This window comes from Humulus lupulus, chromosome 8, assembly GCF_963169125.1.
Source record: "Humulus lupulus chromosome 8, drHumLupu1.1, whole genome shotgun sequence".
Classification (NCBI taxonomy): Eukaryota; Viridiplantae; Streptophyta; class Magnoliopsida; order Rosales; family Cannabaceae; genus Humulus; species Humulus lupulus.
The window spans coordinates 135,260,957-135,333,045 of NC_084800.1; the positions used below are offsets into that span (position 1 = coordinate 135,260,957).

The 72,089-nt window shown below is 41.3% G+C and overlaps 2 protein-coding genes across 2 annotated transcripts; one reads left to right on the plus strand and one right to left on the minus strand.

Annotated features, from left to right (window-relative positions):
• The first annotated feature begins 39,716 nt into the window (after positions 1-39,716).
• LOC133798483 (psbP-like protein 1, chloroplastic) lies at positions 39,717-42,546 on the plus strand. Its single transcript, XM_062236765.1, has 8 exons — positions 39,717-39,906; positions 40,000-40,102; positions 40,901-40,978; positions 41,126-41,208; positions 41,306-41,428; positions 41,590-41,661; positions 41,973-42,069; positions 42,210-42,546. Exons 1-8 carry the CDS (start codon positions 39,844-39,846, stop codon positions 42,311-42,313), a joined length of 723 nt encoding a protein of 240 aa, XP_062092749.1. The 5' UTR covers positions 39,717-39,843; the 3' UTR covers positions 42,314-42,546.
• A 255-nt stretch (positions 42,547-42,801) lies between these two features.
• LOC133798484 (large ribosomal subunit protein uL23) lies at positions 42,802-44,621 on the minus strand. The gene is made up of 4 exons (XM_062236766.1): positions 44,515-44,621; positions 44,332-44,374; positions 43,163-43,526; positions 42,802-43,066 (listed from the first exon to the last, which is right to left on the minus strand). Exons 2-4 carry the CDS (start codon positions 44,342-44,344, stop codon positions 42,982-42,984), a joined length of 462 nt encoding a protein of 153 aa, XP_062092750.1. The 5' UTR covers positions 44,345-44,374; positions 44,515-44,621; the 3' UTR covers positions 42,802-42,981.
• Between the last annotated feature and the right edge of the window lie 27,468 nt (positions 44,622-72,089).

Sequence of the window (72,089 nt, forward strand, 5' to 3'; positions counted from 1 at the left end):
TCGTAATTTTGACCCATTGAGGGTATAATTGTAAATTATATGTGCTTTGTGAGTGGGACCACATTATTAAGTGGATATATTTGAGATGTGTGACACGAAGCGATCCTTGTGAGCAATTTGGCAAAAAAGTCACAACAAGAAGTTATACTCTGCTCGGGGTAAGCCTAGGGGTATTTTAGTGATTTTTAAAATTACCAAGGATATTAGAGTATGAATTATAATTGGGGGAAAATACTAGTGTTTGGAAGAATATTGGGATTAATTAGGGATCTTAAGTGAAATTTGAGGTTTAGCGGGAAAATGGTGGCAAAAGACGAATTTTCCCTTCGGGGGCATTAGAGAACCAAGGTAAAGGCTAGGGGTATTTTGGTCTTTTCTCTAACCTTGGATTACCATAGTACTAGAATTCTGCAGAAGCTAAGTAAACAAAATCAGAACAAAACACCTCACTCAATCTCTCTCTCTCTCTTAGCTTTGGATTGGAACTCTTGAATCTTTGAGTTTTGGGGCAAGGTTTGTTAGGGATTGAAGTTTAGTGGGAAATTGGAAGCATACAACTTAAAGAGGCAGCTAGGAAACAGTTTAATCAGAGTTAAATTCAAGTTTTAAAGTTATGAGTTTTAGCTTCTTTTGAGTTTTAGAATTTGCTTTGAATTTTGAGTTTAGGTGATATTTTGTTAGGTTTATGGGCTAGGTTTTGTTGATTATGAGCTACTGATACCACTTTTGTGGTCTAATTGTATTAAAATCGTGTTTGGGATGATTTTTGGGGAGTTTAGAAATCTGAAAATGTTGGAAATTTTGGGTTCGCGGGGTTGCGCCACAGCACTGTTCTTGGTTTGTCGCGGCCAACATGAACTCAAAGGCTGGGGAAGTTCTCTAAATCACCTTGGCACCGCGACACCTAGTGAGATGTGCTGTGGCGCGTGTTCAGAGAAATGGTTTGTAGGACTCCCTAACTTGTTGAGCGCCGCGACCCTTAGTGAGGGGCGCTACGACTCAAATGGGGAAAATTAGCTAAATAGGTTTTTCGAGTACGGGAACTCAAACCTAAAGACTTTGGAAGGATTCTACTACTCGATTTAGTAGAATTTGATGCCCCAGAGGCTAGGAATTAATCTTGAAGATTTTAATTGGTTTAGTTCTTGATGATTATTCGTTGTTATGTTGTAACTATGTTATACCATTAAGCTCGGAAGTAAGGATCGCGCTCGGGGTCGCCATACGCTATCTGCTCGGGACTTAAGGTAAGAAAACTGCACCAGGGTTGTGATTAGGGCTTGAGCCCTGGTTATTAACTATGACTATAATCATATTTTTGAATATTTGTTTAAACGTGGATGATTGTGTTATGTATGAACTATTCATTTGATTGAATCTTATTGAAAAGCTCGGCTTAAGGTCGTGATCGACATAAGCATATGGAATACAGGCCGTATGGCTAAGCCATTTTGGAAGTGCGATATGCACTCTTTGATCATATGGTTGTGTAATTGAGTTGAACGCCTGTGTAATTGAGTTGAACGCCTGCTTGAGTATGTTTATTACAACTAAGCTTGCTATATGTGATCTGTTGATTATCTGTACCTGTTCATTTGGGTTTTCTTGCTGGGCCTCGACTCACGGGTGCTATGTGGTGTAGGTAAGGGCAAGGGGAAGCTGGACCAGCAATGAGTTGGAGAGCTTCAGGGGCAGCGTGTACATAGGCAGCCTGCTCGACTGCCACGATCGAGACTTCTTTTGGAAAGCTAGGGTTTAGTGGTTTTGACGCTTAGGAAGGCTGCTATGTACTTCATTTATTTTCCTTTGTATCAACCTTTTTAAACATCTTTTTTTTTTCTTTGGGGTCCTGTGTTATGTATTAAAGCTTTTAATGAAAAGTTGCCAAAGTTTAATAAAAAAAACTTTTATGCCGAATTTTAACTAATCTTAACTACATGTGTTTAGTCCAAATGATTCGATTAACGAGTTAAGCATAATTTTAAACACATAGTGTAACAGTCTTGGTTATTAGGGTGTTACATAGTGCTTCTCAATCGATTAATCAGACTCTGTGGCAAGAGTGTGGAGACAGAAAAGGTTATTGTGTAACCTCTGATGACTCTTCGTGGAGTGGGAACAAGTGTTAGCTAGTTTGCAGCTGAATTACAAAGACAAGAGGCGAGGTTGGGCAGCTGAGGCAATAAATTTTTACACCGATATGTTTGGTGGTGCAGCCTGAAGCAAGGAAATTGATTGGAATCATGGTGAGAAAGGCTCTTGACGTGGTACCCTTCAGTGTTGAGGGAGGCTTAAATCCATTTAGAGCGGGACTGAGTAGCGGATAAGCATGTATAGTCTTATCCTGCATTTTATAAGGATAGTGGATGAGGATAGGAGGGCTTATGCCACGCGATGGTGCTTTGATATGGTGGGAGGTTATAACCCAGATTAAGAATATCACTATAATGAGTCGAGAAGGATTGCGATAAATATTAAATGGAAAGTATTCTATTGACGGAGTCGAACTGCAAAGGTGGATAAGTTCACTAGTCGGATTAGGGCATTAGTGTTGCGACTGAAAATGCCTGGAAACTTAATAGGTTGGTAAGGATTACAGATGGTATAGTGCCAACAGACGTCACAAGAAAAGAAAGATGTGTTTGGGAGTTGAATCTTATGATAGATAACGATGGAGAGTCACATTTGTATTGGAAATTATTGTGTATGCTCGGGTGGCAGAGAAATCCTTTATTGTTAAGAGGACAGAGAGAAAGGGAGGTGAAGAGGGTGTCGTAAGGCGTGATGCTCAGAGAACAAATCCTCTATTTACAGGATCTAGTAGGGGTAATGGCCCCATTTACTTGAAGGAAATAATATAAATATTTTTGGTACCGTTAGGTCATATGAACGATTTTGGGATACTCAAGGTAAGTTTCAAGGTGGAGAATAGAATTGGAGAACGTATTTTGAGGGCACACAACATAGGTAACGACCTAGTGCCATATATATTTTTTTTTTTATAAAGTGTAGTGATAAACAAATTTTGAAGACCCTAAGATGGGCATGGTACGGGATTTGGCACCCTGTTATTTGTTAAGAGTTAAGGTTCTCTAGGAGATAGATTAAATCACGACCAGTGGGAGTTGGATAGTAAGAAATTACTTGCAAATTTTGTGGAGATAGAATATGAAGATTATGACATAGTAAGGGTTATGCCTTGGTTGGCCAAGTAGGGGCAACTACATATTGGGTAATTTTTTACTTGTGGAAGAAGATCCTTTTGGAATTATGGGTACAATGTATGGACTCTGTATTTTAACGACCTCAGTGTTGAAGACTAGAAATTTATTACTGGAACTGTGTAACCGGAGGGGGTCAAAAAGGTTTGTGAGTTCTTAAGGTATTACCAAAAGACTTATATGAATTAGTATTGCATCAAAAAATCTAGTGGTGATAGAATTGGTGCCTGGGACAAAATCTAAGGAGATTTACTGAATGGTACTGGCAGAGTGGAGAGAGTTGAAGGTTCAGTTGAAGGATCCACTTGACCTAGAGTGAATCAAATCTAGCTTCCAACCATGCAGTGCGTCAATATTACTCATGAAGAAGAGGGATGAATAAACGAGGAAGCATACCGAGCACCAAGAGTTGTTGAGGGTGATTATAAAGGATAAGTATCCAATGTTAAATATTTACGACTCGGGTGATTGGTTGCAAGGCAAGAAAAGATTCTTACAGATTGATCTTCAATCTGGTTATTACCAGCTGAGGATCAAGGAAGAAGATATTCCAAAGACTGTTATTCGCTTGAGGTGTGGACATCATGAAATTTTGGGGACGTCTTTTGAACTGACCAATGCTCCATCAACTTTTATAGATCCGACAAATAGAAATCTCAAGGATTGTTTGAACAATTGGTGTTTGAGTTATTAGTAATATATTGACTTACTCCCAATTAAAGACAGAACATCGCCAGTATTTTCGCTTGGAATTACAGAGGCTAAGGGGACATAAATTGTGAGTAAGGTTCAAGAAAAATAAGTTTTGGCTGCTTCAAGTAGTATTTCCATATTACACTATGAGAGATGAAGAGTTATGGTTGAACCCAGTCAAATCAGTTGGGTCAAGAGCAGGAGAATATTTGGCCAAGGCCAAGGAATACTTTAGAAGTTGGAAGTTTCCTTAATTTGGTAGGGCACTATTAGCGTTTGATGAAGGATCCTTGGATATTGCAACACTGTTGACTGAATGAGTAAGTAAGGAATGGAAGTATGAGTGAAATGACAAATGTGAAAAGAACTTCCAAAGGTTAAAACAGAAACTGATTATTGCACCAGTACCTAGTTTGTCGTCTGAGAATGAAGAGTTCGTAGTGCATTGGGAGGTGTTACGACAGAGTGATAAATCTAGTACCAGCATTGTCCCCTTATGTACCTGGGGAAAATCATAGCTGATGCTTAGAGATAGCTGAAAGAGTATGAGGAGAGGTAGCCTGCACATGACCTTCAGTTGGCAACAGTGGTGAATACGCTCAAGGTGTTGTAACATTATTGATATGGGGAGCGATGTAATATATACACTGACATCAGCGTTGAAATATGTCGTCACCCAGAAAGACTCAGATATGAGAGAAATATTGGCTAAATCAGTGAAAGGATTATGATAATGAGATCTTATATCATTCAGGGAAAATCAATCTGGTGGCTGGAGTCTTATGCTAGAAAGATCTGGGCCAAGGGTATAGTTCGAGACATATCACAACAAGTTAGCTAAGAAGATTACAAGTGTTGGTATAGAGCTCACGATTGGTAAGTTGGCTAATAGAACCCCTCAATCTACTCTTATTAAGAAATTACAGAGAAATGTAAGGAAGTAATCCGCGATTGATAAGGTATAGAGAGGAGGTCTTAGTTGGAGTGGCTAAGGACTTCGCCAATTTTGATATGAATATGTTAAGATACAAGGATCAGAAAGATAAGCCGATAGATGAGGGTGTTGGGGAAGAGATTCTGGATGATTCACATACCCCTCTATTTTTGTTGTATCCATGTACCATGAAAATGTTATATTGGCAAGCAGGGATAAAGAAAGAGGTAATAGATATGTGGCTAAGTACCTAACTAGTCATTAAGTACAGGATGAATAACATAGACCGGAGGGGTTATTGCGACCTTTCAGGCATCCTAGAATATAAAATAAAGGAATATAACCATGGACTTTGGTGAATGAATCATCTAGGATGGTGAGGTGGCATGACTTGGTGTAGGTGATTGAAGATCAATATACCAAGTCAATGCACTTCCTACTTATGTGAATGAATTACAAAGTGGATTAACATGTTGAGTTATATGAGAAGGGAGATGTATGTCTCCACGGGACACCAAAGTTTATAGTATCAGATTACGATCTTATATTTCTTACTTCCAAGTTTTGGGAAGGCCTATAGAAAGTAGTGGGTACAAAGCTGAAGCTTAGTACATATATCATTCTCAGACACACAGGTAATTTGATTAGACAATCTAGATTTTTGAGGACATGCTTTGGTCATGTGTATGTAATTTTGAGGGATCAAGGAGTGAGTACCTTCCCTTGATCGAGTTGTCCTACAACTATGGTTATCAGTTGACAACTGGAGTGGCTCCGTATAAGATATTATTGGATAGGAAATGTAGATTACCCATTTCTAGAGATAAAATAGAAGAACTGAAGTGTCCTGGCTCTGAAGTGGTTCAGAAGACTAATAAAGTTATTGAGAAGTGTTAGAGCGGGAATGCTCGCTTCACAAAAAGGACAAAAAAGCTATGTAGATCCAAATTTAGGAACGTGGAGTTCCAAGATTGAGGATTCTGTATTTCACCGAGTGTTATAGATGAAAGGGATAAAATCATTTGAAAAGAAAAGAAATAAAGTCCTTGGTTTGTTGGATCTTTGAGATCCTAGAAAGGATTAGGCAAGTGGCCTACAAATTAACTTGCCCCAGCACTTGCGAGTGTTTCAGGTGCCGATTCTAAGGAAAGTAGGTGTTGGATACCATACATGTTCTGGGTCACAAGAATATGGAATTGGATAAAAAAAATTCCTACGAGGAGAGACCAGTACAGATTCTGGATAGAAAGAATAAAGTCTTGAGGAATAAGACTATTGCTTTGGTAAAAGTGTTATGGAGGAGTAATAAGGAAGAGAACGCGTCTTCGAATTTTGAGTGAGATATGCAGGACCAGTATCCCGGGATGTTCAAGAAAATTTCGAGGACAAAATTCCTATAAGAAAGGGATAGTTGCAACGTCCCAAAATTTCTAATAAGATTTAGTACCTTAGTTAGCGTGTCGGGAAGGCATTATTGGAATTAAGTGATTTTAATTGACTATGTATACGTGATTATATGAATTATATGAGTTATATTATGATATGATTACTTATGCACGTTTACGTGTATTAAACGTGCTTAAAGACCCACTTTTGTTAAAAAGGGGTATTTTTGTAATTTTGACTCGTTGAGGGTATAATTTTAATTTTATATGCTATGTGCTTGAGACCACATTATTATGTGAATATATTTGAGATATTCAACACGAGACGATCCTTTTGAGCAATTTAGCGGAAAAGCCGCAATGAGGATAAATACTCGGCTCGGGGTGAGCCTAGGGGTATTTTGGTAATTTGGCAACTACCGAGATTATGGGTAAATGGAATTAATTGGGAGAATAATTGGGATTAATTATTTAATTAGGAATTAATGGTGCAATTTGAGGTTTAGTGGGGATTTAGGCAAAATGACCAAAATGCCCTTGGCTTAACTTTGAGATAAAGTCAAAGCAGGAGCAAAATGGTCATTTGACCATTAGTATAGGCAGCTGGGGACCAAGTGCTGAGCACTTGGCTCATTCACGCTCACCTTTTTCTTTCTCTCTCATGGTTTCCATCCTACAAAGGTTTTGAAGGCTTAGAACAAATACCAAACCAAGTGAATTTTTGAAGATTTCTTGTGGAGTGGCTGCATTCAAGAGGATTAGGAGTAGCTAAGGTCATTCCCAACCTACAGAAATTTGAAAATTCATAGAGGTAAGATCATTCCCTTCTCTAATCTTCAAAATCTTGAGTGTTCTTGGTGTTCTTGAGATAATTGGAGTTGTATGTAAATTATGAGTTTTGGGATTATTGGGTTGTACTTATGGGTAGGTTAAGCTTGGGGATAAGTTTAGAACTGATTTAGAGAATCTTTTGCCTATTGCCATGATTTTGAGGTTAGTTTTCAAATTGGAGGAAAGCTTGAGTTTGAAAAACTCAAAGTGATGGTTTTTGGCATTTTTTGTGTTTTTGAACATTTTTTATGTTGTTCCTAGACCTTTGGCACTTGGGTAACTTATGATTAGGTTCAAATTACTTTGAAATTGGGATAAGAAACTTGGTTTGATGACTTTTGAAGGTCCTAGGTCGATTTTTGGCATATGGGGTCGGATAAATTGCAGTATACAAAACCCAAAATTTTGGGTTCGTGTCGTAGCGCCCCTGGCCAGTTTTGGGCATCCCTACATTATGTAGAGAAGGTTTTGGGGAGTTACTACCTATTTGGGCACCATTACCCTTGTTTTGGGTGCCCCTGCGCTATGCAGGGTAGAGTTGGGGTGTCTCTGATCATTTGGGCGCCCCTGCCCTATGCCCATTTCATCATGTGTCATTTTTAGGGTTTTGGGAAGAGCTTGGGGGCTCGGGGGACAGTTCCATCACTCGAATTGATTGAATTGGAAGTACTGAGAGCATGGGATTGGTCCTGGACTTAGTATTTGGATTTGGCTCTTAATAGAAGTACCATTTATGGTTGTGACTAGGTTTACCACAAGGCTCAGGAGAAAATGATCGTGCTCGGGGTCGCCTAACTTCATTGCTCAGGACTCAAGGTAAGAACACATGTATATGCACACAGAGCTAATCAGTTAGTATGCTCATTAGCATTGAATTATTTGCGAATATGTCGTACAACTAATATTCGGCATCGTGTTGAACGTGGGGCTGGACGGCCATCCCATTGAGCGTGGGGCTGGTTGGAAAAGCGTGTGGAACGCAGGTCATGAAGAAAATTCCAATATAAGGGTGCAGTCCTGTAATGTCCCAAATTTCCAAATGTGGCTTAATGCCAAGATTAGGGGGCCAGGAGGGCCATAATTGATTTAACATGCGATTATGTGATTATATGCACGATTATGTGAGTTGTATTATTATATGATGATAATTGCATGCATGTGGGCCCAAATTTATATTCCGGGCAGGTTAGATAAAATTTCGAGGACGAAATTTCTGTAAGGAGGGAATAGTTGTAACGACCCAAATTTCCTAATAAGGTTTAGGACCTTGATTAGGAGGCCGGGAGGGCCATAATTGATTTACTGTGCTATTATATGATTATATGCATGATTATGTGGGTCATATTATTATATGATGATAAAGGCATGCATGGGGCTATATACTCTGCTGTGAGGGTATTTGGGTAATTTGGCTCATTGAGAGCGTAATTGTGTACTTGTGTGCATATTGGTAGGCTAATGTTGAGACCACATTATTATGTGGATATATTTGTGATCTGTGACTCGAGACGATCCTAGTGAGCATATTAGCGAAAAAGTCATGGCGGGGATTTATACCCGGCTCGGGGTGAGCCTGGGGGTATAAATGGGAATTTAGTGAGTATATTGGGGTCTATTTTGACATCGAGGAATATTATTGGTGGTTAATTAGGTATTGGGTAGTAAGCGGTAAATATTAGAGACACTCGAGGAGTTAGCGCGAATTGGGGTGAAATGACTAAAATGCCCTTAAGTGGATTAAAGGGTTAGAAATAAAAGGGAGGGCATTAAGGTCATTTGGCCTTTTAAAGATGGGTATTACTGAGGCTTTATGTTAGTGGAAGTGGTAGAATACTACAGAAGTCTGAAGAAGGAAAAGAAAGAAAAGAGAAAGGAGAGGAAAACAGAGAGTTTTCTCTAGGGTCGGTTTGTGGTTTTCTCACCACTTTTCTTGGGTTTTCTTGGAGCAAAGCTCAGAGGAGAGCTGGGTTAGGCTGAGCATCAAGGATCCTAAGCTAGGTTTGAAGAACTGGCAGGGGTTTAGCAAGAACACACCATCACCTGAGGTAAGACTTTAGAGTTCTTCATTTTCTGATTTTGGTTTTTGAACTATGGTGTTTAAGTTGAATCTGATGGGGACTTTAGGGAATTTAAGCCAAAGGTTGAGGGAGAGCAAGCTAAGGAGGTGTAGAGGTTGTCTTGAAACCGAATTCCCACTAAAGGTAAGAAATTCTAAGCTTTTAACTTTGATGTTTTGACTGGTTTCTGCTGAGTTTTGATATCTAGAAGTGGCTATGGTGAATTTTGAGATTAGGGATGCATGTGTTTGAGTTCTGGGTATTTGGGGTGCTTGGCATGAGTGGAGTGTGTTAATAAGGCTGTTTTTGAGTTTGGTGAAGGTTTGGAGAGGTTTTGGTTGAGTTTGGCTCGAGGAAATCGCAGGAGGGAAAACTGGGGTATTGCCTGTCTGTGACTAGCGCTATAGCGCTAGCCTTTGGGCGTTGTAGCGCTAGGCCAAGCTTTCTGGGGGAATTTGGTTCTGCTTGTAGCGCTGTAGCGCCCTCCTAAGAGCGCTGTAGCGCTGCCCTGTTTCCAGAAAGGGATTTTAGGGTTATTTGCAAGGGTTTGGGGTTTGGTTCCACCACCTTGTTTGGTGGAACTAGGACTTCCCGGGGGCTCGGGATTGGTCTCGAGGCTAGGTTTTGGACTTGAGGTTTGGTGATGACTTTGACCTATGATTGTGTTTAGGTGAGCGCTAGGGCTCGAGAGGGATCGTGCTCAAGGAGTCAAGTGATCAAAGCTAGCGAATCGAAAGGTAAGAAAGCTGCACCTGATTATGTGGTTAGGTTGGGACTAAGTGTTCCCTATGTTTGTGTGCTTTGTTATATGAATGTGATTAACCATATGAACATGATGGGACTAAGAGCTCCCTATATTTGCATATCATGTCATGAGGTGGTATTATGCCATGGGACATGCGATAACCGGCCTAAGGGTGTCGGAATCAACATTTGCGCACAAGGCGCGGCTCGGCCACTGGTAGCTAAGGCAGCTTATTTATCACTGAGCTCGATTAAGCTGGTCGGAGTCAGTGAATATTACACTGGGGGCGGCCTAAGTGAGCCGAAGACAGTGTGCTTAATAGAGGGTGTGGCCTAAGGGCGGTGACCCTGAATATCAATTGGTGGATGTGATAGACTGTTGATTATGAACGTGAATATTGTGTTATGGATATGATTGGTTGACTGTCTAGAAGATAAACTGTTTATCTGCTGAGTGTTATCACTGATTGGGTAAATGCTTTGAATTGCTGAATTCCTGGTTGTGCATTATGGAATGTTTGATTAATGATGTTGATCTTGCTATGATATCATGCTTTCTTGCTGGGCCTCGGCTCACGGGTGCTACGTGGTGCAGGTAAAGGCAAGGGTAGGCTGAATCAACCATGAGTTGGAGAGCTCTGGGGGCGAGGTGTACATTGTCAGCTGCTCGGCCGCCACGGTCGAGGAATTGTACAGGGACGAAAACCTAAAATGTATATTTTTCCATTAGAGTGGCTTGAATTATTTGTAACTCTTGGAATTTGCTGCAACTAAGTCGTCTAAACCCTGTTTTGAGTTTCCATGTATTAAACTGTCATTTTTAATGAAAATAGCCTGTTTGTGACCAAAATCTTTTATTCCTAATCCGTTGATGACATTGAATTCACATTTTGTTTAAATGACTTGATTAGCAAGTCTTGCACTATTTTAAACACACAGTGTAACGGTCTTGGTTATCCAGGGCGTTACAGGTGCTATGTGGTGCAGGTAAAGGGAAAGAAAAGCTTACCCAACCCTAAGTGGAGAGCTTAGGTGGCGACGTGTACATATGCGGCCGCTTGACCACAACGACCAAGGTGTTTCTCAGAGGAACTAGGTTTTAACCCTATTTTTGACGCTTAGGTCGGCAGATTGTAACTTCTGAACTGTAAGGACAATTTTAGATTGTAAATAACTTTGTAAGCACTTTTATGGGATCCCATGTACAGTTTAATGTTTTTTGTAGTATCCATTCCTTTTGACGGAGATTTTCACCCTAGCCCATTAATAACACTTAGATGCACGTTTATAGCCTAATGACTCATTTAGCGAGTTAAGCACTATTTAAAATACACAGTGTGACGGTCTTGGCTAACCAAGGCATTACAACTTGGTATCAAAGTGTGCCAAGGTTTAGGGTTCCTGTAGACTGGCTGGGCATGTACACTTGCCATTGAAGACAAGCTCGACTCATAGTTCGGTAACTATTTATGTTGTTATGTATTTAAATTCTTAAATAGAATATAATTTCTTTATCTGCTTGCATGAGATACATTAATAGGTCTGGCCCTTGACAGTTGCATGATGAGCAAGAACGTGCTTATTAGCACTGATATTTTCTAGAACATGCTTATTAGCATCGTTAATTGTTAACTGTTAAGTGCTAAATGTTATGATCATTAATCGACATGCTTATTAGTATGATTGTGGAACATGGATGGATTCTGTTTGATCTTGGACTGTGAGGCGGCAAGAGGATTAGCTATTACTACCTAACTGGTCGAATTGATTATTGCAGCAAGGTATAAATTTGGTAGTATGCTTCCAAGATAGGTAGATTCATCAGCTGGCCAGGAAGACCAAGGCCAGAATGATAGACAGGGTTTAGGAAAATGACCAGAGTCAGATCCTTCAGCCAACTCCCGATAACTGGCAGCAGCTGCTTATTGATTTACAAGCCAGGGTAATGAGGCAGGAAGAAGAAATTCGTGACCTGAGACAACAACACGTTCCTGCAGGGAACATCTTGCCAGAGGCACCACCTATAATGGTGCCAACAGTTGAATAGCCGCCAGAGGCTGGAAGTAAATGGGAACCTCTTTATGAAAGGTTTAGGAAACAACACCCTCCAGTTTTTTAGGGTAGTGCAGATCCAGCTAAAGCTGAGTAATGGATGAGCATGGTTACCACCATCCTTATCTTTATGAGGGTGTCTAGTAATGAGAGGATGGCTTGTGCCACATATATGTTTTGGGAGGAAACCCGAATTTGGTGGGAAGTGATATCCTAGACTAGAAATGTTAATGCCCTGAGTTGGAAAGAGTTTCAGACTCTGTTCAATGAAAGTACTATAATGATGCCACCAGGCCTGCAAAAGCTGAAGAGTTCAACAAGCTGTTTCAGGGAATGGAATTGGTGCCCACTAATGGGACTAGAAGGGAGAGGTTTCTCAAGGGGCTACAACCTAGGATAGCCCATGATGTTCGTATAACCACTGTGTCTAGAGTTACTACTTATGCATAGGTGTTTGAGAAGGTGCTCACAGCTGAGAGCACAAATGCAACACCCTTTTAATAAGGACCGTTACACTGTGTAGTTTAAATAGTGCTTAACTCACTAGATGAGTCATTTGAGTTTAAATCGTGTAATTAAACTAACCACAAGTTTAGGTACTAAAAATTCCAGTCAAAAGTCAACAATTTTATTAAAAGCGTTTAACTTCCATGCATGGAATTCCATTGTAATTGAAAACGATTACAAACCCAAAAATGAATACAATAGTCGATCTAGGCGGCAAAATCAGGGTCCAACCCTAGTTCCAACTAACAACCTCGGTCGTGACGGACGAGCAGGCCGCACATGTACACTCCACCTTTGAAGCTCTCCAACTCATGGCTGGTCCAACCTTTCCTTTCCTTTACCTGCACCAACTAGCACCCGTGAGCCGAGGCTCAGCAAGAAAACATAATCATACTTATAAACAGTGCATTATCATATCACGTATTTATAATTAACATGCCTAGTAATAATAATCATACTCATGCATGCAATTAACCTATATGAGTGGCTATAGAGTCACACTAGAGCCTATTTCCATCTTTCATACAATTGGCTCTAGAGTTGGCCAAGAATGTCTGATGCTTAAAATTTTGGGCGACCCTAGGTGTAGAGTCCAAGAATTTTACTTAGCTAGTTAGTATTAGTAGTAATAGCTAGTAGTAGTTTAGTATGTTTATTATTATGGATTTTGGTTCAAGTCGGGACTTAGTTGAACACTCGTAGCAACACTTATAGATTTTATAAGTTTAACCTATAGTTTAAGAATATTAATTATAACATAAGGTTTGATTAATATAGCTGATTATAAAGATGATATTTATTATACTATAAGGTTTAGATAGAACTAATAAGATCATGACACTTGTCATGTGCATGTTTATTGAGAAATTAAGTGTTTTTGAGGAATAATTTTATAAGAGTAATATTTGAAAACCCCAGAATCTGCCAACAACTTTGAAATCATTATAGGACTCAGTCAAAGTTGTTTACTCAATTCAAATTAGGCTGGAAAAGTGCAATTACGTGTATAATGTTTTAGCGTATGCCGATATATCACAGCTCTAGGGGCGATATATCGCCACTCGGGGAATACGAAAAACACGTAACTTCGCACGAACACTTCGACGAACCTCGGGAATATAAGCCCAGGCGATATATCGCCTACCATGGGCGATATATCGGCTCTAGGGCAATATTTTTTAATGATTTTGAAACCGAGCTCAATTCAATCCATAACCTCTTAGCTAGCCTCAAAATCTTTTGACCGAGTCTTAAGCCTCTGCTGAACGATTATTCAAATGTTTTTCAATTAAATAGTCATTATTTTTATTCAAGCTAAAAGAAGATCTTTTCATTCTTGAACTCTATAAATAGGACCTAGTACCCAGCCATTTCTTTCATTCTTCAAGCTGAGTTCAAAGCCTTCAAGCAGCTAGGTTTACTTTAGAGTGTTAAACACTTGGGTTGGGGTTATAAGCTTTATCATCTTAAGCTTATTAAACACTTGGGAAGTAAGGTTAATAGTGTGTTTTTTGGTATCAAGGTGTAGTTCGGTTATAGTGCATTCAAAGGTATTCCTATTCCTAGTTCATTTCTGTATGTTTCATTAGTTTCTTATAGTTTTCTCTACTCAAATCCTAACTCGTTGTTTTCCATTTTTGGTTAGGCATCTAAGTTCTTTGAACTTGAGGTTTCTTGTCGGTAAGAACCTTCTTGGTGGTTTAGTTCATTCCTTTTCATCTTTTTCTTTTAGAAATACTCACCTTTCTATTATTGGTTTTGGAAGTGTTCCAAAATCCCATCCTTGTTCTCACATCCCGGTATTGGTAAGGAAAATAGGATAGTTTCTATGAGCTTATGTGTATGTTTATGTATAATATGTTGATGCTATAGTACGTTATGTTATGTTTTATCTAGGGCTCATAGTTGCTTAGTGCCCTAGTGTTTATCATTTTTATGTTTACAGTTATGATATGCCCTACCTCAGATATTAGACAGGGGACGTAGATGGTTTATCACATGTTTTAATGGCCATTAATAGTATAGTCCTATATGGTATACGTCTTTATAGTTATATGTTATATGTTTATGTTTATGTTTCATGCTTGTAGTAGATTTTCCTTGCTGGGCATTAGGCTCATTCCTTTATTTTATATGTGCAGGAAAATAGTTATGTCAGCGGGAAGATTCTTGGCGGCTTGGGATTGTGTATTGAGGAAGAATGGATTCGGTGGACTATGTGAACGATTCGAGGACGAAGTTGTTTTTAGTCATTTCAAATTATGTTTTCTATGTATTTTCCGCACCTGATTTTGTAACGAATTTCTTTAAGATTTAAGTTATGTTTTATTTTCAAACAATGAGATACCATATCATACCCCGAATTTTATGTATTTTAACCTTTGCTTTACAGTTTTTAATAAAGTTATGAATGTTTCATATGTATGTTTTCTTAAGAATAGTGTCTATGTATACGTAGTTTTAATGGTCCAAAGTCTAGAATTAGTTGGGTCATTACACTAGGAGCATTCAAGTGTATATCTCACTTCTGGATTGGCTTAACCCTACCGATCAATGTTTGGCACATTACCGCTGCCCTTGACTTATGAATTGAGCCTTTAAACCCTCGACTAATAAGCCGAGTCCATCAGCCTTTGAATGGTAAGTCAAGTAATTTAGAGTTCGACTGGTAAGCCGAGTCCTTTAACCCTCAACTGATAAGTCGAGTGCTTTACCTTCGACTAATAAGTCAAGTATTTAATCTTCAAATGATAAGTCGAATTCCTAACCTTCGACTGATGAGTCGAGTCCATAATCTTTGACTGATAAGTCGAGTCCATAATCTTTGACTGATAAGTCGAGTCCTTTAACCTTCGACTGATAAGTAGAGTCTATAGTCTTCGACTAATAAGTTGAGTCTGTAATGCACGACTGATGAGTCGAGTCTTTTCAACCCTCGACTGGTAAGTCAAATCCTTTCAACTTTTGACTGATAAGTCAAGTCTTTCAACCTGCGACTGATAAGTCGAATCTGTAGAACATGTTATAACCTTGACCATTAAGCCAAGCCCTTCATCAGATAACATAGACAAATCTTCAACTTATAAGCTGCACTTCCCCAATCAAATATACAGATCAACAACCATAGGGTTACACAAGTGTGTGTTGCACTCCCTTTTATTCATATGGAATCCGAGCCAGTCAAGTGCTTAGTGCACTCCCTTTTGTTCATATGGCATCCGAGCCAGTCAAGTGCTTAGTGCACTCCCTTTTGTTCATATGGCATCCGAGCCAGTCAAGTGCTTAGTGCACTCCCAGGGTGGCCCAGCCGTGGCGGTCTGCGCTCAACGCACATAGCGCCGGTCTTGGCACATAAGCCAAGTCTTTTAGATCCTCGAATTATAAGCTGAGCCTCACAGATCCTTAACTTATAAATCGAGCCTTTAAGACCCTCGACTTATAAGTCGAGCTCCTTAAACCATATAGATACAATGCATTAATATACAGTAAAACAGATATACATAGGCACAATCATAATTATGCGCATTAATAGGGCCAACGCTTAATTCAAGACTATGTTCAACATTCGGCCAAGCTCTAATCATGTATATCATATTTTGGGTGCAATTTTCTTACCTTCGGTCCAAGTGCAAGCTAGCAATGAACGAATCTTGAGTACGATCCTTGATCCAAGCTCTTAGCATTGACCTAGTCACAACCATAAGAAAGAATTCCATCAACCATGAGTGAATAAAGGTGCCTCTGGGACATCGAATTCTACTAAACATGGTAGTACGATCGATCTCGAGCTCTTAAGGTTGAGTTCCTGCACTCAGAACCTCCTCGGGGTCCAAAAACCCCATAAGAGTCATGGCCCCATTCTCTTGTGCCGTGGCGCGCCCTCGCGACAGAGCCCTCCTTGGCTCCCTTTTGTTCAAGAGGGCTGCAGCCCGACCCCTTCGAACTCATAATTTTTGGGTTTTTCCTTTAGCCGAACCTAACTAAATTCAACCTACTCAAAACTTCAATTCAATCCCCATAACCAGTATAACACTTTTCCAGCAGTAAAACCCAACTCAAAACTTGATTAAAACTCATCAAAATTCCAAAATTTATACTCAAACCTAAGGTTCTAGAAAAGCTTCAACTAACTGAATTTAAACTTAAAATTCAATGTAATCCTCACCTCCAATAGTTGTCTTATGATCCCAAGCTACTCCTAGCTTAATCTTAAACACCAAATTCTCATCTTCCTATGCTTTGCTCCTTCAATTACTCAAAGTCCCCAATCACCATAGAGAAAGATAGAGCTACGGGGGAGAGAGAGAGCTTTTCCTTCTAAGAGTTTATTTCTTTCTTCTTGTTCCTAAGGTTACAACTGCCTAAACCAAGCATATCCCCTTTTTTCCAAAATGTCCAAAATGCCCTTATAGTTAACTTAAATCCTTTAGTGACATCAAGGGAAATTTTGTCAATTGCCACTTCCTGCAAATCCTCGAGTGTTCCTCTAAACCCAAACTATCACAATGTAATGACCATTTTAATCCTCCATTACCTGATAACCATGATAATGTGCTAAATTACCAAAATACCCCTAAACTCACCCCGAGCCGGGTATTTAACCCCGTTGTGACTTTTCTGCTAACTTGCTCACCAGAATCGCCTCATGTCGAGTAACCCAAATATATCCACATAATAATGCGGTCTCAATCACACACACGCATATTTAATATTTCTAAACATGCATGCATAATTATATCATAATATAATTCACATGATGACATGCTCATAATACATTAGCATATAATTAACACAATTATTGCCTCCCGGCCCCCTAATCCAGGCACTAAGTCATATTAGGGAATTTAGGATGTTACAACTATCCCCTCCTTACATGAATTTCGTCCTAGAAATTTTACTTGAACAAATTGAAATACTTGTCCCACATGGTTGATTCCAACTCTCAGGTCGCTTCCTCGACCTTGATGTTCCTCAATAATACCTTTACTAAAGGTATGGTTTTATTCCTTAGGACCTTGTTCTTTCTGTCTAATATCTAGACTGACTATTCCTCATAGGAGAGATCTGTCTGAAGTCACAGCTCCTCATAACTCAACCACTGAGTCTCATCTAATACGTGTTTCTTCAACATGGAAATATGACATACTTTATATACAACCAACACTACCAAAGATAAGGCCAATCTATAGGCCACCTGACCCATCCTCTAGAGGATTTCGAATGGTCCCACAATATCTAAATAATCCTCTCTAATTTACCATCAGTCTGAGGATAATAACTATACTTAACTTCACATGTATACCCATCGCCTTCTATAACCTTCCCCAAAACTTGGGAGTAATGATAGAGTCCTTATCTGATAGGATAAACCTCAAAGTCTCATAAGGCATATTATCTCTCTCACATAGAGGTTTGCATATTGGTCAACTATGTTGTTTGTCCTTACTGATAAAAGTGAGCTAACTTTATATACCGGTCCATAATGATCCCAAACTAAATCATGCTAGCCCACTATCCTAGGTAGTCCCACCACAAAACCCATTGTGATGTCCTCCTATCATAGTCCTTAGCTATTCCAGCTAGGACATCCTCTCTATTTTCCCCAATTGGGACCTTTTCCTTTGATCCTCTCTAAAAGAGTAAACTGTAGCATAATGTTGACTAACTAGCCCACCGGTAACTCTATTCCAGCTCTGGTCATACTCTTCAACTGACGTGATGCACAGGCAACCACCTTTTCTGTTCTTGGAAGTTGTTCTCACACTTATCTGACCATGCACACTTCTGATTTTCGCACGTCAGTTTATCAATGAAGTAACTATCCTTGAGAATCCTTCCGCCAAACACATGTACTATCCTACCCATCAAAGGAAACTACCGATCTCCAAGGCATTCCTTGGCCTTGGCCAATCTCTGACTGAGAGTATACCAAATATCATCGATAGAGACGATCACAAATCAATATAAAAATTCCTTGAACACTTTCTTTATCAAATCCATTAGTGGTATCGGGGCATTAGTCAATCCAAGTGACATAATCAAGAACTCATAATACCCATATCTAGTATAAGAAGCCACCATCCAAATAATCTTCCCCCTGTTCCTCAGCTAGTAATAACCAGATTGAGGATCAACCTTGGAGAATACCATTTTACCTAGAAACTGAACCTTTAAGTTCCTCAACTCTGCTGTAGCCCTTCAATACGGTGCCCCAGACACTGGTTCATCTCTGATATCGATTCAATAACAAACTCTATCTACCTATGTAGAGGTAATCCTAACAAATCCTCTGGAGACACATCCAGAAACCCACCGACTAATCTAGTCTGCCATGGTCCCACTGGCACGACCTGAGTGATATTCACCACACTAGCTAGGACTCTTATGCACCATCTTTGCAACCGTCCACTAGCTCTAAGTACATATATCATAAGTATGGGGTCCATGCACAGTGCCAACAAATACAAAAGGGGTCCTCACCCTTAAGCGAAAAGGTTACCATCTTTTTTTTGCAACTTTCTGTTGCCCCAAACTTGGCTAACCAACCTATACCCAAGGTCACACCAAGTCAGTCATAACCAACTTCATCAAGTCAACTGCCAATTCTCTACCATTCACTGCCGCTATTAATGACTTAACCCATTTCCTAAAAACCACCAACTGCCCCGTAGGCAACAAGGTTCCAAACCCATTGCATAATATTCCCAATATGGCACTTCCTACACCGAGTACACTCTAGGAAACTCTCTCCAAGTCTCACTGCCGCCTTGGCGGCCTATTTGTATGTCCTGTGGCCTCCTATCTGGCCCTGGAGCTGAAGATGTATTTGGAGTCCTTCTCTTTTGGTCACTATGACCTCTGCCCCTACAAAAGCCTGCAAATGGAAGTCTCGGCTTCCTAAAATCCCTTCTGGCCGTACTCTAGCGCCAGATCTTTTTCTCTGCTCTCTCAGATGTGAGCGTCTTCTCAACAACCTATGCATCAGTAGTTACTCCCAGCATAGTAGTGATGCGAACATCTCGGACTATCATAAACTGTAGCCCCTGGAGAAACCTCTCCCTTCTAGTCCCATCAGTGGGCACCAGATCCGTCAGCAACCTTAGCCAATTTTTCAAACTTCAAAGCACATTCGGTCATTGCCATGCTACCTTGAAGTAACTTGCTGAACCCTTCAGCCTTCTCAGCTTTGACTGCGTCGTTGTAGTATTTCTCGTTGAACAGAGCTCTAAATTTTTTGCCATTCCATAATGTTTACTGCCCTGGTCTGGGATACCACCTCCCACCTAACCCCGTGAAATCCAGAATGGTGGTTATCATAACCATCCACTACTCAACCTTTAGTGGGTCTGAGCTACCCTAAAACTAAAGGGTATTGTTTCCTGAACCTCCCATACAGGGGTTCCCATCCATCTCCCCCTACCTGGGGCTGTATTACCGCTGGTACCCCCTGGCTGTGACACTGCCAGTACTGCAGGCTATGGGTTCCCTGCTGGAACCTGCTGTTGTCTCAAGAGACGAATCTCATCCTCCTACTTCTAAATCCTAACTTGCTTAATCACAGTCAACTATTGCCAGTTCTCTAGGGCTGGCGGTGGATCCTGGCCCTGGTCATTCTCTTCTCTAGCCTGTATCTCTTGGCCAACCAACTTCCCAAACCTTCGAGGAAACATACTAATATCTAACCCACTCTGCAGTGATCAAACCAGTCGTTAGGTAAGTAGTAACTATACCTCTTACCGCCCAACGGTCCAAAACTAAATAACCAAATAGATGCAGTGCTAATAAACACGCATACACATAATATATTCAACCACGGTGCTAATTAGCAATTCCTGGTATTCATCACTAAATAATAACGCTAATAAGCATTTATGACATTCATAAGCGATAGCAATACAAATGAGCATGTTCAAGCATTTATACATTTATAACAATGCTATTAAGCGTGTTCTTTAATCTATGCCATCATTAACAGTGCTAATAAGCATTTCCTGGCCTACATGCAATTAACAGAGCTAATAAGCGTTTCTTTAACATTTATAATCAATCATAGCGCTAATAAGTAGCTCAATAACTTTCACATACAACAATCATGCTAATAAGCAAGACAGTTTATATTCAAGCTCAATTAGGGTGCTAATAAGCACATTCTTCTCAGTATTCATAATAGTAATAGTGCTAAAAAGCACGTCTCTTATCATACACACAACAGTCAAGGGCAACGCCCTATCAGTATAACCCATGCTTCCTAATCAAGCATGCAAATAAGACATTCATATGTCAATTAGGCAAGTAAACATGAATTAACATAAATAGTTACCGAACTCTGAGTCGAGCTTGTCTTCAGCGGTGAGTGTTCTGATACCAAATTGTAACGCCCTCCTAATAAGGACCGTTACACTGTGTAGTTTAAATAGTGCTTAACTCACTAAATGAGTCATTTGAGTTTAAATCGTGCAATTAAACTAACCACAGGTTTAGGTACTAAAAATTTCAGTCAAAAGTCAACAATTTTATTAAAAAGCATTTAACTTCCATGCATGGAATTCCATTGTAATTTAAAACGATAACAAACCCAAAAATGAATACAATAGCCGACCTAGGCGGAAAAATCAGGATCCACCCCTAGTTCCAACTGAGAACCTCGGCTGTGATGGAAGAACAGGCCACATATGTACACTCCACCTCTGAAGCTCTCCAACTCATGGCTGGTCCAACCTTTCCTTTCATTTACCTACACCAACTAGCACCCATGAGCCGAGGCTCAGCAAGAAAACATAATCATACTTATAAACAGTACATTATCATATCACAGATTTATAATTAACATGCCTAGTAATAATAATGTGTGCAATTAACCTAGATGAGTGGCTATAGAGTCACACTAGAGCCTATTTCCATCTTTCATACAACCGGCTCTAGAGCTAGCCAAGAGGGTCTGATGCTTAACATTTTGGGTGACCTTAGGAGCAGTCAAGAGTATATCTCGCTTCTGGATTGGCTTAACCCTACCGGTCAACATTTGGCACATTACCGCCCTCCTCAACTTATGAGTCGAGCCTTTAAACCCTAGACTAATAAGTCGAGTCCATCAGCCTTTGACAGGTAAGTCAAGTCCTTTAGAGTTTGACTGGTAAGCCGAGTCCTTTAACCCTCAACTGATAAGTCGAGTGCTTTACCTTCAAATAATAAGTCAAATCTTTAGTCTTCAAATGATAAGTCGAATTCGTAACCTTAGACTGATGAGTCGAGTCCATAATCTTTGACTTATAAGTCGAGTCCTTTAAGCTTCGACTGATAAGTAGAATCTGTAGTCTTCGACTAATAAGTCGAGTCTGTAATTCACGACTGATGAGTCGAGTCTTTTCAACCCTCGACTGGTAAGTCAAATCCTTTCAACTTTTGACTGATAAGTCAAGTCTTTCAATCTGCGACTGATAAGTCAAGTCTGTAGAACATGTTATAACCTTGACCATTAAGCCAGGCTCTTCATCAGATTACACAGACAAATCTTCAGCTTATAAGCTTCACTTCCCCAATCAAATATACATATCAACAACCATAGGGTTACACAAGTGTGTGTTGCACTCCATTTTATTCATATGGCATCCGAGCCAGTCAAGTGCTTAGTGCACTCCCTTTTGTTCATATGTTATCCGAGCCAATCAAGTGCTTAGTGCACTCCCTTTTGTTCATATGGCATCCGAGTCAGTCAAGTGCTTAGTGTGCTCCCAGGGTGGCCCAGCCATGGCAGTCTACGCTCAACGCGCATAGCGCCGGTCTTGGCACATAAGCTGAGTCTTAGATCCTCGACTTATAAATTGAGCCTTTAAGACCCTCAACTTATAAGTCGAGCCCTGGAGACCATCGACTTATAGTCGAGCTCCTTAAACCATGTATGCCCTCAACCAGCAAGTCCATCTTTAATCAGATACAATGACAGATCCTTAGTTTATAAACTGAGCTTACTTGCCATAGCAAACAACCATGTAATACATTTATCATACATATAGATACCATGCATTAATATACAATAAAATAGATATACACAGGCATAATCATAATTATGCGCATTAATAGGACCAACTCTTAATTCAAGACTATGTTCAGCATTCGGCCAAGCCCTAATCATGTATATCATATTTTGGGTGCAGTTTTCTTAACTTCGGTCCAAGTGCAAGCTACCAATGAACAACTCTTGAGTATGATCCCTGATCCGAGCCCTTAGCATTGACCTAGTCACAACCATAATAAATAATTCCATCAACCCTGAGTGAATAAAGGCTTTTGGACCGAGCCCTAGCCTCCGGGACATCGAATTCTACTAAACATGGTAGTAGGATTGATCCCGAGCTCATAAGGTTAAGATCCCGCACTGAAAACCTCCTTGGGGTCCAAAAACCCCTTAAGAGTTGTGACCCCATTCTCTTGTGCCACGACCCACCCCAATCAGAGGCTCAACCTCCCCAAAACACCAGACATGCATCGCGGCCCAGCCTAAGAGGCGTCACGGTGCGCCCTCGGGATAGAGCCCTCCTTGGCTCCCTTTTGTTCAAGAGGGTCGTGACACACTAAGAACAGGGTCGTGGTCCGACCCCTTCGAACCCAAAATTTCTGGGTTTTTCCTTTAGTCGAACCAACTAAATTCAACCCAAGCACACTCAAAACTTCAATTCAATCCCCATAACCAGTATAACACTTTTCCAGCAATAAAACCCAACTCAGAACTTGATTAAAACTCATCAAAATTCAATCTCAAACCTAAGGTTCTAGAAAAGCTTTAACTAACTGAATTTAAACTTAAAATTCAATGTAATCCTCACCTCCAATAGTTGTCTTATGATCCTAAGCTACTCCTAGCTTAATCTTAAACACCAAATCCTCAACTTCCTATGCTTTGCTCCTTCAATTACTCAAAGTCCCCAATCACCATAGAGAAAGAAAGAGCTACAAGAGAGAGAGAGAGCTTTTCCTTCTAAGTGTTTCTTTCTTTCTGCTTGTTCCTAAGGTTACAACTGCCTAAACCAAGCATATCCCCTTTTTGCCAAAATGTCCAAAATGCCCTTATAGTTAACTTAAATCCTTTAGTGACATCAAGGGAAATTTCATCAATTGCCACTTCCCGCAAATCCTCGAATGTTCCTCTAAACCCAAATTATCACAATGTAATAACCATTTTAATCCCCCATTACCCAATAACCGCAGTAATGTGCTAAATTACCAAAATACCCCTAGACTCAGCCTGAGCCGGGTATTTAACCCCGTTGTGACTTTTCCACTAACTTGCTCACCAAAATCACCTTAAGTCGAGTAACCCAAATATATCCACATAATAATGTGGTCTCAATCACACACACACATATTTAATATGTCTAAACATGCAAGCATAATTATATCATAATATAATTCACATAATGACATGCTCATAATACATTAGCATATAATTAACACAATTATTGCCTCCCGACCCCCTAATCCAGGCACTAAGCCATATTAGGGAATTTGGGATGTGACAGTAGACAACAAGATCTGGTGGGACAATGCAGCCAGGAAAGACACTAGGTGTGACACTCAAAATCCCGTGATCCATAGGGGGAAAGACCGGGTAAAGCTATGCAATCCCACATCGCCTAGGGAAGGTCAAGTGTGATGATTCTAAGACTGTGTAGGTATGGGACTGCATAGTTGAAGAGAGATTAAACGGATTGATGGGTACTACCTATGCCAACAAGATGCATCTTCTTTTTTGGTAGCCCATCGCTTGAGAACTCCAAAGTTAAGCGTGCTTGACCTGGAGTAGTCTCATGATGGGTGACGTCTTGGGAAGTTTTCCCAGGAAGCGTGCAAGTGAGGAAAAAGCACGCTGGAAAGACTCGTATTGGTTTGCAGGGCTAGTCATCATTCCAAGAAGTAGCCATAGTGACATGGGGCATTACAAATGGTATCTGAGCCTTGACCCAGCCGAAAGTGTGGCCGACGGGGATGTCGGACCCCTAAGGGGGGGGTGATTGCGACAATTAGAATCTCGTGATCCACAGGGGGAAATATTGGGTAAAGCTATGCAATCCCACATCACCTAGGGAAGGCCAAGTGTGATGATTCTAAGACTGTGTAGGTATGGGTCTACATAGTTGAAGATAACTTAAATGGATTGATGGGTACTACATATGCCAACAAGATGCATCTTCTTTTTGGTAGCCTATCACTTGTGAACTCCAAAGTTAAGCGTGCTTGATCTGGAGCAGTCTCATGATGGGTGACCTCCTGGGAAGTTTTCCCAGGTGGCGTGCGAGTGAGGACAAAGCACGCTGGAAAGACTCATATAGGTTTGCAAGGCCAATCGTCATTCCAGGAAGCAGCCATAGTGACGTGGGGCATTACACTAGGAGGGTGGGACCTCCATTTATGGGTATAGGTAGGGGCGGAGGCCCCAGTGATCAGAAGAGGAAGGCTCCTGATACCTTTCCAGCTCCAGGCCCTGACAGGTCACCATGTGGTATTATAATGGGCCGCCAGGGTGGCAGTGAGGCCTGGAGGACTTTTCCTGAGTGCCCTAGATGCATGAGGCGCCATATATGGGAATGTCAGGCAAGAGCTTGTTTCTTATGCGGAGTAGTGGGACATTTGAATAAAGATTGCCCGAGATCAAGAAATGCAGACAGCTCGGCCCTAGCTCAAGTGTTCACATTGACTCAGGAAAAAGTTGAGGCTTGTCCCTCAGTAGTTACAGGTCAGCTTTTAGTGCTGGAACCCCTTATACTATTTTTATTGATTCTGGTGCTACACATTCCTTTGTTGCTAGTAGAATTATTGATAGACTGTGTAGACCATGTGATTATTATGTTGTGGGGTTCGGAACCTTATTACCCACTAGGGAGCTAGTAGTCTCCAAGAGATGGGTCAGATCATTGCCAGTGACAGTGGAGGGCAAAGAGTTATTAGTTGGTTTGATAGAGTTGGTTATGACCGATTTTGACATGATTCTGGGTATGGATTGGTTGGTGAAGTATGGGGAAACCATAGATTGCATAAGGAAGATGGTAACCTTTGAGCCTGAAGGTAAAGATCCTTTTGTGTTTGTTGGCACTGTGCATGGACCTCGTATACCTATGATATTTGTTTTGAGGGCTAGAGATCTATTGCAAGGACATTGCATAGGATTCTTAGCTAGTGCGGTTGATACCACCCAGCTCATGTCAGTGAGACCAGAGGAGACAATACTAGTCTATGAGTTTCTGGATGTGTTTCCAGAAGATTTACCAGGTTTGCCACCACACAGAGAAATTGAATTTGTAATTGAACTGGCACCAGGGATGGAGCCAGTGTCTAGAGCACCTTATAGAATGGCCCCAACAGAATTAAAAGAACTGAAGGTACAGCTGCAGGAGTTGTTAGACTTAGGTTTTATCAGACCTAGTTTCTCACGGTGGGATGCACCAGTTTTGTTTGTGAAGAAAAAATATGGTTCTCTAAGGATGTGTATTGATTACAGGGAACTGAATAAGTTAACAATTAAGAACAAGTATCCTCTGCCAAGGATAGATGATTTATTTGACCAGTTGCAAGGTAAAAGGGTATTCTCAAAGATAGACCTTCGATCTGGTTATCATCAGCTGATGGTCAAGGAGGGAGATATACCGAAGACTGCCTTTTGCACTAGATATGGGCATTATGAGTTCTTAGTCATGTCATTTGGGTTGACTAATGCCCCAGCTACTTTTATGGATTTGATGAACAGAGTGTTCAAGGATTATTTCGACCAGTTTGTGATCGTCTTCATCGATGATATTCTGGTTTATTCTCAGTCAGAGTCAGAACATGAACAACATCTGAGGTTGGTTCTACAGAGACTGAAAGAACATAGACTATTTGAAAAATTCAAGAAGTGTGAATTCTGGTTATCTCAAGTAACTTTCCTTGGGCACATTTTCTGTAAGGAGGGGATTAAGGTGGACCCAGCCAAGATTGAGGCGGTCAAGGATTGGCCAAGGCCAAAGAATGCTTCAGAGGTTAGAAGTTTCCTTGGATTGGCAGGTTATTATAGGCGTTTCATGGAAGGGTTCTCAAAGATTGTCACTTCATTAACCGAGCTAACACGCAAGAATCAGAAGTTTGTGTGGTCAGACAAGTGTGAGAACAGCTTCCAGGAATTGAAACAGAGGTTGATTACAGCTTCAGTTCTGAGTCTTCCAATAGATCAGGAGAAGTTTGTGATATACTGTGATGCTTGACATCAAGGTTTGGGTTGTGTTCTTATGCAATCAGCGAAGGTGATTACTTATGCCTCGCGCCAATTGAAAGAATATGAACAAATGCACCCCACTCATGATTTAGAGTTGGCGATTGTGGTCTTTGCATTGAAGGTATGGAGGCACTATCTTTATGGGGAGAAGTGTGAGATCTACACTGACCACAAGAGCCTGAAGTACTTCTTCACACTGAAAGACCTAAACATGAGACAAAGGCATTGGCTAGAGTTAGTAAGGGATTATGATTGTGAAATCTTGTATCATCCAGCAAAGGCCAATATGGTAGAGGATGCTTTAAGACGGAAGGGTCCGGGACAAATTTTCAGTGCGAGGCTGATATCCAAAGAGTTAGAAGAGGATATGACCAGAGCTGGCATAGAGTTGTTGGTAGGCCAGTTAGCCAACATTACACTACAGTCTACGCTGTTGGAGAGAATAAACGAAGGTCAATTGGGTGATCCACAGCTGACCAAGATCAGAGAGGATGTTTTAGTTGGAGTGTCCAGAGATTATACAGTGTTAGATATGGGCTTATTGAGATACAAAGGTCGGATATGTGCTCCGATGGACACTTCTTTGAGGCGAGAGATTTTGAATGAATCTCATACTACTCCTTACTCTTTGCATCCAAGCACCACGAAGATGTATCAGGATGTGAGATTGCTGTATTGGTGGCCTGGGATGAAGAGGGATGTGGCAGAGTATGTAGTTAAGTGCTTGACATGTCAACAGGTCAAGGCTGAGCATCAGAGGCCAGCAGGGCTATTGCAGCCTCTGGACATCCTAGAGTGGAAATGGGAGGACATCACGATGCACTTCATGGTGGGGTTACCCAGGACTGTGGGTTAACATGATTCAGTGTGGGTTATCGTGGATCGATACACTAAGTCAGCTCACTTCTTACCAATGAAGACTACTTATACAGTTGACCAGTATGCAGATCTCTATGTGAGAGAGATTGTGCGCCTTCATGGGGCACCGAGGTCGATCGTGTCAGATCGGGACCCCACATTCACTTCCAAGTTCTGGGAAAGTTTATAGAGGGCCATAGGTACACAGTTAAAGTTCAGTACTGCTTATCATCCTCAGACATATGGACAATCTGAGAGGACGATTAAGATATTAGAAGACATGCTTCGAGCATGTGTGTTGGACTTTGGTGGGTTCTGGAGTAAGTATCTACCTTTGATAGAGTTTTCCTACAATAATAGCTATTAGTCGACCATTGAGGTGGCTCCTTATGAGATGTTGTATGGCAGGAAATGCAGATCTCCCATTCAATGGTATGGGACAAGAGAAAGGAGATACTTGGGTCCTGGGGCAGTTCAAGAGGAACAATGAGGCCATTGAAAAGATTAGAGCTCGGATGCTTGCTTCTCAAAGCAGACATAAAAGTTATGTTGATCCCAAACGCAAGAACGTGGAGTTCCAGGTGGGAGACTATGTCTTCCTTAGAGTCTCTCCATGGAAAGGGGTGAGAAGATTTGGGAAGAAGGGCAAGCTGAGCCCTAGATTCATAGGTCCATTTGAGATCCTGGAGAGGATTGGTCAGGTGGCCTATAGGTTGGCCTTACCACTAACATTGTCGACCGTGCATAACGTATTTCATATTTCAGCTCTTCAGAGGTATGTATCAGATGTGACTCATGTATTGAGTTACGAGGATCTGGAGCTTGAGGCAGATCTCTCCTATGAGGAACAGCCAGTCCAGATACTAGACAGGAATGACAAGGCCCTGAGGAATAAAACTATACCTTTGGTTAAGGTATTATGGAGGAACAGCAAGGTCGAGGAAGCGACCTGTGAGTTGGAGTTAGATATGCAGAGTCAGTATCCCGAGTTGTTCAGGTAAATTTCGAGGATGAAATTTCTATAAGGAAGGGATAGTTGTAATGTCCCGAATTCCCTAATGTATCTTAGTGCCTGGATTAGGGGGCCATAATTGATTTAATGTGCGATTATGTGAGTTTTATTATTATATGATGATAATTACATGCATGTGAGCCCACTTCTTATTAGAAGGGCATTTTCATAATTTTGGCTATTAAGGGCATATTTGTATATTTATGTGCATGTATGTGATATATGGGTGAGACCACATTATTATGTGGATATGTTTGAGATATTCGGCATGAGACGATCCTAAGAAGCAAGTTAGCAGTTTGGTCATAACGGCGTTAATTACTGGGCTCGGGGTGAGCCTAGGGGTAAATTGATGTTTAATACATTACCGGGAATGAGCGGGTAATGAGATATGCTTTAATAATTATTTGAGGATATAGGGAATAATGGGAATTGGAGGACGTTAATTATGATTAACGGGATAGGTGCGAAATGACAATTATGCCCTTGGGTGGCTTTGAGAGATTAGAATGGCCCTAGGGGAAATTTGGTCATTTTGACCATGGGATATGTTCAACCAAAGGAAGGCTATGGAATAAACTGGGCAAAACATAGTTTTTTCTTTCTCTCTCACTCTCGATTACTTTTCTCTCTCTCTCGGTTTGGTGTTTGAGGCAAGGTTAGAGAATTGAAGCTTAAGGATTTGAAGATTGAGGGCTTAGAAGTGTGTTCAGGAATTGAAAGGGTTTCAATCCATATTTGAGGTAAAGATTCTAAGTTTAAATCTATGGTTTTACTCTCTTTTTTTTAAGGTGGTTTGTAAGTTGAGAGTTTGATTGTGTAATTGGGTATTTAATGGTGTTTTAGGTTTTGAGAGGCTTAGGTTTTATAGCTAGATTGGTGATAATGTGATTTTGATGTTTGGTTTTAATATTGGGATTATTTGGTTGAAGATTTGGCTGAGTTAGAATTGAAGAAAATGTAGGGGAGCTGGGTTCGCGGGGTCAAGTCGCAACTGAGTTCATGCAAGTCGCGACTTGAATGAATTGCAGAGCCTCCCCTGGGCTCTGTCTGGCAGGTGCGTCGCGACCCTCAGGGGCAAGTCAGGGCCTGGCCCTGGCACCCAGACCGGGAGCTCTCTATCTTGGGGGCGCGCCGCGGCCCTTGGGGGTAGGTCGCGGCCGCTTGTCCTCTTTGTGCCAGGTTGGGTTTTAGTCAATTTTGAGCGCGGGTTTTCGAATCTTAAGACAAATTTAATAACCATTTTAATAGGATTCAAGGTCCTGGGAGCTGGGTTTTAGCCCATGAATATTTTATTACTCATTTTATTGATGGGATTTCCTATTTGGTTATGATTAGGTGACCGCTAAGGGCCTAAGGACATAATCGTTCTCAAGGGTCGTTTATAACTCTACAAAATAGAGTTAATTCTTGAGTTTATAATTGATATATTAAGTTTTAAAGTAATTTTGAATTTATTGGGTATATTTTGATTTTATATATTTTTGTGTGTTTTTATAGTTATTTTGTTGTAAAATGTTGTAGTTAATTATTTGAATTATTGTTGTTTAATTTTAGTTAAAAAGATGTTGTATTATTGAACTTAAATGTTTAATATAAATGTAACGCCCTGGGTAACCAAGACCGTTACACTGTGTATTTAAAATAGTGCAAGACTTGCTAATCAAGTCATTTAAATAAAAATGTGAATCTAGCGACACAAACAGATTAGGTTTAAAAGATTTTGGTTATAAACGAATAATTTTCATTAAAACAAATATTTGGTACATGGGATCCCAAATCAAGGTTTAAATAACGTAATTATAGAATTTCCAAAACAAATAAATAACCAAGCCACTCTAATGGCAAAATACACGTTTTAGGTTTCCGTCCCTGTACAATCCCTCGACCGTGGGAGTCGAGCAGCTAACAATGTACACCTCCCCCCAAGAGCTCTCTAACTCATAGTCAACTCATCTTACCCTTGCCTTTACCTGCACCACGTAGCACCCGTGCGCCGAGGCCCAACAAGAAAACATAGTATCATAGCATAATCTGTATCAACAACTAAATGGTTTACAGAGCATAACCAAATGATTTACAAGACATGAATCAATTACCCAGCAAGACATAACATTCATTCAATCCAGGACATCAGTCAATAATCAGTGATCTAATTCCAGATATTCAGCATATCATACACAAAATTTAACAATGGAATACAAGTCAAGCAACAACTAGGGTTAACGCCCGCACCCTTTATTTAATACACTATCTTTGGCTCGCTTAGGCCAAGCCCAGTGTTATACCCACTGACTCCGGCAAGCTTAACCAAGCTCAGTATTATTAAGCTGTCCTCAGCTACCAGTGGCTGAGCCGCGCCCTGTGCGCAAGTATTGATTTCGGCACCCTTAGGCCGATCATCACATGTACCTGTGGCATAATACCACCTCGTGACATTCATATAATTATAGGGAGCCCTTAGTCCCAACATATTCACATGGTTTATCACAGTCATATAACAATGCATACATATATAGGGAACACTTAGTCCCATCCTATCCACATATACAAGTGCAGTTTTCTTACCTTTAATTCCAAGTGCTTTAATTAGGAAAGACGACCCTTGAGCACGATCCTGCCTCGAGCCCAAGCGTACACCTAGTCACAACCATGTTAAAGGATTCCATCAATAATTTTATAAGAGTTTCTAGATAGAGTTCTAGCCTCCGGGACATTGAATTCCACCAAACATGGTAGTGGGATCGATCCCGAGAACCCTAGGTTAAATTCCCATGCTTTAAGACCCAAAAACACAAATATCCTTAAGGGTCACGGCTCAAGCCTCCTCATGTCACGGCATGACCCCAAACAAAGCTTAACCTCGCCCAGAAATAGACACGAGCTACTGCCCAACATGCCTTATTAGTAATTTTGGGTCGTTACAACTATCCCCTCCTTATAATAATTCCATCCTTGAAATTTACTTGAACACATCAAACGGTAAACCTCATACCTCTGACTATAATTCCCAAGGTCCACCACCTTTACTCTTAATCTTTGATAACACTCAAACGTGAGTAACAATATTGTTCCACAAGAGCTTGTCCGATAACTATACTTCCTTTAACTTTTACTTGCACATCAAATCTGTAGAAACTCCAGAGTCTGCTTAATTCACAACGATCGCTTCGTTGATTTATTCTCAATACCATAAATACTTATGAGTCATCACCCCTACCAGGGTAAAATCAACTTATAGGGCCTCGACCTAACCCTTGGTACAACCTCAGAATTCCTGTTGAATCGGGAGTCAGAACTCCCCTTTCTTTCCTAGCATAACATATTTTCCCTTGTCTACACTCACTTGGAGAGATACAATTCTCTCATCCTGGAATTTTGTATTCCAAAGTCAACAATTTACAAGTTCCTATGTCCTTTCAGGTAGACAGGCACTCCTGCCTTAAGAGTTTCCAGATAGAGTTCTAGCCTCCGGGACATCGAATTCCACCAAACACGATAGTGGGATCGATCCCGAGCACCTTAGGTTAAATTCCCATGCTTTAAGACCCAAAAACACAATATCCTTAAGGGTTGCGGCTCAAGCCTCCTCATTCCGCGGCATGGCCCCAAACAGAGCTCAACCTCTCCCAGAAATATACACGGGTCGCGGCCCGCCCTCCTTCTCCAACACCCATCAGCTTCGAAGGGTCGCGGCTCACCAAGAACTATGTCGCGACCCGACCCCTTCGAACCCAGATAAACCACCATTTTCAACTCTCAAACCTCACTCAAAACCTCTTATAATCATCCCAATAACATATTCTAATTATCACAACAGTTCAAGTATACTCCCTTCAGCAAAACCCATAGGAAAACTAGCCCAAAGACTCATCCAAATCACCGTTTAATCCCTAAAATTCAGAAGCTCATAAATCTCATAAAACACCCAGAGATTCATAGCATTCAAGGGATGACCATAGATAAAAGCTTACCTTTTTCTGAAGAGAAAATCCACCTAGAAGTTGTAGAGCTAATCCCCAAGTTCCCAGCAGCAGAACCTAACAAGAATTCAGCTCAAATCCTCACCCTAAGCTTTAATTCATCTCTCAATATCACAGACCCAAAAAGACTTAAAACTCATAACTTAAACATTAAAACCTTAATCCAAACCTTACCTCAAACTCTGCTTGAATCCACCATCAATTTCTGAGCTAATCTCCAATTTCTTATAAATCCAGCCCAAGAATTCCTTGATTCATTGGCTAGCTTAAGAGGTTTCTTGAGAGAAAAGAGAGGAGAGAGGAGAGAGGAGAGAGGAGAGAGGAGAGAGGAGGGTCGGTTCTAACTTTTGTTCCACCGATTTCTATATTTTACTTAGTCTATCATTAATTAGTTAAGTCAATCCCAAGGCTCGGGGTACCGAAAACGTCGCCGAGGGCAAAATGATAAAATTCCCCAGTATTCCCACCTAAGCTTCCTAACCTCAAATATATATCCAATTATTTATTTTCATAACCCAGATAACCCTCTAATACCTAAAATACCCCTTGACTTATCCCAAGTCAGGTACCAGGTCCCGTTGTGACTTTCCCGCTACTTGCTCCCTAGGACCGCCTCGTGCCGAAAGCTGCAAACACACATATATCCACATAATAATGTGGTCTCAACAGTTTATCACAAATAATCACGTTTATGCCCTAACGGGACAAAATTACAATTATGCCCTTACCATCCAAATAGGGCCCGCATTCTTAACCAGTACCCATAAACATGCTTTCTTACCATTAATTCTCCTAACCTCCAATTATGCCCTCCCGGCACACTAGTCAAGGCCCTTAAGCCTTATTAGTAATTTTGGGTCGTTACAATAAATTAAGTTTTAATTAATATTTTCATGGAATTTATTTTGTATATTTGATTATTGAAAATATTTAGTTTTAATTTAATTATGTTTTTTTTTTTATAGGAGATATGTTGTATTTTTTTGGCTCTTGAAAAGCAAGAAAAATGAGAGAAAAGTGGTATTTTTGGGAGAAAAGCTAAGGAAGTAGGCCCAAACACCAGCCACAGGCCCATGCCTTACTCGGCCCACCACCAAAGCCCAGACCGCCTGGCTTGACTCTAGCGCCTGTCCTCTCCTCCCAGCCGAGCATCACATGATGCCTCTAGCAGCTGTCCCTAGCCTTCACGTCCAGCTAGCCAATTCCTTGCACCTAGGCCATCCGAAGCAGCTTCTCCACCACACGGGCTAGCACTCGGCCCAGCTGAAGACCCAGCACCCAGGCCCAACCGAAGACCCCCTGCCCACAGCTGCCAACAGCCACTTTTTCCCATTTTTTTGAGCCCAACAAAAACATATATTGTCCCCATTGTCCAAAAATACCAATTTTTTACCCAAATTTTTCTACACATTTTACCCCAAAACATCATCATTATACCCTATAATTTACCCCTATTTTCCATACTATTATTAATTTAATTAATTTAATCAATTTAATTAACTTAAATTGATTATTTTAATACACTTTTTTTTTGCTATAAATAAGGGAGTTTGGTGAATTTTGGAGAGGAGGTTACACTACACAATTTCTACACTTTCAAACCTCTCTATTCTCTTCATCTTCTTCTTCTTTTTTTAATTTTCTATGTATTTTTAGAGGAAGAATTTGGGGATTTTGCTCCAAATTTTCCTAAGTTATGTTTGTAATTTTTTGTTTGTATTTTCTATTCTAGTTATGAGTTTCTAATCTTTTTAAGATTATTAAGGTGGTGATGAAACAATATGTAACTAGATAGTATTTATTTTGTATGTTGATTTCCCATTTTCTGCAACAAAGTTTATGGAATTTTCTTCTTCAAATATCTTCTTTTATCTTAAATATCATGTATTTTGGATTGTTAGCACATATTTATACTTTGTTCTTCATTAATGCAAAAACATAATATTCTTTGTGTAAGATGTGTCATTAAATTGTACACATCCATGCTGAGAACAAAAATATTATGTTTTGTCTTATAAATAATGTTCATTGATTTATTTGTTATTTCATTAGATTGATTTACACTAAATGCTTTGAAATTATAATTTTGAAAAGTGAAGAAAAATCTTATCTTTTTAGAAGTAATTTGTGCAATTATAAATCTATTTGGAAAATGATAGTTTAATTTATTTTAACTATCACTAAAACTTGGGAATGAATATACTTATAAATATTATTGAACTTATATTTTGTGGATTCTAATCCTTAATAATCTTATTTTACCATCTTCTTTACAATTATTAATTAGGTAATATATATTGTCTTTAATATCTTTATTTTAAATCTTTTATTTTATGTTCATGACATTAAATCTCATCAATCTTTGGAGCTAGGTTAGAATTTATTAATTTTTGTTTAAAATAGTTTTCTTTTCGATTTTAGACAACTCCTTTGGGTTCGACATCCTTGCTTACACGATCACTATTCTATATGAACGATTCGTGGGCTTGCGATTTATAAATATTTAAAACATACCCGTTTTGGGTCCATCAGTCATTCTTTATATATTTTACGCTCAAGTCTGAGGTAAGAAAACTGCACCCAGTATGTGACATACATGATTATTGATGAGGCATGTTGAGTGCTCTATATATATGGACATTGGTTGCATTATAAATGCCTAGCAACATTGCTTATTTGTGAATGGCACTGACTTATTAGTCAGAAATGGCAATGGTGTTTAGTACTAGTTGTGAAGCTCTGACTTATCAGTCATGATCGACAATGGTATTGAGCGTTGGTCGTATGGAATTGACTTATGAGTCAAGAGCGGCATTAGCATTTTTAACGCAGGCCGAAATGATTAGATCTAATCAACATGAGCATTAAACGCATGACCAACCTATTAGTCGAAGAAAACTAAAGCGCTTGGCTAGTCTGTGACTAGTTACTCTGAGTCAGGGCTAAAAGGCTCAAGTGACTTAATAGTCACATGGCTTAGGGCGCAGGACCCCAGAGAGACTTATTAGTCATCTATTCAGGGTGTAGGACCCCAGAGAAACTTATTATTCATATATTCACGACGCAGGACCCCAGAATGACTTACTAGTCATCTATTTAGGGCGCTGGCCCCCAGAACGACTTAATAGTCAACAATCCAGGGCGCAGGACCCCAGAATGATTACATGACCATTTATTCTTATTCGTATACATGCAGTAATAAGTTTTCTTGTTGAGTCTTGGCTCACGGGTGCTATGTGGTGCAGGTAAAGGGAAAGAAAAGCTTACCCAGCCCTGAGTGGAGAGCTTAGATGGCGGCGTGTACATATGCGGCCGCTTGACCACCATGACCAAGGTGTTTCTCAAGGGAACTACGGTTTAACCCTATTTTTGTCGCTTAGGTCGGCGGATTGTAACTTTTTAACTATAACGACCATTTTGGATTGTAAATAACTTTGTAAACACTTTTGTGGGATCCCATGTATAGTTTAATGTTTTTAGTAATATATATTCATTCCTTTTGACCGAGATTTTCACCTTGGCCCATTAATAACACTTAGATGCACGTTTATGGCCTAATGACTCATTTAGTGAGTTAAGCACTATTTAAAGTACACAGTGTGACGGTCTTGGCTAACCAGGGCGTTACAAGTCCCCACTTGCCCGACATGAACCGTGAGCAGAGTGCTTGAGTATGCATCTCACTCAGTTGGGCCGCCTGATAGGACTGTTTCCATGGGTCATGTAATTGAGGGCAAGTTCAATTTGAGGGTACGGTCCCCACTTGCCCGATACGAACCGTGAGCTGAATGCATGTGTACGCATCTCTCTCGGTTGGGTCGTTAAGCAAGGCTATTTTCCTGGGCCGTGTAATTGATTATATGATTAAAATGAATATTTTTGTAAACTATGGAACGTGTTTACAAGTTATATGGCTGGAATGAATGCATTTACTATGTGTGAGGCATGTGTTTATTACTTTTGAATATTTGGGATTATTGTTATGCCTTGTGAGTTTTTCTTGTTGGGCCTCGGTTCACGGGTTCTCTATGATGCAGGTAAGGGCAAAGAGATACTGGACCAGCCATGAGTTGGACAACTTCAGGGGCATTGTGTACATATGCAGCCTGCTCGATCGCCACGATTGGGATTTCTTTTGTGGATCTAGATCTACTGATCATTTTGCCGCTTAGGATGACTATTTTGTGTTCTGGTTATCATGTATCATTTTATAAACTCCCATGTATATATTAAACTCTTTTAATGAAAAGTATTACTCTTTTGGGCCAAAATTTTTAATACCTAAACTTAATTTAGTTTTAATTACACATTTAAGTTCAAAAGACTCGTTTAGCGAGTTAAGCACTATTTTAAACACACAATGTAACGATCCTGGATTAGTAAGGCGTTACAGTGCCAGGAATGGATTGATCGTGGTCGGTGTTTCTTGAAACACTCGTCTGGATGTCCCGTCAGGGTTAACTGGAAGACATGACATCTGGCATCCTCGAAGACGCTATGTACCGACATCAATCTATTAAACTTCGATGTTCGGAGGGGTACATGACTCACCTGTAAGGAGTTATATCTAGCATCTTGAAGCCTCAAGGCAATGGGGCTTTGATAATGTACGGGGCACATAACTCCCTATCTTCACCCTCCAAGTCATGATGTCCTCGGGAGATGCTCTATTACTGTGAGCGTTCAGGTCGTCTCGTAGGATGTGTTGTGCGTTGTGACGACAGCCGTCCTTGAGGAATCCTACTTCCATTTCACCCTGGCTGTGACTCGAAGCTTTCTTCAAGCTCTCAATAAAAGCACCAAAATGTTGACTAGCTTTTTCGCTAACAACTAATTAAATAAAAGCTTATAGAAATATAGAAAGAGACACAGAGATTTACGTGGTTCATGTTATTAATTAACCCAAGTCCACAAGTCAATTATATTATAATTAGAGAAGCTTGAGGGTTCAAGCTGCTATGGAGTTTCAAGTAGTGTTTTTGCAATGTTCTGAATACAAAAATCTGGGATCATTTACAATGTGTGCTCTAGCCCTATTTATAGATAGCTGAGAACAATTAATTCTCCAATGAGGAGTAATTGTAATTATTCTATCTTAAGGGAGTATTAAATGAACAAAAAACAATACATTCCAATTGTTAATATGTTGGTGGGCCTAGGCGTATCACAGTGGGCCCAATTACAAGGTTTCAGCCCACTACTATTTGGGGTAGCTCGTCCCTGGAAGTGTCAGAGAGTAGTTGCACGTTTTCTCATGTCAGGCGACATCGTGAGACATCTTGTTTGTCGCTTGTAAGGACTCGACACCACGGCTTATGCAACAGTAAAATGTTAGATGACTACTTGTGGTCCAACGTCATCGCGCTTGACACCTGGCATCCTACTCTAGGCCCGGAGGATGAATTTCGCAGGCATGGAGGACTTGAATGGAGGAGAAGATCTAGAGGAGACATTCTGCATGTGGTTCTCGAGAAATAGCCTTCCTCAAAGACATACCTCTCCTGGGGCAATGAATGATCAACAAATGGGCAAGGCTTTCCTTCCGGGGAGCTCCCGGCGCTCCAAGAGGCTTAAACAGCTTCCGCATAGACCTAATTACTGCCAATGCATGCCATGTGTCACTTGTTGAAAACACAGACAGCAACCCTAAAATTGCTGAAAAAAGCCCCGAAATCATATATGGAATATATACTTAATTTATATTTTATCTATATTATAAGTAGTTATGAAGCAATTTTTCTTGGTTTAACATTTTGTTTTTTCCGTTTATCTTTTGTGGTGGAATCTAAACTCATGTTAAAAATATAGGTCATTCTCACCCAAATGATTCATTGACTTCAAATGAGAGTGATGACAATGATAAACATATTTCTAGTATTTCTTGGTCATCAAACAAATAGTCTCAGACTCTTAATCAACAATACAAATTTATTCAACAGAGAGAATTCTATTTTATACGTTTCTAGGAACCACATCTAATGGCTATTGCATGTCAGAGAACAATAACCGACCGCCACTATATGCATAGACATACAACATGATCATGGTGTGAGAGAGAAAAAGGGAAATTTGTCTAATCTGTATTTCCAAGAAAACGATTAAAGGTTAATATTGTAAATTTATATAAATGAAAACCAGAAAGAAAAAAAAAAACATGAAAAACCGTTATAAGAGGTTCAACACCTTGTATGCAAAATAGTAATATCAATATGATTCTCCCTTTCTTTCCAAGCACTCTAATTTGTCATTTCCTTTCATATTGTTCATCTGTTTGGATCATTTTCTAAGTTGTTTACTCTGGCTGTTATTGACTCTGTAAGGTTGGTTTGGATTCCGGTGGAGTTTTTTTTTTCTTTCTTTTCTTTCAATTGGATGGTGTTTCCTTCTTCCTATCTCTCTCTTGTCCGGTAGCTTTTGGCGTTCTCCGATGTCGAGTCTGGCTATTGCAGCATAGCAAGCTACATGGGCTAGGCAGCAACGATGCATTTCATCTCCAGTGACGTGTGGGTTCCGATTTCGAGGCTCTCCGTAGTTTGCAGCCACGACGTTGGTGTGAGATTGTTTCTACGTCATGGTTGTTTGGTCTATGTCATGGGTTTTGTATGGTTATGTTATTGTCTATGTTCTTTTGAGTTTATTTTTTTTAGGTTTTTGGTACGTTTAGTTTTTTCAATTATGGTGTTTAACACCCTCTATCCCACTCCCTTATTAATGGGGTTCGTGGTCTTCATGGATGGTTCTCCTTTAAATCTAGATCAAGGATTTGTTCAGATTTGACGTGGTGTATTGGTTCATGAGATTTGTATATAGCTCTTTTATTTTCAATAATGTTATTTTGATTGACTATAGGTCAATGGTTATTATTAGGATTTATGTCTCTTTGACGATGAACATTATAAACATCTTAATATGCGTAAGTTTTATTACTCAAAGCTTAATATGCCGAAGTTGTTCATTATAGGCAATTGGACTTATTGTGTTCGTTGTTAAATTAATCCTACTAATTAAATTTACTTATTATCCCAAAAAAAAAAAAACCAACAAGATAATAGGGTAATTGATTTGATAGTGGAGAGTATGGATCAAATTCATCCTAATTGGTTTTTTTTAGAAGTGTGAAAAGTGGGACCAAGACATATGACAGGGCGGCGGGTCCCTTTTGGGAAATCAACTAACAAAACTATAAACGAGTGTCAAAGAAAGCAACACATCAGCAGTCAAGTTAGAAGATTTTCATCAAAAGATAAGGTCATCCTCTCTCAGCGTCACACTACTCCCTGAGTCCCCGCGAGTAGTCTAGTGGCGCTGCACCGCCCCTCCAGCTATGGCCTCCCTGCAAAACTCCCCCTCAATCAATCAGATCCCCTTTCTCAACTCTTTCCCTCGGGTTCTTCATCTTCACCTACTCTTCTTTATTTCTCTCTCCCTCTCTCTTTGTTAATGTGATTAATGGTTTGTGTTTTGAATTTGGTGGGCTCAGTTGCAGAAGCACAATGGTGATTTTTCTTGCTGCAGAAGGCGGATTTCACTTCTCGTCCGGGCCCATCAAGCACCACCATCTTTGAATGTGTCTTCTTCTCAAGGTCATTATTCACTTTTTTTCTTTGTTTTTGGTATTTGGTATTATTGGATTACATTGCTTGACTTTGATTGTTGTGCAAGCCGGTTCTTTAATTATAGTAATTAATATCTGCGTTTTAGTGCAAGATATAGACGATTGAACATTATAGGAATCAACCCATTTCGTTTTGTGTTTAGTATTTTGTAATTTTGGTATTTCCTTGAAAAGTAATTGAAATTCCCATTGATTATCTAGCTCAAACAGTATAGGCATAATTGAACTTTACTGTCATTTCAGTACTACATAATTGTTTGCTTCTGATGCCCCGTTGATCAACTAAGGTTCTTGCGAACCATTTTGAATTTAGCAGTGCTTCATTGCCGGAACGTTTATCTCTAAAGTTTTGCTTAATTTAAGAAATCAATGATAAGTACATTCACCCACAACTTGGTTAAGCTACATGCGTAGTATAAGGCTAATAGTGCTCCAGAACTAACAAAAGTCCGCCATTATGAACCAACAAATAATGAAGCTGCTCATAGATTCTTGTAGGAATGTCTTACCAAGAATCCCAAGAGAACTTTTTGAACCTTCTATTCTAGATAAGAGATAATTCATTTATTTTCTAAGGGTATTGATAAGACTGACAATGACAACACTGATGATCTCCCTGACTTGCTGTTAATAGTAATTTACGTTTTGTAACACAAGCATTATCCATGACAGTTAGGGAGCAAAGAATTATCAATATTAAATTGTTGATAATGTTCTATGGAAACTTCAGTTCTATTTCTATTAACTTTTGTTTTATCTTTGGCAGATAGACCTGGGAGACGCCACATTATTGCAGCTGGCATAATTGCTTCGTGGGTTTCACTGTTTAATCAAAACTCTGTATGTAAGTAATGCCTCTCCAATTGTGTGGTTTCCAGATCTTATTTTATGACCATTTGAGAAGTGATGAACTCATACTATTCAATCTTGCTTTTCATTTCCTTAATTCTGATGGCTGATATCCTAAGAAGACACTCTTGATATGGCTCAGTTGCTGCAGAAAATAAAAAGGGATTTCTGCCTGTAACGGATAAGAAAGATGGATACACATTCCTATATCCATTTGGGTGGCAGGTGTGTGTCAAATAAAGTCCTATTTCTTGTTGAACTGTGGCTTAAGTCATGGTATGTTGGTTGATCTAGCCTAACTTCATGTCTGGGGAATGGACAGGAAGTAATCATAGATGGTCAAGACAAGGTATATAAAGATGTGATCGAGCCATTAGAAAATGTTAGTGTAAATTTGCTTCCAACAAACAAGCAGGACATTCGAGACTTTGGGCCTCCAGAACAGGTTTGTATATGATTTATAAAAGAACTGCGTGCTTAGTACAGTCAGGATTGAGAAATTATTATCATTTTGATGCTATAACTCGGTCTATTTTTGTTTTTGCTGACAAAGCTCCTCAACTGTCAGTATTAAGGATATTGTCACTCATGGCTGAATAATGACAGGTTGCAGAAACTTTAATAAAAAAGGTTCTTGCTCCTCCCAACCAGAAAACAAAGCTAATTGAGGCAAAAGAGGTATGATCCTTTAATATGCATGCCTTAAGAAATTATACATGTGCTCATCATTTACATTAGAAAATAATACATTTATGATGTTCTTTGGTGTAGTTCTTAGGTGTAGTGCAATTATCTATGATGTTTTTCCCACACATTAACTGTTTATGCTCTTTTTTTTTTTTTTGGTCCTTTCAAGTTCTTAATGGCTGTGCTCCAAGTTTATAAATATTGTAACTTGATTATTATCCTTCTTTCTTTGTTGAATTGTACATCTCATACATTTTCTTCAAGTTTAGCTGTTCCTTGTTTTTTATATTTCCATCTTACAGCAAGATGTTGACGGGAAAGCATATTACACTTTCGAGTTCATTGCCAAAGCTCCGAACTATACTCGCCATGCTCTCAGCACAATTTCTATTGCCAACGGTATGAAATTTCAATTGCAGAAATAGAGAATTCCAAGTACATTCATATGAAATATTTCCTTTTACAATGCTTGCAGTGTTCCCAGCGATTTTGCTACTTAAAAATTTTCTCATTCTAAAGTGAAGCACTATGAAATGTAGGTAAGTTCTACACTTTGACGACTGGGGCCAATGAAAGGAGGTGGGAGAAGATGAAAGACAAATTGCATACTGTGATTGATTCTTTCAAGATCTCAAATGTTTAATATTGTGGGTTTTGATCATTTCTTCCAAATCAAACTAAAAATTGAAGAACCGAGTTTTGAATTGGGAGCAGCAAATGTGCATTTTTCTGATCCGACCCCCGTCTCTCTCTCTGCTCTCTTTTGCTTATGTTTTCGAACGGTGGCTCCTTTTTCTTTTTCCCTTGTAAATGAAATATCAATGTAAAGGAAAGAATTTTGGCCTTTGCAAATTATAAATTAACTATTATGAACTACGAACACACGAATTTCATTTTAGCGAATATCACCTGATTTACATAGATTCATCACTTCATTCAATTCTTTTCTTCCTCCTTACAAAAGTGAGGTTTGCGGTAGATGGAACCCATTTTTAACCGAATATCTCATTCCAAACTGCATCTTTTAATACTAATAAAAAATGTCATTGTTGATTGTTGAAGAAATATTCTAATTCAAGGCATATTCAAACACGCCATAACTCACCAGTTTACGTGCGAATAAAGGCAAAATAACACGACATAAATCCTAATCCATATTGAACTGGCCAAGTTGAAAACAGAAAATTTCCCGATACATATTAATAGAAACCAAAACAAAATAGGAGTTCTAACATGGTGCCTTCCTCCTAACAAAACTGTCACAGTAAGAAAAGAATAACTCGCTCAAAACAAACAGAAGCTACACTAAGCTTAGATGATTCCAATCTTGTTGGCAACATCTAAGGCATCATAATCAGGTGTTAACCTAACATATGCCTTCTTCGTTCCATCAGGCCTACAAAATAAACAAGATTCAATGAAGTTAACAATCAGACAAGGGTAAACATGAAACTAACATTCATAGATAAATTTAGGTGCAAACAACAGTTACCTGATCAAAGTGTTGACTTTCTTGGTCTGAATGTCGTACATCTTCTTCACTGCATCCTTGATCTTCTTCTTGTCAGCACGAATGTCAACAATGAAAACCAGGGTGTTGTTATCCTCAATCTTCTTCATTGCAGACTCGGTGGTCAATGGGTACTTGAGAATCTGATAATGGTCCAACTTATGCCTTGGTGGTGCACTGATACGAGGGTACTTGGGGTTCCTTTCCTTCTTTAGTGTCCTTGGACGATGGAATGTGACTGATGTCCGGATCTTCTTTGCCTTCTTCTTAAATGTTGGCCCTGACTTAACTGCCTTCGCAGTCTTAGCCGCCTGAGCCTTTGGGTCAGACTTCTTCGTGCTGTCAGCTGCATGAAGTGGAAAGGGAAATCTGAGTTACAAAGGAAGCATTAAAAAGTTGCACGATGATTTTACTGTTGTTGTTAAGATTTGTATCAGACAACCAAAACTATGCCTACCTACAGTGTTCTCAATAACATACATCGCCTAATAGTTTGTACAGTCACAAAAGAAAACCTAAACCATAAACTTAAAATAAAATTATTAAAGGTAGTAAATCAAGTACTCACAAGTTTGATTGATGAAACCAAGATAGAAAGCCTCAACCCAGATTAATACACATACCCACATGAAAATTCTATGAGAAAAATTGTTTCCCTAAAGTTTAACATGCATCTTATCATGCTTAAAGAAGTAAGAGTGACACAGATTTTTTTTTCTCAAATTACATATACATAACAAAAATCTAATTTTTTAAATCTGCACTGACTCATTAAATAATATATGTTCCAAATTTCCAATAGAAAAGGGACCTTAAAAACGACCAACAGCTCATATTTCTCTTCCAAATAAAGAAGATAATACGTCAGAAAAATAAACCCAAATCAAGTCCAATCCCAATAATACTAGATGTTCATATCAGTGTCAAGAGCATCAGATTCAACCATTGCGGGACATTTAAAAAAATTCTACAGATTATCAACTAGATAAAGTGAAACTAACTCTATCAACAACAAAGACTCAGTGAAAAGCAACTGTATTAAAGATTGTCTAATAAAATTAATAAAAGCCACGCAACCTATTTCGAATTCTGTCAGTGACGCAACAAAATGAGGAGAGAAAACTATAAAATGCATAAGTATGTGAGAGTACCTTTAGGCGCCATTGCTCAAAACTCCGCCTTTAAAACTTCAACCTAACAAAATCAAGTGAACGATGAAATCAATAGAACAAACGTAAATAAAAGAAAACATAGTTATGTTGGCATAGGTGCAGATCCAGTCGACATTTATCTAAAGAGCATATGAAAGAGAGGAGATATGTTAATGGAGGTACCTGCAGCAGCGGCCGAGACGTAGGGTTTTTGGCTGAAACGGTGAACCTTGTGTTTTATATAGGGCGTCTTTCTTGGACAGCAGAGGATATGGGCTCCAATATTTAAACCCTTTCGGCACCATATGGGCTGTAAAGGAACATTTAAAAAAACCAAAGCCCAACAACCCTATAGTCGGCTAACAGAGGGCCCATATTATGACCAGCATTGTGAATTGTATGGTAATGTGGTTTCTTAGTTTATGGAATCTCATATTTTTTAGTTTTTGTTAGGTGACTATTTTCATATTTTGCTTAATTAATTTTTGGGTTTATATATTTTTGGACCATGTGTTTTGTCTCATTATCTGTTTGAACACTGTGTTTTGACAAATTATTTTTTGGACCCTATATTTTGTAAAATTGTTTAAATAGAACCATAAACTCGATTTTGATCAAAGTTTTCTCAACTGAAATCACAAATAATTTATCAAACTAACAATTCAGAACAAAAATAAATCATTCTGCTTAAAAACTGTTTTGTTATATTCAATTTTTTCTTCATCAAAATTGAGTTTAGGGGTCTATTTGAACCATTTTACAAAATATATGGTCCAAAAATAAATTTTTTAAAACACAGAGTCCAAACAGGTAATCGAAAAAAAACACAGGGTCCAAAAATGTATAAATTCTTATTTTTTTTGTCCATATTTATAGAAAGTTTAGTTAGTTTTCTTATATTTATGTAAATTTTTATTTCTTTTGATAAATTTACATGAAATATGAGAAAATTTTATAAACTTTGATATAGATAGCTTTTTGTGTGTGTGTATATTTTTATGGTATTTTTTGTTGTTTTACTTTTTTGATAGGATTTCTTTCCCATATTTATGCAATAATTTAATAGGTTTCTCATATTTAATTATATAAGATTATTTTTGCTAATTTTGAATTTTCGTGAGGGTATTGCAGTAATTGTAGGTAATATTTTTAATTTATTTTTCTGTTTAGTTATTAGAAAACGTTTTCTAAAAAAACCAGATGTTTTTCGTGTGGCTCTTCATTCTAGCTTGCTTCCTTTCCATGCTTTTATATTTCGACCATTTCGTCGTACTCTTGTGCTTTAGTCATTGTTTTCCTGAATCATTTCTTCTTTTTTGTTTTCTTTTTAGGGTTTGGTAACATTGTTGTTTGTGGTTTTGTCGCGATTTTGTGGTGTTCGACTCGGTGAGTACATGGTTACATGGGTTATGTTTTAGTTTTTTTGTCTAATTTTGTTGATATTACTTTGGATTATCTATTTTTAGGTCGTGGGTGGTTGATTTTTCCAGTTGTGGGTGGTTTTATTTTGAATCGGTGTAAATGGTTGGTTTTTGTTTGTGATGTACGTTTTGATGGTTATTTTTTAGTGTGGAGGGTTTTGGCGGTTTTTAATAAGTTTTTTTGGGAAAGTTTATGGTAGTGATTTGGAATTTGTGTTATATATATATATATTTGTCTTTTATTTTCTTTTGTGTTGTTTTTTTATTTTTTATTTTACAGTGCTTTTTCTATTTTAAGTTCATAGAATTATGATGGAACAATCCAAGTTCTCTAGTGATGTTGTTGTTGAAGTTGGTGAAGTTGGTGGTTGTAACGTTCCAAATTTGATAATAAGGCTTAATGTCTTAATTATTATGTCAGGAGGGCGATAAATAATTTAATTGCATTATTAGATGGATTTATTATGATATATGTGTATCATTAGTTAATTACTTGAGTTATATTATAATATGAATATATATATGCATATTTATGTGTATTAAATATACATGTGGGTCCATTTTTATTAATAAGGGCATATTTGTAATTTTGGCCAGTTAAAGACATATATGTAATTATGTGTGTGTTACGACTAGGACCACATTATTATGTGGGTATATTTGCGATATTGGGCTCGAGGCGGTCCTACTAAGCGAATTAACGGAATAGTCACAACGAGGTCTGTACGCCCTGGTTTTCCCACGGGCTGATTAGCAGGCCGACCTGCGGACTAATCACGATTAGCCCATTAACATCCCCAAGACCGGAGCTCCCGTTTTGAGGTCGTATCTTATTAGCTCGAGCTATCCCTGAGGACTCGCCAAGGTCGCCCAGGACTGGGTGAAGGAATCCGAAGGCCGAAGGTCGGGTAAAGGGAGCAGATCGTGGCACGAGCTATGTATGGAGCTCTGACCCTCTGTAAAGTCAACACACGCAAGATAAACGTGCATATATCTGACATCACGTGTCTGATATCTCCCTGACTTCTCGGACACGCAGCAGGAACGTGCGTGTTCAGATATCCACGGCTGGGTTGGGCCGTGCGGCCCATTATCTCCTTACCTATCGATTTGACCATACTTATGTGTCAGGTTTAGGAATTAATCATGAATGTCACAGAGTTGATATGACAAATAATAAGGTCACGGGATGACCTCCTTACCAACTTCCAGGTGCCTTCTCTTATAAATATGGAGAACCTGGGAGTTGATAGGGGTTGGGAAAAATAGTATCTGAATAGATATATGCTTTGTAACCAAATACCCAGAATATATCAATAATATTGACTAGTGGAGTAGGGGGATTTTAACCTTCGAACCACTTAAAAACGTGTCTTGGGTCACCTAGTTCCTTCTCTAAGATTCTGTATCTGCGACGGTTCTACATTCAGCACTAATCCCTTTCTCTTCTTCTCTTAATTACCTGTTGCCGAAGAACCGCGTCAACAGTTTGGTGCTTTCATTGAGAGCAAGTTCGATTAGTGCTGCCGCAAACATCCAACTATGGTGACCACTCGGTCCAGGCATGGCAACGAAACAGAGCAGCATGATGGGCAGGAGGCTCATCATATTGCCATCCCTGACGAACAAATTCCTGAAGTCCAACAGAGGCCAGGAAAGCAGCCGGCGGGCCAGGACGATACAGGTAGTTCGGCGCCCCGGCCACCTAATCCGAACCCATGTTATTATACTGCGGTGGAGATGGAGAATGCTCAACTGAGGAGCCAGTTAGCAGCAGCCGGTCAGCAAATCCAGGATATTCTAGCCCGACTACACCCTCTCACAACCAACGTTAACGTTGGAGAGAGGCAAGGTGAGGCTCCAAAGTCTCGCCGGGGTAATCGGCCCAGGCATAGCCGTTCGGATAGACTTCCGGCAGCCAACTCCACCCCTTCATCACACCATCGAGAGGCCAACTTCAGGGAAATCCCTGGGACCGGACAACAGCAATACAGCCGTTCGGTTAGGACGTCGACTCCTAGCTCTCAACCATCCTCGAGGACGCCCAGAAGAGCTCGAGGAAGTTCCCGGAGGAGATCCGGGGAGGGCCCACGACGTCAGCCCGTCCCCGAAGAACGTCCTGCGCCTCGTCCAGATCGCCCGGCGCGGGACCAGCAAGTTGGCAGGGCCGAAAGGCCCCCACCAAATTTGATCCGTCCAGACGGAACCAGGATCGCTTCTCCAGTCAGGCATCCTCCATCTCCGATCAGATATCTGTCTCCTCCTCGGCCCGTCCGAGACATCCCAGCTTACGGAAGTAGTAGGAGAAACCCACCATCAGCGGGACCTTCCTGGCGTAGCAGGGCGCCCGAAGAAAGCTCAGGTCCTCACCACCAAAGGCGGACTCCAAGCCTATCCGGCAGGAGTCATTGGACCGGCAGTCGCCGGAGTGATCTCTCTGGAGGAGACCTACGCCAGCGGCTAAGTTCGGCACAAAGCCACCGGACTGCCCAGGGAGACGACCTTCGAGATCACCTCAACTCTCACAGAGAGGACCGAGCTAGAGATGGTAGCCAGGCTCGCTCGGGGGGGGGGTCCGATCCGAAGTACATAACGGAGGGAATGTCCCAAATAACATATCTCAAGATAGGAGGGGCAATAACCCACCTAATATGTACAATGGGTCCGGAGCTGTTGGGCAGCCCCGGAATGACCTAGGATCTCAAGACCAAACCCTCGAGCGCCTAACTCAGATGGAGGAACTAATGAGGAAGCTCCTATCAGAAAAAGAAAAAGACGAATATGATTTGGGAGACGAGATGGAACTCTTCGCCCCCAACATAGCAGCGACGACATACCCATCTGGTTTTCGTATGCCTCACTTGTCAAAGTTCAACAGGGATGGAGATCCGTCGGACCATTTAGGGATGTTCAACACCCTAATGATGGCCCATAACATTGGCCCGGAGCTGCGTTGCTTGATCTTCCCTTCCACACTGACCGGACCCGCCAGGCAGTGGTTCAAGCAGAGTAAAAGACAGTCAATCAGCTCCTGGAAGACCTTCTCATCTGACTTCAAAAGGGCGTTCCGCGCCTCTCAGGCCGCCCGTGTTCAGGCCGACTCCCTAGCCAACGTAAGGCAACAGCCCGGTGAGACGCTGAAAGCCTACTTGAGCAGATTCGCAAATGTCGCTGCTCGAGCCAGGGACGCAGATGATAGCTCCAAGCTCATGGCCATGAGAATCGGAATCCTGGTCGGGGGAGACCTGTGGAAAGACATTCAGAGGAAGGGAGTCAGCTCGGTTAACGAATTCCTTAACAGAGCCCAAGAGTGGATAAACTTGGAAGAAGCTGAAGCTTCAGCCGCGGGGACCAGCCAGGTTCCCGAGAAGCCCGCTGGAATGGGGACAGAGATCGTGATGGCGACCCCCGACGTCGTACATAACAACCAGCCCGGTGGTGGCAAAAGAAAGAGGAATGGTGAAAACAGTCAGCACGGTCAAAAGAAGAATAAGTCCGTGGATAAGTTCAAGCCCGTGTTCACAGCATATACTGAGCTCACCCAGTCCAGGGAAAGTATCTTCCTGGCCAACTCTACTCGGGTCCCCTGGAAGAGGCCGGAACCATTGAAACACCACAAGGGAAAGAGAGACACTTCCAAATTCTGTCGTTTCCACAACAACGTCGGCCACAATACCGACGATTGCAGACATCTAAAAGATGAGATCGAGACTCTCATCCGAGCAGGCCCCTTGGCGCAATACTCACGAAACAGGGTCCCAGCGAGTCGACCCGCTCCAGAAGTCCCAGCCAGTCAGCCCGGGCCTCATGCAGATCAGGACGTCCCTCCTCCCGTGGTCGAAGGAGAGATATCCACCATCTCTGGAGGACCGCACATGGCTGGAACGAGCAGAGGCGCCCAGAAGAGATATGTGAATGAATTAAAGGCGCACAATGGAGCGGAGTTCGTCCCAGAGCAGCACCAGTCAAAACAGCAGCGGTTAGAAAAGTAACCGATCACTTTTACGGAGGAAGACGCAGGTCATGTCCAGTTCCCTCATAATGATCCCTTGGTCGTAGCAGTCCAGCTCGCCAACCGGAGAGTAAGGAGAGTGTTGGTGGACAACGGAAGCTCGGTAAATCTCCTATTCCGATCCACCTTAGAAAAGATGGGATTGACTGTCGCCGAGCTAAAGGCGACCTCCATGATGCTGTATGGCTTTTCGGGAGAAGGGTCGGCAGCGATAGGGACGATCGAGCTGGTGATCACCCCAGGAGAGGAATCTCGAACAGTCTCCAAGCTACTTGAGTTCGTGGTCATTGACTGCTCCGCTGCCTACAACGCCATTTTAGGCCGGCCTACCCTCATAGCTTTCGAGGCTATCACTTCCATTCGACACCTCGCCATGAAGTTCCCTACTTCGACCGGAATCTATACTATCAAGGGCGATCAGCTCGCTGCCAGGGAATGCTACAGCATTTCCATGAAGGGAAAATCTAAACCCGGGCAGCTGGCAATGGCCATTCAGGGCAAAGAGGAATCTCAGGGACCCTTGGTGGATCCTGAGATTGAAAAACCTCAGAGCGCCGAAGAGGAAAAGGTCGCCTTGAGTGAGGACATTGACCCCCGAGTAGGCGAAGACAGATCCGGGCTCCAGGCCATTGAGGAGCTCGAGGAGGTGAACCTCGATCCGCAAATTCCGTCACGGATGGTCAAGCTCGGGAAAAACCTCTGTAGCAAGAGGAAGACGAAGCTGGTTACGTTTCTCCGGGCTAATTTAAATGTATTTGCCTGGTCCCACGAGGATATGGTAGGAATTAGCCCGAGTGTCATCATGCACACGCTCCATCTGGATAAAAGCGTCCCTGCCAAGTCTCAAAAGCAAAGGCGTTTAAGGACAACCCGAGTTGAAGCCCTAGAAGAAGAGGTAGCCCGACTCAAGAAATGTGGCTTTATCCAGGAAGCCAAATTTCCAATTTGGGTCGCCAATCCCGTGCTAGTTCCGAAGCCCAACGGGAAATGGCGGACCTGCATTGACTTCTCCGATCTGAATAAGGCCTGCCCCAAGGATTGTTTTCCATTACCAAGGATCGACCAGCTGGTGGACGCCACGGCGGGGCACGAGCTCATGCCCTTTATGGACGCGTACTCAGGCTACAATCAGATCGCGATGAATCCGGCGGATCAGGAACACACTAGCTTCATGACCCCGACTAATGTCTATTGCTACAAGGTCATGCCGTTCGGTCTAAAGAACGCCGGAGCTACCTACCAAAGGCTAGTAAACAGAATGTTCGCGGACCAGATCGGAAAGAACATGGAAGTATATGTTGATGACATGCTCGTCAAGTCAAAGACTGCCGACGACCATGTTTCCGACCTGGAAGAATGTTTTAAAATACTACGGAAATACGACATGAGGCTAAATCCCCATAAATTCACTTTTGGTGTCGCATCCGGGAAATTCCTGGGGTTCATAGTTAATACCCGAGGAATCGAGGCAAACCCCGACAAGATCAGGTCACTGCTCGAGCTCCCTTCCCCCAGGTCGCGGAAAGATGTCCAAGGCCTCACAGGAAGGGTAGCAGCACTCAACCGGTTCATTTCCAAGTCAACCGATAAGTGTTTGCCTTTCTACAACCTGCTCCGGGGAAACAAGAAGTTTGAATGGACAGTAGAATGCGAAAGCGCATTCCTCGACCTGAAGGCACATCTGGCCGAACCACCTGTGTTATCCAAGCCCAAGGCAGGAGAGCCTCTCTTCCTCTACCTGGCCGTCACTAAGGACGCGGCCAGCGCCGTACTAGTACGAGAGGAAGACCAAGTTCAGAAGCCAGTTTATTACATCAGCAAGAGACTCCTCGGAGCAGAATCACGGTACCCACTGATGGAAAAATTGGCATTATGCCTAATCACGGCCTCGCGAAAGCTCAGACCGTACTTCCAGTCCCACTCGGTACACTTCATGATCGATCAGCCTCTGAGGCAGGTTTTTCAAAAACCTGAAGCATCGGGACGTTTGTTAAAGTGGGCGGTCGAACTCAGTCAGTTCGAGATTTTCTATACTCCACGAACTTCCATAAAAAGTCAGGCCTTGGCCGACTTCGTGGCAGAGTGCACGGGATTCCAGGAGGATCCATCAGAAGGCTCATATCAGCTCACCTCGCCCGAATCGTTGTGGAAGATCTTTGTGGATGGTTCATCCAACGAGAACGGTTCCGGGGCCGGAATCATTCTGATCTCCCCCGAGGGACATAGGTTCCACTCGGCGCTAAGGTTCAGGTTCAAGGCCTCCAACAACGAGGCGGAATACGAGGCTTTGTTAGCAGGGTTGAGGATAGCCAATGAGTTAAAAGCGAGCTCCGTCCAGTGCTTTAGTGACTCCCAGCTCGTGGTAAACCAGGTTCTGGGCGAATATCAGGCACGGGGACCCAAGATGGCCGCCTATTTGGCAAAGGTAAAAGCCGAGCTGTCCGCATTTGAGCGAGGATCGATCGAACAGATACCTCAAGAACAGAACGCCAATGCGGATGCCCTTGCCAAACTCGCCACCTCGGGAGAGACGGAGACTCTGGGGTTGGTGCCAATAGAATTCTTGGAAAAACCAAGTATAGAAGGAGATCGGGCAGAGGTCGAGGTGATTGATGCTCGACCGACCTGGATGACCCCCATTCTTGAATATCTTGTCGAGGGCAAGCTGCTTGAAGGACGTAACGACGCGCGGCGAGTCCTATATCAAGTCCCTAGATATACAATAGTTTATGGGTTATTGTACCGACGTGGGCACTCCCTACCTCTCCTCCGATGCGTTCTTCCAGGTGAGGCGAAGGCCATCCTGTAGGAAATTCACGAAGGATTCTGCGGAGACCACACTGGGGGGCAAAGCCTGGCCTTAAAGATTCTCAGGCAAGGTTATTACTGGCCAACTCTGTCCAAAGACGCGATCTCATACGTGAAGAAATGCGACAAATGCCAGCGATTCGCTGCAGTTGCCCGAGCTCCTCCAGTCGAGCTGAGAATGATCTCGGCCCCTTGGCCGTTTGCTGTTTGGGGAATAGACCTAGTGGGCGCCCTGCCCACTGGAAAGGGCGGGGTCCGTTACGCCGTGGTAGCCATAGACTACTTCACTAAGTGGGCCGAGGCAGAGCCATTGGCAACAATAACATCGAAGAAGGTACTCGACTTCGTGGTTAAAAGTATCATTTGTCGGTTCGGTATGCCGAAGAAAATCGTCTCCGACAACGACACTCAGTTCGATAGCGACCTGTTCACCGAGTTTTGTGAAAGGCACGGGATTGTAAAAAGCTTCTCCTCCGTGGCCTATCCTCAGGCGAACGGCCAGGTCGAGGCTGTCAACAAGACTCTAAAGGCGAGCCTCAAGAAGAGATTAGATGAGGCAAAGGGGGTCTGGCCAGAACAGCTCCCCCAGGTCCTGTGGGCATACCGGACCTCGCATCGGACTCCTACGGGTCATACTCCTTTCTCCCTAACCTTTGGGAGTGAAGCAGTCCTCCCCGTGGAAGTTGAGGTTCTGTCACATAGAGTCCAGTCTTACGACCAAGATCGGAACCATGAGCTCCTGTGCCATTCCCTCGATCTAATTGATGAAAGGCGAGAGGATTCGCAACTCCAGCTCGCCCATTATCAGCAAAAGATCACTCGCTACTTCAACTCTAAAGTCAAAAGGCGCACCTTTAACGTTGGCGACTTGGTCCTAAGGAGAGTTTTCCTGGCCGGGAAAGATCCCAAGGATGGAGTATTGGGACCGAACTGGGAAGGACCATACCAGGTCATCGAAATCATCAAGGAAGGAACTTATAAGTTAGCCCGACTTGATGGAGGAACCGTACCACGGACCTGGAACGCCATCCACTTAAAGAAATATTATCAATGATCCACTTGTAAGGCCTGGAAGGCCACTTTCTATATATTAATAAAAATCAGCTTTTTACGCACATTTGCAATTGTAATCTTATAGTAACCATGAAAGACCCTTTCCCAGTTACTTGGGGGGCATATGGTACCTGGATATAACCAGGTCTCCTTAATGACTCAGATGTTGATTTTTATCTATGGATTGTTGCTCTTCTTAAAGAGCTCGAGACACGGATAAGGGTTAACGCCAACTAAGTCCTATCCTGGTTTTAACTAGGTGGTAAAACTTAGAAGTTAACTTAAATTTATTGATCGTGTTTCTTCTTAAAGAACTCGAGATATGGATAAAAGTTAACCCGAACTAAGTTTTCAAAATAAGTTCCTGGTTTTAACTAGGTCGTAAAAACTTGGAAGTTAACTTAAATTTATTGATCGTGTTTCTTCTTAAAGAACTCGAGATGTGGATAAAAGTTAACCCGAACTAAGTTTTCAAAATAAGGTTCCTGGTTTTAACTAGGTCGTAAAACTTGGAAGTTAATTTAAATCTATTTATCGTTGTTCTTCTTAAAAAAATTCGAGATATGGATAAAAATTAACACGAACTAAGTTTATATATATAAAAAAAAAGGATATATATATCATAGCCGAAAGCATGAAAAAAAAATATGAGTTAAAAGCGCAAGGAAAATTGTCTCGAGGTAAGGACACCTCATGCAAAAGTTACAAAAAATACTTCAAAATATAAAAAGAGAAAAAGAGAAGAGCGCCCTAAGCTTCGTCAGTCGGCCCTTTGGAGGTCGCCGTTTCATCTTGCTCCGCCGCACCAGAGGCTTCCCCAGTCTCCGAAGGTGGCGCCTCTTTGTCGAGGAGAGCTTGGAACTTCACCAACAAGCACGCCCAGAAATTCGGTGGCATGAAAGAGAAGTCAGCCTCCGGATTATGGAGCCAACAGTGGTAGAACAGATCCTGCATGGACTGCTCCGAGATGGTCTTCTCTTCTTCCAGGGTGGCCTGGGCGGCCTGGACTTCTGTCCTCGCTGCCTCAAGGTCTGCCTGCGAGGTAGCAAGGGATGTCTCGAGCTCCTGGACCTTCGAACGGGTCTTCTCCAGGTCGACCTGGGCCCTCTCCAACTCGCCCTTCGAGGTCGTCAGGGCATCCTTGGCCGCCTTAACCTCCTGAAGGGTGGCCTGGTGCTCGGTCCTCATGTCACCGAGCTGAGTCCTGGCCTTGATGATGCTTCGGTGAAGGGCGACGACACCCTGCGAGGAAGGAAAGATAAATTGACTCAGAGAAAAAATTAGGCAAAGTGTAATGGTAAAAGCTTTAAAAGAATAGGGCAGCTTACCGTTAGGGTCATGCTCATGGAAGAATCCATGACGTCAACCGGGCTCATCGTCTCAATAGTCCAGAGTTCCTTCTCGGTGAACTTGTAGATATGGTTAACGACGTAGCTCGCCGATTCGTACACCGTTCCCCGAAAGACCTCCGGGATCTTCTTCAGGTCCTGGGGATTGACCGGGATGCGTACATCGGAGGCCATCACAGGCGGAGTCCCAAGCTCCATCCCTGCGTCCTGGGTGATGGTTGGAGTTCGCTGAGGTGGCGGAGGCATTTGGCCTGCTCCGGCAGCAAGAAGAATCGCTCCCGCGTTCTGGGCTGGCGGGGCTTTCTCCTTCTCCTTTGCAGGGGATTTAGTGGAGACCCCGGCAGAGCTCTTGGAACCCCGAAGCCTTTTCGTTCTTGGCCCGGCTGGGGGGTTCCCCCCAAAGACTATGCCCCGCAAGCTATCCTCGGGCTGAGACATCTCTTCTGTCAAACAAAAAGAAAAATATACATGGTTATTACAAGTTAGCAATCATACAAAGATAAAGACAAAAGGTTAAAGCTAAAAGTGCATATGAATACTGAGGGAGCCCTACCCCCCGAGCTGGAAGAACCTAAGACGATTATTTCGCGAACTGGCGCAGGTTCTAGGTCCGGTTCTGACTCAGGGCTAGACTCTTCTACATACTGCTTAAGCCCCGGAGCATAGTTACCCCTCTGGAGTGATGGCCATGTGCGTAGGTTGGTCCCATACTCCTCGAATAAGATCGACCTAAAAGCTAGGGTGTTATCTACTACTATGGTACCCTTAGGCCGGCTCTCTTGGTGATCCAGCACGAGCCGGTCAACACAATGGAGCAGGAGTGTGTTCAGGTCCGGATCCCTTCGGTGACGATGGACGATCTGCCTAGGATTGAACCTAACCAGCGGGGGGTCTGCAGTGGCCCTATCTAGACTCTTAAATAAGTAAGGGTTACCTTGGCCAGAAGGACCCGCGGCTGCTCCGGATCGGACCCTCTCCTCGCCCATCCTCTGGGCGACCTCCAAGGTCCTCTTCCTGTTCCTCACGAGCGGAACTTCGGCCGCCTCGTCCTCTTCGTCTTCCTCTACCGCGACCTCCTCCACGATGATAGGTCTGTTGTCGTGGGCTGGGGGTGGCCCCCGGGGCCTCTTCAGGTTCAGGGTCTGGTTTGAGAAGATCAGTTTGCAGAACACCATCGTCTCGTCTGTCACGAGCACGCGATAGTCCTTCTCACTGGGGGGCAAGCCCGCCAGTGTTTCATATTGGCCCCCGAGGGTCACAGACTTTTCGGTCCTCGCGTAGATGGCTGCAGGATTGCCTGGAATCAGAATGGAATACGGGAGGAGCTAAAATAAAATAACACTTAAAAGGCGAGCTAAGATTAGGGACTACTTACGAGGACGATTGAAATAGTGGCGGTCACAGTTCCGGAACCCAGTTGACATGAAGAACTGATCCTTGAAGTCATTTGGGTGGCTGGGCAGCTCGATCACCGCCGCCGTATTGGGAAAACAGGTTAAATAGTAAAACCCGTCACCTCCCCCCCGCTGATCCGGGCTGGCTTTGAGGCAAAAGAAATATAAAATATCAGCAGGAGTAGGGACCTCCCACTCCTGCTTCTTGAATAAATACCTTAACCCTGCCAGCAGACGGTAGGAGTTGGGGGGGAGCTGAAAAGGGGCCAACCCTATGTAGTTCAGGAAATCAGCGAAGTACTGATCCAGGGGAAGGAAGGCCCCTGCCTCGAAGTGTTCACCGCTCCAGGCCGCGAACGATTCATCGAGCGGCGTGCAGCTCCGCTCGCCATTTGCGGCAGGTCGGGCGATGACGGAGGCTTTCCCCAGTGGAATGTTGTGAGTGAGGAAGAGTTTGTTGATCTTCGCCTGGTCGGTTACCTTTGAGACGATTCTCTCCGCCTCAAAGAATGCGTCGGGGGCCACCTCGACCTCCTTCTCCACGGCCGGCCCGAAGTGGGGGATCGGGGAGCTAGGCATCACCGCCTTTCCTTTTTCCTGCTGGGAGGCCGAGCTTCCAACGTTCTTCTGAGGGAGGTTCTTTTTTGGAGCCATCTGGTCGCCTAGCGAACAAAAGAAAACACTTTAGAAAAGGCGACCCCAGCAGAAGGAAGAAGCAATTATTATTTACACGAGCTGAGGTAAGCCCAGCTCGTGGAGAGTGGAACCACGCGGTTCAGTGAACACGCGCGTATGCTCCCAACAGATCCCAGATTACTATGAATTCGCGTGTCAGGGGATTCAGAATAGAATTTGCCTTGGGGGGAAAGTTTCAATAGGCAGAAAATTACAAAACCGCTTATGAGGCGTGTTCCCTAAGCTACCCGATTTTGCACCCAAAAATTTCCCAAAACTCCTACCCAGAAATTTGTCCAAAAAAAGCACCCAGAAAACCCTTGCATGCGGCTACAGTAAATTTTTTTTCCTAAGCTACAGTAGCATGTTTTCAAAATAAACAGGGTCGGGAAACTTACAGTGTATGGCTGGGAGGTAGACGAGGGCGTTGCGTTGGTAGGAGCTTCGTCGGTATAGTAGCTTCCAAAGCTTCGGAGGAATCCGTGCGCCTAAGCTTCGTGAACGATGAAAATGGCGGCAACAGGGTTGAGGGTTTCGTTCTTCTGAAATATGGAGAAGGAAGAGAAAAGGAGATTTGGAAAATTTTGAATGAAAGGGTGGCCCATGCGTAGGGTGGCCACCCCCTTTTTATATATGTGAAGGATCACGTGTAGAAGGCTCTTGGGTGGCCCTGGTGAGGGATCCGAGGCCTTCCACTCGAAATACGAAACGACGGCTGGGCATAGGCTAGGCCATTAAATGCGGTTCTCGTAAGACGTAGTGTCACCACCCACAACGTTCCACGTATCAGACGCCTGCGTAAAGAGTGGAATGTGAAGAGTTTATGGGGAAGTCTAAAAGCCCCTACTGTGGTCTTATATACGACGTCATGTACCATGAGCAGGAGCTTTGGGGGCAGATGTACACCCTGGTTTTCCCACGGGCTGATTAGCAGGCCGACCTGCGGACTAATCACGATTAGCCCATTAACATCCCCAAGACCGGAGCTCCCGTTTTGAGGTCGTATCTTATTAGCTCGAGCTATCCCTGAGGACCCGCCAAGGTCGCCCAGGACTGGGTGAAGGAATCCGAAGGCCGAAGGTCGGGTAAAGGGAGCAGATCGTGGCACGAGCTATGTATGGAGCTCTGACCCTCTGTAAAGTCAACACACGCAAGATAAACGTGCATATATCTGACATCACGTGTCTGATATCTCCCTGACTTCTCGGACACGCAGCAGGAACGTGCGTGTTCAGATATCCACGGCTGGGTTGGGCCGTGCGGCCCATTATCTCCTTACCTATCGATTTGACCATACTTATGTGTCAGGTTTAGGAATTAATCATGAATGTCACAGAGTTGATATGACAAATAATAAGGTCACGGGATGACCTCCTTACCAACTTCCAGGTGCCTTCTCTTATAAATATGGAGAACCTGGGAGTTGATAGGGGTTGGGAAAAATAGTATCTGAATAGATATATGCTTTGTAACCAAATACCCAGAATATATCAATAATATTGACTAGTGGAGTAGAGGGATTTTAACCTTCGAACCACTTAAAAACATGTCTTGGGTCACCTAGTTCCTTCTCTAAGATTCTGTATCTGCGACGGTTCTACATTCAGCACTAATCCCTTTCTCTTATTCTCTTAATTACCTGTTGCCGAAGAACCGCGTCAACAAGGTCAAATACCCGACTCTGGGTGAGCCTAGGGGTGCATATTCGAGGTTGTTCGGGTAATGGGTAGTTATTTGGTGATTATTTGGGTATGCCTAGATTAATTGAGGACTACTCGAGGAATTAGTGGGAAACGTGGCTAATGACCATTTAGCCCTTGGAGGCATTAAAGGGCTAAGGATAAGAATAGGGTTTCTTTTTTTTTTTTTTGTCTTTTGATGCTAACGATAGACTTATGCTATAGAACCTTAGGAATCCTAGAACCAAAACAGAAGGAAAACCCTCAGTCTCTCTCCCACAGTCTCTCTCTCTCTCTCTCTTGAGGCTTGGGAGGCTTTGGGATTTTTGAGGAGGAAGCTCTGAAATTTAAGGATGTGAATTTAGGAATCAAGCTAGGAACATGATTGGAGATAGCTGAGGGTCGAAATCAACCTTGAGGTAAGATTTAAAACATGTTTTCTCTGTGAATTTCTTATTGGTTTTGGATATTCTTAAGAATGTTTAGTCAGCTTTTGATTCTTGAGATTTGTGGGGCTTTGGGTGCACTTCAATGTTGTTTAATGGTAAGGAGGGGTTGTATTACTGATCTTTGGCTAGGCTTAGGCTTGTAAATTGTTAGAATTTGTGTTTGGAAAGGTTCTAGCTCGGGGAAAATGCAAGAAAGCTGGGGAAAAACTGGGTTCGTGGCATCGCATCACGGCCCGTATGAACTCAAAGTTCTAAGGGGGTTCGTTGAACCGGCTTAGCGCCGCGACACTAGGCATGGCGCGCCGCAACACGTGTCCAGGAAAATGCCTAGGTTTGCTCTCTAACTTGTAGAGGGTCGCGACGCCTTTGAGGAGCGCCGCGACTCAAATAGAAAAATGTTGGCCAATTAGGGATTTTAAGCTCGGGAACTCAAACTTAAGGGCTTGGGAAGGATCATACTACCCGGTTTAGTAGAATTTGAGGCCCAGTGGACTAGAACTAGGTTTGGAAGTCTTTATTTACCTAAGATTGATGGAGGTTCCATATTTTTGTGACTTAGGGCTAGTCCGAGCGATTGACAGGGATCGTATCTAGGCCACTTACTCAGGGCTTGCGGAGTTCAGGTGAGAAAACTATCTGTGCACGTAGAGCAGAGCATGGCCCAATTATTTTTCCTTGTATTGTGCTTAGTGTTATGTATAGATGTTTGCAACTATTAGGTTATATATGTGTTGTGGCTGAACGGCAAGGGACGGGATCGGCAAGGGCTGGAATCGGCAATAAGCATATTGAATGCAGGTCGCCATGGCATGGCCATCTAAGGGTGTTGTACTCACCTGCTTGATTAGGACCGTGAACTTGGTGCCTAGTAACGCACCTTGATCGGCTTAGGCCGCTGTTGTGAATTGTCTGCTGTGATTGTTTAGTTATGCATTTATTGAAATGAATTGTTAAATGCTATGTTGGTGATGTGTTCTTGCTGGATCTTGGCTCACGGGTGCTCTATGGTGCAGGTAAGGGCAAGGGAAATGCTGACCAAGCATGAGTTGGAAGGCATGGAGCGGTGCGTACATGCTTGGTCTACCTGGCCACCACGGCTGGGGTAGTTTTGAGGAACATTGTGTAAATGACTGATTTTGTCGCCTAGGTCGACTGTATAAAGACTTTTGAATTGTAAATATGTCTTAAACAACATTTTGGGATCTCATGTAACTTTTTATATAACCTTAATGAATGATTAAACCTTTTTATGGAAAATTTTGTTAAATGAGTCTTTACTTTAATTTAACCACACTTTTGAGTCTAATACCTCGATTAGCAAGTAAAATACACATTTTAAAATCACATGGTAACAACTCTAGGTTAGTAGGGCGTTACAACTTTGTATCAAAGCTTGCCAAGGTTTATGGTTCCTGAAGATTGACCGAACATGTATGCTCGTTGCCAAAGACAAGCTCTACTCAGGGTTGGTCGGTGATAAGTAAAATATTTGTCTAACTACTTATCTAAATTGTCTATCTACCTGTTGATATATATAGAGCATGATGTGTATGTAATGCTAGGGCATGGTCTCTTTGATTGTTATATGATTATGCTATGTGTGTATTGTGTTGATTTATTACTTGTGTTTGATTGGTTGAACTGGGGGAGGGCGTGGTTTCTTTGGATGTTATTATCGTGCCTGATGTGTGGCGTCATTGATTGCAGGCATATCAAAGTTATGCCTCGACGATCAAACTGATTCTACGACATTATGGTTGAAGATAACAACCAGGGTCAGGACCCTCCACCTGTCCCACAAAACTGACAACAGATGTTTGCAGAAATCCAAGCCAGACTTCAGAGAACCAAAGAAAAACTCTGAGAACTAAGGCAATAGGCTCATCCTCGAGATGTTGGATTACAGGCCCCACATGCTGTGGCGCTAGGGTTAGCCCAACCTACAATGGAGAATAAATGGGAGCCTCTGTATGAGAAGTTCATAAAGCACCACCCTCCCACCTTTGAGAGCGGTCTGAACCCACTGCGGGCAGAGCAGTAGATGAACATGATTACTTCTACATTGGATTTTATGAGGGTGGAAGGAAACGAGAGGGTGGCTTGTGCTAGTTATATGTTAAGGGATGATGCCCGGATCTAGTGGGAAGTTGTGTCTCAGAGGAGAGATATGGCCACTATGACTTAGGATGAGTTCAGGGACATTTTTAATGAGAAGTACTATAGTGTTGCAGTTCAAGCTGCAAAGGCGGATGAATTCACTAATTTAACTAAAACAGAATGACTATAACGGAGTATGCTCTGAAGTTCAACTGGTTGGCTAAGTTCGCATCGGATTTGGTGCCTACCGATATGGCAAGGAGAGATCGCTTTGTACAGGGGTTGAGTATAATGATAGCCCGGGATGTCAAGATAACATTGTATCCAAGGACTACTACCTATGCTCAAGTAGTGGAAAAAACCCTTACTGCTGAGGGTGCTGAAGACAAGATATGGAAGGAAGGCGCCATAAGGCGTGATGCTCGGAGGGTGGTGCCTCCCTTCACTAGTTCTGGCCAAGGTAGTGGCCCTAGTGAACAGAAAAGAAAGGCCCCAGATTCTTTTGTTCCTCCTAGTCCAGATAGGAGGGCATGGGGTGTCTTTGGTTGCTGTCAGGGCGGAGGAGAGAATTGGAGAAGCTTCCCAGAGTGTGCACGATGTAGGTGATGCCATCTGGGGGAGTGCAGAGTTAGAGCATGTTTCATCTGTGGGAGTTTCGGTCATTTGAGGAAAGACTGTCCACAAGTCAAGAAAGAGGAACCAAAGAAGAGTGACATCCTCACTCCACCCAGAGTGTATACCTTGACCCAGACTGAAACTGAGGTTAGTACCTTGGTTGTGACAGGTCAGATTTCTAGTGTTGGTTCTTTGTTTACTGCATTGATTGATTCAGAAGATACTCATTCATTTGTATTTGCTAGAGTGATAGACCATCTGTGTGGACCTTGTGATATGTATACTAGGGGATTTAGAACTTTGTTGCCAACCAGAGAACTGGTAGTCTCTAGGAGGTGGGTTAAAGTGTTACCAGTAGAGATAGACAATAAAGAGTTGTCAGTGGATCTGATTGAACAGGTGATGGATGATTTTGATATGATTTTGGGGATGAACTGGTAGTCTCTAGGAGGTGGGTTAAAGTGTTACCAGTAGAGATAGACAGTAAAGAGTTGTCAGTGGATCTGATTGAACAGGTGTGGATGATTTTGATATGATTTTGTGGATGAACTGGTTAGCAAAGTATGGGGCGACGGTAGATTACAAGTGAAGGATGGTAACTTTTGAGCCTGAAGGAGAGGAACCCTTCGTGTTTGTGGGGACGGTGAATGGACCACGAGTACCTATGATATCTGCATTGAGAGCTAGAGACCTGTTGCCAGAAGGTTGCATAGGATTCCTAACAAACATAGTAGATACCTCTAAGGTTGTTTCAGTTGGACCAGGTGAGACTAGGTTTGTATGTGAGTTTCCTGATGTGTTTCCAGAAGACTTGCCAGGATTACCACCACACCGAGAGATCGAATTTGTCATAGAATTAGCACCAAGAGCAGAACCAGTATTGAGGGCACCTTATAGAATGGCTCTAGCAGAGTTAAAGGAGCTGAAAATTCAGTTGCAGGAATTATTGAATCTAGGATTCATTAGATCCAGCTTTTCATCGTGGGGTGCTCCGGTGTTGTTCGCGAAGAAGAAGGATGGGTCAATAAGAATGTGCATCGATTATCGAGAGCTAAATAAGTTGACTTTTAAGAATAACTACCCACTGCCAGAATTGACGATTTGTTTGATAAGTTAAAAGGGAAGATGATATTTTCTAAGATTGACCTTCAGTTTGGCTACCATCAGTTGAGGATTAAGGAAGAGGATATACCAAAGACCACGTTCTGTATGAGGTATGGATATTATGAATTCTTGGTCATGTCTTTTGGGTTAACCAATGCCCCAGCAGCTAGGGGTGGCAATTTGGGTCACGACACAACACGACACGGAAATAAATGGGTTTGGGTGACACGTTTAATAATCGTGTTCATGTTTGAGTTTTTGACACGTTTAATAATCGTGTTGTGTTCGTGTTTACCTTAATCGTGTCCTGTCATAATCATGTCACACACGATAACACGAATAATTTTCATAGCTTTTATGCTTTTTTTCATATAGTTATGATTAATCGTGTCATAATAGTGTTATCATGTCGTGTTCGTATTGTGTTGACCCGTTTTAATAATCGGGTCGTGTTCGTGTTCGTATTTTTGACACGTTTAATAATCGTGTCATGTTCGTGTTTACCTTAATCGTGTTGTGTCATAATCATGTCGACATGAATCTGACACGTTTACACAAATTGCCAGCCCTACCAGCAGCCGTCATGGATTTGATGAATAGGGTATTCAAAGATTATTTGGATAAGTTTGTAATTGTATTCATTGATGATATACTAGTGTACTCCCAAGCAGAGGCAGAACACGAGTAACATCGTTGTTTGGTAGTACAGAGGCTGAGGGAGCATGAGCTATATGCTAAGTTCAGTAAATGTGAATTCTGGTTACCCCAAGTAACATTTATGGGCCATATTGTGAGTAAGGAAGAGATTTTGGTGGACCCATCCAAGATTGAGGCAGTGAGAGATTGGTCGAGACCAAGCAGTGTACCAGAGGTTAGAAGCTTCCTCGGGTTAGCATGGTACTATCAACGATTCGTTGAGGGATTCTCCATAATAGCAACACCATTGGCTGAGCTAACACGAAAGAAGACAAAGTATGTATGAACAGATAGATGTGAGAACAACTTCAAGGAATTGAAGCAGACTGATTACTGCACCGGTACTGAATCTTCCATCAGATAAGGAAAAGTTTGTGGTCTACTGTGATGCTTCGAGGCATGGTTTGGGTTGTGTATGTTGGTTTTTATTGATCAAATCAGAGATTATACGCAGTGGAACAACAATCAAATTATTAGATTAATCATATAAGATTTCTAGATCTACTTCTTCACATGCATATATATATTGAATCAAGGACATGAATAGAAAAATTACCTCAGGTCCTTCCTAGCTGCTATCTTTTCGTATGGCTGAATCCTTGAGATCTCACACCAAGATCTTCCAAAATGTTCTCAGGCACACAAAGAACGAGTGTGGGCTCGCTATACAAATAATAGGCAATAAACTATTTATCAGATGTTCTCAACACATGAGATCTGATAAAGTTTTGGACCTAGGTTTTGTGAAGAACAATGACTTTTGTTTATGTCACTGTTCTCTTTCTCTGAGAGAATTTCCTAGATATTTTTCTATCCCTGGAAAAATTACGTTCTATGAAAAACTAATATCCTATATATTAAAATATTTGTTATTTTAAACAAATTCAAAATAACTTACCAGTTATCAGATTTTTGTTTAAATAATAATATTTTAATCATATTAAAATATCTCATTATTTATTTAATATTTAAATAACTAAAATTGTGGAATCAAGAGACTGAGTACACTCTCTTATGCGTGTAGCACAGTGCCTGTGCATTGTGCCACACGTGTACCACATGCCTGTGATGGCATGTGATTTTTCCAATTTTTATTATTATTTAAATACCAAAAATCTCAAAAATAAATTAATTCAAAATTAATTATATTTTTGTTAAATCAAATAATTAATTAATTAATTACACATAATTAAACAATAATTATGTTTGATACATAGAAAAATATTTTACTTATTACATAATTCCTTTTTGCCCATTTTTGTATTTACCTTTGTCAGTGATTGTTTGAGCCATTTCGGGGACCATGAACCTATAACATTAAGCTCTAATAAATTGAAACTAAATAATTAAACTCTTTAATTATAATAGTTAATTTATTAATTCTGATATTACTCCACTATAAATCCAGAATTGCATTCTTTATGTTATAGATATACTTTTACAGAAATCTTATCTTAAGTCGTCCATTGATATAACCATCTTACAATAATTCAACCCTCTAATTAATTAGTTCATAAATTAGAATGGAAGAATTACCATTTAACCTTTCTAATTTACTTCTTATTCCTTAAGTACCATTAATTCACTAGTGAATAATTAATCTATAATGTAATTATAGATTTGAGCTCAAAATCATTCAGTTTCAGAATTAACCCTTAAGGGAACTAATATACGATCTGTTAGGAAAGATTAGATTCCGTATTGTTGATACATGTTCCCAGCCATCCATGATATTAAATCTCCAAAACAAAAGTCACTAGCCTCATTCTTTGAAGAGACCTTAACGAATGAATCAAAAGATTTAATAAACATGAACAGGAGTTCATGAACACTCAGGATTTAGGTTGATATATAAATGATCATCAGTTATGATATGAATTACAAGTCTTTATTGTTAAATGGTTTTTGGATAAAGACTTTAATTCATATCGGTTCATGTCATATATAATCATATTATATAAAACACCTTTACCGAGATGTCTTTCCACATCAATAATCCGAATCTAGATTATTTGTATCATTATGATACTCAGTAAACCGTACTTACAACTCCAATTAAAGAATTCCATAACTTTAATTTGTTGTTGTTGACTATTTTTATTCATTCATGTGATCTTAATTCTCTCGTACTATTACAAGATCACATCCTCAATAATGAATATGGAATTTTTCTGATATTTACAAAATTATTCAAACAATAATTTAACAATCTAAATATGACAATAATAATAAACCATTGTATTTATTTATTCACAGAAAAACAAATGTCTTTACATGCTTTTAGGACACACTCCTAACAGTGTATTGATGCAAGCTGGAAAGGTGATAGCTGGAAAGGTGATAGCCTAAGCATCTAGACAGCTGAAAGAGTATGAACAGAGGTATCCCACTCATGATCTGGAACTGGCAACTGTGGTATTCAAACTGAAGGTATGAAGGCACTATCTATATGGAGAAAAGTGTGAAATATACACTGACCATTAAAGTTTGAAGTATTTCTTCACTCAAAAGGATTTGAATATGCGCCAAAGGAGTTGGATGGAGTTGGTAAAAAACTATGATTGTGAGATTTTGTACCATCCAGGAAAGGCCAATGTGGTGGTCGACGCATTGAGTCGGAGGGGTCCAGGGCAGTTGTTCAGTTCGAGACAGATATCAGAAAAGCTAGCTGAAGAAATGACGAGAGTAGGAATTGAACTGGTAGTTGGTCAGCTAGCCAACATTAGAGGAGCGCAGAAGAAGGATCCTCGGTTTAGGAAACACAGGGAGAATGTCTTAGCTAGATTGGCTAGAGACTTTTCTATTTTAGAGGCAGATATATTGAGGTATAAAAATTGGATTTGCGTTCCAATGGATTTTGGAATCAGGCGAGAGATTCTGGATGAGTCCCATACCACTCCTTACTCCCTACATTCGGGTACGACAAAGATGCACCAAGATCTAAAGGCTCTGTATTGGTGGCCAGGAATGAAGAAGGGCATGGTGGATTATGTGGCCAAGTGTTTAACCTATCAGCAGGTGAAGGCTGAACACCAAAGGATAGCAGAGTTGCTATAACGCCCTACTACCCAAGGACCATTACGTTGTGCATTTTAAATAGTGCTAAACTCACTAATTGAGTCATTTGGCCATAATCGTGTAACTAAATGTGATTAATGGCTTAGGGATAAAATTTTTGGTCAAAGATACAACGTTTCATTAAAACATTTACTGTATACATTGGGATCCCAAAATATATTTTAAAGGTTAATTACAATAAAAGATTTACAATCAGCCGACCTAAGCGACAAAATAGGGTTTAACCCTAGTTCCTCTTTAAACCCTCATCCGTGGTGGTTGAGCAACCGCATATGTACACATCGTCACCTAAGCTCTCCAACTCAAGGATGGTCCAACTTTCTTTTGCCTTTACCAGCACCACATAGCACCCGTGAGCCGAGGCTCAGCAAGAAAACTTAAACATGCTTCATAAGTAAATAATAACATGTCACCAAATCATAATAGACATGCCTAGCAGTAATAATCCTATTCATGCATGCAAGCAAGTCCAAATAAATGATTATGGGGTCCTACGTCTAAATAGATGACTAATGAGTCAATCTCTGGGGACCTGCTTCTGGAATAGATGACTAATGAGTCAATCTCTGGGTAGGTGACTAATGAGTCACTCTCTGAATAGATGACTAATAGGTCTATCTCTGTATGGATGACTGATAAGTCTATCTCTGTATGGATGACTGATAAGTCTATCTCTGTATAGATGACTGATAAGTCTATCTCTGTGTAGATGACTAATAAGTCACTCTCTGGGTAGGTGACTAATGAGTCACTCTCTACATAGGTGACTAATGAGTCACTCTCTGGGGCTGTGCACCCTAAGCCATGTGACGTTTTAGTCACTTGAGCCTTTTGGCCCTGGCTCTAAGTAACTAGCCTTTAGACTAGACAAGTGCTTTAGTTTTCTTCATCCTTGGGGTCGGTCAAGCATTTAATGCTCATGTTGATTAGATCTAATCATTTCGGCTTGCGTTAAACACGCTAATACCGTTCTTGACTCATAAGCCAATACCATACGACCAGTGCTCAATATTACTGTCGATCTTGATTGTTAAGTCACAGCTTCACAATCAATACTGACACCAATACCGATCTCTGACTAATAAGTCAATGCTTCCTCAATGAGGTAATGCAAAAAGACATATATCATACGTCAAATATGCAGATATAAGGCATTCAACATGCTTAATCAATAATCACAAGCATAATTATAATCATGCACAATTATAGAGACTCAAGCTCTGGCGAATTCCATATTTCACATTCATACCATGCCATAATCACATGTATCTCATGCATCACATGCATCTTGTACTGGGTGCAATTTTCTTACCTTTGGTCCAAGCACAGGTTACCAATAAATGACCCTTAAGCACGATCCTGTTTCCAAGCCCCTAGCGATAACCTAGTCGCAACCATAATATAGCATCCTGTCAAAAGCGGGTAAATAAACACTTCCGAACCAAGTCCTAGCCTCCGGGACGTTGAATCCTACCAAAGCAGGTAGTAAGATCGATCCCGAGCCCTTAGGTTTAAGTTCCCATGACTAAAAACCCATTTTGGCCATTTCTGCCATTTTGGGCCACGGCCCCAAAAACCCAGGCTGCGGCCTGATCAAGAACAGGGGCTAAACCCCTCTTTGTCTGCGTCATGGGCCGCAGCCTGACAAAAAGGGGCAGCGGCCCAAAGTGCCCCCAACAGCCAAAAACCTCTTTTTTCAAGCCTGGGTCGCGACGCACAATAAAAGGGTCGCGACCCAACCACGAACACAGCCATGAAACTCCATTTTTCCCATTTTAAATCCTTCCAAAAACCTATCCAAACATACCCAAATCTCATGAATAAAATTCCCAATCATCTCAATGGCCCAAAACCATCAAAACCCAAGTTTCAATTCATAAAAAAACTCCTCAAAACGAAAAATCCAATTTCAAAACTTAAGAAATTCCATGAAACAGAAACTCAGAAATTCAAAGCTTAAATTACCTCTGATTATGTCGTTTCTTGCCAAATCCTCCGGATAATAAGCTTCTAAACTTTCCTAGAATCGCTATGCCTCAATCCTTGCTTGAATCCGAGTCCTAAAACTCGAGTTTCCTTCAAAAATGAGATCGAGTATCGAAAATGGAACGGGAGGGAGAGAGAACGTTCTTTTATAATTCTGACAGGTTATTTCAAGCTTAAGTAACCTTAAGCAAATCCTGATGCCTGGGGTCCCAAAAATGCCCCCCGGGGTAAAATAGTCAAAATTCCCATAATTCTCTCTTGATCTCACTAACTCCCAATTTGTCATCAAATATTTATTCCCATTACTTAATATCCCGATAATGTGCTAAATACCCCTTGACTCACTCCGAGTCAAGTATGGATCACGTTGTGACTTTCCCATTGGCTTGCCTCCTATAATCGTCTCGTGCTGAGTAACCCAAGCATAACCAAATAATAATGAAGTACCACACACATACCACATATATGCCAAATATACCCATAATGGGCCAAATTATGAAAATTGCCCAATTAAACAGAATTGGGCCCACATGCATATTTAATACACCTAACACATGCATATCAAGTCATATTATAATATAACTCACATAATCACATAATGATACACATAAATACCATATAATCGCATAATTCCATAATTTGCCATCTTGGTCCCCTAATCAAGGCCCTAAGCCTTATTAGGAAATTTGGGTCGTTATAGTTGCTACAACCTTTAGGGATTCCAATATGGAAGTGGGAAGATATTACCATGGACTTCGTTGTTGGATTGCCGAGAACAGTGGGGCAACATGATTTTGTGTGGGTGATTGTTGATAGGTATACCAAATCAGCCGACTTTCTGCCTATTACGACAAATTATACGGTGGAACAGTATGCTGAATTGTACATGAAGAAGATTGTGCATCTCCATAGGGCTCTAAAATCGATAGTGTTAGACAGGGACCCCATGTTCTCCTCTAAGTTTTGGGAAAGCATGGAGAAGGCTATGGGCACGCAGTTGAGATTCAGTATGACCTATCATCCTCAAACGGATGGACAATCTGAGAGGATGATCCAAATAATAGAACATATGCTACGGGCATGTGCATTGGATTTTGGGTGATCTTGGAGTAAGTATCTCCCTTTGAGTTTTCTTATAATAACAGTTATCAGGCAACTATCGGAGTGGCTCCGTATGAAATGTTGTATGGGAGGAAATGCAGATCACCCATTCATTGAGATGAGATGGGTGAGAGAAAGTATTTAGGTCCTGAGGCAGTTCAAAGGACTAACGAGGCAATTGAGAAGATTATAGCTCGAATGCTTGTCTCATAGAGTAGATAGAAGAGTTACTCAGACTTGAAACGTAGGAGTGTAGAGTTTCAAGTAGATGATTATGTGTTTCTCAGAGTTTTTACTTTGAGAGGAATGAAACGATTTGGAGTGAAAGACAAATTAAGTCCTAGATTTGTTGGCCTTTTTTTAGATTTTGGAACGAGTTGGAGAGGTGGCGTACAGATTAGCTATGCCTGCAGCTTTATTAGGGGTTCACAACGTGTTTCATGTGTCTATGCTCTGGAAATACATATCAGATCCTACACATGTGTTGAGTTATGTGAGAACTTGGAGTTGGATCAGGATTTATCTTATGAGGAGTAGCCAGTCTAGATCCTAGACAAAAAGGATAAAGTCTTACAAAACAAGACCATTGCCTTAGTGAAAGTGATGTGGAGAAACAATAAAGTAGAGGATGCAACTTGGGAGCTTGAGTCAGATATGTGGAATCGACATCCTAAAATATTCAGGTAAATTTCAAGGACAAAATTTCTGTAAGGAGGGGATAGTTGTAGCGCCCTAAATTTTCTAATAAGGTTTAGTGCCTTGATTAGTGTGTCGGGAGGATGATAAATGATTTAATTGCATTATTAGGTGAATTAATTATGATATATGTGTATCATTAGTTGATTACTTGAGTTATATTATAATATGAATATATATGCATGTTTATGTGTATTAAATATGCATGAGGGCCCAATCTTGCTAACAAGGGTGTATTTGTAATTTTGGCCCATTAAGGGCATAAATGTAATTATGTGTGTGTTACGACTGAGACCACATTATTATGTGGGTATATTTGCGATATGGGCTCGAGGCGGTCCTAGTGAGTGAATTAGCGGAATAGTCACAACGGGGTCAAATATCCGGCTCGGGGTGAGCCTAGGGGTATTTTGGTTATGTAGTGCGAATTCGAGGTTGATTGGGTAACGGGTAGTTATTTGGCGATTATTTGGGTATGCTGGGATTAATTGGGGATTTATAGGACTACTCGAGGAATTAGCGGGAAACGTGGCTAATGACCATTTAGCCCTTGGAGGCATTAAAGGGCTAAGGATAAGACTAGGGTTTTTTTTGTCTTTTGATGCTAAGGATAGACTTAGGTTGTAGAACCTTAGGAAGCCTAGAACCAAAATAGAAGGAAAACACTCAGTGTGACAGTGAGAATCCCGTGATCCGCAGGGGGAAAGACCAGGTAAAAGTTGTGCAATCCCACATTGCCTAGGGAAGGTCAAGCGTGATGAATCTAAGACTGTGTAGGTATGAGACTACACAGTTGAAGAGTGCTCAAATGGATTGATGGGTACTACCTATGCCAACAAGATGCATCTTCTTTTTGGTAGCCCATAACTTGAGAACTCCAAAGTTAAGTGTGCTTAACCTGGAGTAGTCTCATGATGGGTGACCTTCTGGGAAGTTTTCCCAAGAAGCGTACGAGTGAGGACAAAGCACGCTGTAAAGACTCGTATTGGTTTGCAGGGCCAGTCGTCATTCCAGGAAGCAGTCATAGTGATGTGGGGCGTTACACTCAGTCTCTCTCCCACACACTCTCTCTTTTGTTCTTCTCTCTCTCTCTCTCTCTCTCTCTCTTGAGGCTTGGGAGGCTTTGAGATTTTTGAGGAGGAAGTTATGAAATTTAAGGATGTGAATTGGGGAATCAAGCTAGGAACATGATTGGAGATAGCTGAGGGTCGAAATCAACCTTGAAGTAAGATTTAAAAAATGTGTTCTCTGTGAATTTCTGATTGGTTTTGGATATTCTTAAGAATGCTTAGTCAACTTCTGATTCTTGAGTTTTGTGGGGTTTTGGGTGCACTTCAATGTTGTTTCATGGTAAGGAGGGGTTGTATTACTGATCTGTGGCTAGGATTAGGCTTGTAAATGGTTAGAATTTGTGTTTGGAAATGTTCTATCTTGGGGAAAACACAAGAAAAGTTGGGGAAAAATTGGGTTCGCGAGGTCGCACCGCAGCCTTGTTCTTGAGTGCCGCGGCCCGTATGAACTCAGAGTTTTAAGGGGGTTCGCTGA

What these genes read in the sequence shown, in the direction of transcription:
- LOC133798483 (XM_062236765.1), top strand. Translation starts at nt 39,844, where the DNA reads ATGGCCTCCCTGCAAAACTCCCCCTCAATCAATCAGATCCCCTTTCTC. An exon ending in TTCTCAACTCTTTCCCTCGG is followed by an intron (nt 39,907 to 39,999) that starts GTTCTTCATCTT and finishes TGGTGGGCTCAG; the next exon opens with TTGCAGAAGCACAATGGTGA. An exon ending in AGCTAATTGAGGCAAAAGAG is followed by an intron (nt 41,662 to 41,972) that starts GTATGATCCTTT and finishes TCCATCTTACAG; the next exon opens with CAAGATGTTGACGGGAAAGC.
- LOC133798484 (XM_062236766.1), bottom strand. An exon ending in AAAGTCAACACTTTGATCAG is followed by an intron (nt 43,067 to 43,162) that starts GTAACTGTTGTT and finishes TTTATTTTGTAG; the next exon opens with GCCTGATGGAACGAAGAAGG.